At 33.4% G+C, this 72,089-nt stretch overlaps 1 pseudogene; it reads left to right on the forward strand.

Annotated features, from left to right (window-relative positions):
* Positions 1 to 44,416: 44,416 nt before the first annotated feature.
* LOC123798313 (glyceraldehyde-3-phosphate dehydrogenase pseudogene) lies at positions 44,417 to 45,364 on the forward strand (annotated as a pseudogene).
* The last annotated feature ends 26,725 nt before the right edge of the window (positions 45,365 to 72,089 follow it).

Consider the following 72,089-nt stretch of genomic DNA (forward strand, 5'->3'; position numbering starts at 1 on the left):
ACACTACTCTGGTCACACACAGTGAGGTACTTACTATTGCTAACGACCAGTGTGGATGCTTTATCTGCACACTCCTGACACAGTCCCATGTAGGGTTTTGAGACAATTCATTCAATATTTCTTTTTTTTTTATTCTTTTACTTAAATTTTCAGTTGTTTATTTACATTGAAAACATATGTTGAAATTTTACTTGTGCCAGGCATATAGTGGTGAACAAAACTGATTCAGGTTGCTCACTTATTAGAGTAAGTAAGTCTTTTAGAACAATGAAGCAGGGAAGAAGCATAGTGAGTTCTGGAAAATGAACATTTTTATTGCAATATTAAGAAAGTTGTAGGAATTAAGGTCTAACTTAACTTTTAAGCATAATTTTCCTGCATGATGGCCCCTCAGAAAAGGAGTTAGGGTCCTGCAAAGATCATGGAAATAGGCTTAATGTATACAATAATAAATTCTGGTTAACTAAAGCCTTTAGATGTCAGCTGCTCATCATCCCAAGAAATAGCCCATGTTTTCCCAACTATAAAAACTAGTGTGGTGAATCTTGCTGGTAGCTATCACAAACAAAAGAGCTGGATCTCAGGAGCCTAGATAGTAATGCTCATGAACATAAACACTGATCTTTCAGGATAGGCATGGAGCCAAGGTTCTTTCATATCATATTACCGTGGCATGCTGCTCCCCAATCCCACTGGAGGAAGTGCTAGTGCTCCCTAATCATGCAACCACACAATTACAGACTCTGTGTCTCTCAAAGACTCTGTTGTCTAGAGGTACTTGATCTCAAAGTGTTGCCCTAGAATGAACGATCAATGTGGTACCCACACTATTGCTACTAGATCTTTATTTATGAGTCTCTTCAAATGAAAGCTGTTTTAGCATGTTGATTTGGGTACTGTCTGACCAACTACCTTTACTGCATGACGAATGGTTAGGTACAACATCACTGAGAAACACGATTATGAAAAACAAACAAAAACAAAATCAAACCCCTGAAAATTATGTAGAAATGAGCCACAAGGAGACCAAGCAGTATGTTCCAGGTAGAAGGGATCATTCTAATGTCTTAGGAGAATAACAGGGGGCTAATGTGGTTATAGGCAAAATGAGTAAGGGGTAAACTGGAAGGAGAAGTCAGAGACAGTGGGTCAAATAAAATAGGGCTTTCAAAACCTTCATGAGAACATTGGCTTTATTCTGGGTGACATGGTGACATGGACTAAATGTTTATGTTCCCCCAAAATTCATATGTTAAATGCTAACAACCAATATGAGGTATATGAAGGTGGGGCTTTTGGGAGGTGAGTAGTTCATGAGGGTGTAGCCTGAACCTGGCTGGTGCAATTCGACCTACATTATCATACTGGATATTCAAAATCAGACATTATTAAAGCACAATGCTTATGTCACAAATCCCCTCAAAAAAAAAAAAAAAAAAACCTGATGGCCTGTAGGTACTTCTTAGTGAACATGCCATGTAACTCTGACTTTAGGACATTTCCAATAGATGACTGAAATCTCTTCCCCCAATTTTCTGCCTGGCTCCATCCACTTGGTTCATACACCAAATATCCATCACTCACGTACACATTTCTTGCCCTTCCCACCTAAAGAAGAACTCCTCCCTCAGCCTCTCTCTCTCTATTTAGTTTTTAGCAGTTTTTTAAAAGAGAAGTTTTCATTAATTAGTATCATCTTATCTTTTATTTATTTATATTAATCTTCTTTTAATACCAAATAATTTCACAAGATCAGTGATTTTTTGTCTTTTTGCTGTTGCATCTCAAGCTCCTAGAAAAGACCAGAACACACTAGATTGTATTACTTACTAAAAATAGTAACAAAATACCTCTCTGAGACTCAGAAAATCTGCTTTCCCTGAAGGTTGCAGTTTTGTTAGTCATAGGTTATCTATAGAAGAAAAGACACTCAGCTGGAGATAAAAATATCAGCATTAGTTAAGATTAGCTGATTGAAGGACGTGGCTACAGATTTGCTGACAAAGGGTTTTGCTAATATTCCCTGATTTAGGAAGACTCAATCACTAAGTTTCAGGGGCAATTAGATAAGCATAAAATTCCCCTCAGGTATAGGCTTTTAATTTCATAGTAGAGAAGAGTCTTAAAATGAGCCCTCTTTATCTACAGGATGGACTAAAAATTAAGAGAGACCAGAGGGCCTTTGCCTTCCGTGATTATTTCCTTCTATGAGATCAACCAACCAGATACATTAGTCTTCATCCAGTGCAGAGGTGATTAAAATAGATAATTCAGCATCTCCAGATAGAAATCTAAGATCAAATAGATGACACTCTACCTCTCCTCATCCCCATTACACTACATACTGGTTTGGTAAAGCTGTGTACTTTGTACTTTATTAAAATTATTTAAAAAACTGAGTAAATTAAAGGTACATTTGGAAGGTACCTTTGGAAGATAGAGGAAGGAGAGTTCTAATCAAATTGTAGTTTTAGAAGAGCTCAAACTTCAAAATGAATTGGATTTTGAAATCAGATTTATTGAATCCCCAGTATATTATTCATAATTATATTGTAAACTTGGACAGTTTCAGTAATATTAGTCCTATCAGATTGTTTTTATAATATAATCTTTATTTTTCCACCTCAAACTTGCTTCTTGACTTCATTCTGCCAGAGCAAAATATCTAACATCCCATTCCTCCCCTACAACCTCATCCAGTTTCCTTGGTCAAATTAAAACTGAGCTCAAAGATGACTCTCTGGATTTAAATTTTCTTAACCCCACCTGAGTTACATTGTACTATTGCCCTCAATTTTTTTTTTTTTAAGATTTTATTTATTTATTTGACAGACAGCCAGTGAGAAAGGGAACACAGCAGGGGGAGTGTGAGAGGAAGAAGCAGGCTCCTAGCGGAGGAGCCTGATGTGGGGCTCGATCCTGGAACGCCGGGACCACGCCCTGAGCCCAAGGCAGACGCTTAACGACTGCGCCACCCAGGCGCCCCTGCCCTCAATTTTTTTGCTCTCTTCTTCCTTGCAAGAGCATTATACATTCTTGCCTCTGACCCTGTGATTTTCAGTTATGATCGTGTGGGAGTATGTTTCCTTGCCTCATTCTCCTTGCGCTTAGCTATTTGCTTTGGCCAATGGGATATTAGCAGACCTGATGTAAGCCATATCCTATCAGATATTTTAAGAGATCCTTAGAACACTCTATGGAGCAAGGCTGTATTAGATAATCCACCGCTACCCACATGCACATCAATAAATAAGTATCTGTTTATCTAAGCCATTGAAACTTTAGAGATTTTTGATTCCACAGAAAACCTAGCTAATAAAATTGCAGATGGACAGTTTTCATTTCATTTACATCTTGGAACAATCTGTTTGTGGATATGGAATTTAGTATACTCTGTATGATTTGCCTATTTTCATCTATTTGTGAATAATGTATATTTTTAACCTAAATCCTTTGATGATGGTTTCGAGAAAAGAGAAAACACACACATGTCTATTATAAGTCGCCAATTTATTTAATAAAGATATGAAAATTGATCACATAGGAGGTCTCACATAGCAGATCCAGGGGTAGTATATCTCTATGAGGCACTTCCCATGCCTCTGAATTTCCTATGGAATTTACCACTATGCTAAAGACACTCTATCCACAGGCATGGTATTAGCAAAGTTGATAAGAATATTTTCCCTGTGCTATTGCTTTTAGCTCTCAAACTTGCATTTCCATTCAAGAAAGATACACACTATCAAATAAACATATAAAAAATGTTTGATATTGGGCTCTTCTCCTTGGGTCAAATTTAATATCAGGAAAAGCATATCATTATTCAAGAAACAGAATAAAAGAAAAAGTCAGTTTCCTAATGTTCCTGAAAATCCCTGCCTTTTACTTTAAAGTGACTCTAAAAACTGGCCTTCCCCAAAAGTCTGTTTCATAAAAGCATTTGACATGGCACAATATGTGTTACCTTATCAATTTCTGAATTTATATACTCCTTGAGGGAAAGAATCAAATCTTATTCTTAGAATATCTACTTAGTGCCTAACTTGTCCCTAACTCAGCAGACATTCAGGAAATAAATGTGAAAAAAATTATATAATGTTAGTTTAATATTGTTTACTCTATAAGCATAATTACTATTTTGTAAAAAGGGAAAATAATATTTTCCATATACCAAACTAAAAGGATGCTTAATAGAACAAAATTTTATATTATATATATTAGGAAATACTGTTTGACTAGCCAAAAGGATGGGTCTAGAAATTATATAATTATGTCATGAATTTTTTTTAAATAATAACTATGAACTTTTAGAAAATATTCCAATGGGGAATCAAGATGGCATGCTAACATGCAACGATTTTGTAGAACTACCTCTGCAGAACAGTCTTCCACAAAGAATACACTTTTCCAAAGTCAGTAATTGCTGTCCTTAATCATGAATTTCTCTTTCTTAATAGGAATACAGGTCATAAATTGCTTTTGTGGGTGTGAACATATACCCAAAGATTTTCAGGCATAAAAGTCATCAACAGAATGACACATTTGGATAAAGGAATATTTCTTTAGAAATCCTGTGTTCTGTATGATGAAATGGTGTTAAGTTGGAATGAAAAAAAAAAACTCATAAAATTTCCTTCAGTGACAGGATGATAGAAAGGAAAAGAAAGTCTTGCTTATTAGAATGAAAATGGATGAGCTGGATAGTTTTAAAAATAATATAAGAGATATTCATATTTTTTAACAAAATGTTGAAGCCAAGGAAAAGAAAGTTAAAACACTGAGTTTTTCCACAGGTAACTCCACTGATACCATCCTGATCAAAGGGGAATAGTTTGCATATCCCCAGACACCTTTGATTAAATAACCAATAAAAAGAATATTGGCTACCTCTCTGAGGCACTGAGATACTACTAACGCACTGAAAATTAACTCCTCTGTGGCCAGGCTATTTTTTGTCTATTAAAGCTTTATAAAAAATATTGCTACCTGATATTTTATTTATTTATCTTTAGAGTCTACTTTATAATATTTTTAAATGCTAAAAGAGCAGTTTGAATTTCTATGGCATGTAGCAAAAAGTTTAGTTTATCTGACACTGTAAAAAATATTATTCTGTTTTTTAGCCACCTGGAAGTCTTCTTTGGAAAAGAAACAACAGATAATGGTGAGAATATGGAGAAAGGGGAACTCTCGTACACCGTTGGTGGGAATGCAAACTGGTGCGGCCACTCTAGAAAGCAGTATGGAAGTTCCTCAAAAAGTTAAAAATAGAACTACCCTACAACCCAGCAATTGCACTATTAGGTATTTACCCAAAGGATACAAAAATACTGATTCGAAAGGGTACATGCACCCCAATGTTTATAGCAACATTATCAACAATAGCCAAACTACAGAAGGAGCCCAAATATCTATCAACTGATGAATGTATAAAGAAGAGGTAGTGTGTACACACACACACACACACACACACACACACACACACACACACACACACAGGGCAATATTACCCGGCCATCAAAAAGAATGAAATCTTACCATTTGCAACAGTGTGGATGCAGCTAGAGTATATTATGCTAACTGAAATAAGTCAGTCATAGAAAGACAAATACCATATGATTTCACTCATATGTGGAATTTAAGAAATGAAATGATGAACATATGGGAGGGGAGAATAAAAGAGAGAGGGAAACAAACCATAAAAGATGCTTAACAATAGAGAGCAAACTGAGGGCTGCTGGAGGGAGGTGGGTGGGGATTGAGCTAGACAGGTGATGGGGATTAGGGAAGGCACTTGTGATGAGCACTGGGTGTTGTATGTATGTGATGAATCACTTAATTCTACTCCTGAAAACAATATTGCACTGTATGTTAATTAGAATTTAAATAAAACTTAAAAAATATATTTTTTAATATGTGGTAGCACTAACTTGCTTTATTTGGCTGTATTCTTTCTAGTCTGCTTCCTTATAAACAGATTTACCATTAGATAATAATTAATCTATGTTGATAAACAGCAATTTAGTATAATTTGAAGGGAACAGAAACTATTGAATATTATAAGATCTAAGATTAGAGTAACATCATTATTAGAAAGGGAACATGTGACTGAGAACCTCAAGCTAACACAGTTGTACTTACTCTGCTGTATCACTACAAAATATATATGGATACAAGGATAGACATAGATGCATAGGTAGATAATTAGGTAGGTAGGCAGATAGATGATAATTGCAATTTCTAAAAATATGTATAAAAGATACCCTATTTTTACTTTTATCTTTTCTACCATTTCATTACTGTTATATTGTGTTCTCAACAAAGATAGCTTCCAACTACAGACTAACTTGATGTGCATTTAAAATTCTTTATACAAACTATTTATATATTTTATACTTATATATTCAAATTCAGTACAAGGGAATAAAATTATGTCAACTTTCACAGAGCAGTCTAAAAGTGAATTTGAGGCTGAGAGAACTGGCAAAGATGCCTCTTACGTATCAGGAACACCCATTTGTATTTTGATCACTTTTAAAAAATATACTTTGGTGTGACACATTTCTTATCAGTAGAGAATTAAAACATTTTAAGATAATGTGAATGATTACGTAAAATGACACTGTCCTCTTTCACAAACTTCTGTTTCTATTTTAATCTTTGTTGTTTTATCAAATAAAATGACTGAGAATACAAGAAAACCAACAAAACACTCCTATTTGCCTTTTTCTTGTCTGCTAGAGTGGATAACTATAATTTAGAAAAGTTAATCATATTTTACGTACATACTGAAGGCCAGTACCTTTATTACATCCATGATAAAATGGCCCTGTCACATGTCCGTTCTGCTCTTTCCTAAAGTGAAAGCTATGATCTTACCACTACAATTTCATCACCTTCAGCTTGTGTTTAATTTAATATCCTCCCTAATCATCTGGAAAGCAATATCTAAAGCATTTTATTCAATAATATTTATATATAAGTACACAGATATGGAACGTAAAAAAAGTTAATATCATGAGTAATGATTTCAAATTAAAAAAAGGAAACAAATACATTGCTTCTCATAATCTGTGGGTTTTTGTTTTTGTTTTTTTTTTTTTTTGAGTAAGAGAGAAAATCATCAATGATTTTCAATTTATCCCATGAAAGTGAGTAGACTAAATTACAACTTTATTACTTCCCTCAAGTAGTTAATTAAAGTAGGTTACTCACTGACTCATTACTGCAAACTGATGCTTTATTTAAATGTGAATGAGCAAGACTCTAAACTACAAAAACTGAAGTCAGCCTAAGAACTTGGGATGTGCTTTGTTTTCTTCTAAGGGACTCATAAAAGAATGGGCAAGATAAGACATTTTAGAAAAAAAAATAAATATTAATAATTTACATACACTAGATTGCTAAAAAATATGTTACATGCTCTTTTCTTCAGTAGAAGACAAGAATTAGGGACTCTTAATTTTATCTGATTCAGATGCAGCAGGTTTGATTTGTTATTGGTGGTGATTGTGTGAGGGTAGGGAAGTTGGGGGGTTTAAATATTCTAAAACTTAAAGCTGCCACCATTCAAAGAAAAATTGTATTTTCTACTGCCCTCTCTCACCTGTATCAGAAGCCAGGACAGAGATATATTAATTAAAATAATTCCTTAGGGTATAACAACAACAACAACAACAACAGAATAGTGACAAAGGATAAAAGTTTAATTCTCACGTATGCAAAGTGTATATTGAGTGCTCCTTATTGATGGGGTGGCTCTCCTACTCTCTTATAAGTAGGGATTTAGGCCACTTGCTCTTTTGTAGGCTCATCATCTTCAACATATGAATGTCAAAATCTCAGCTTATCTGCAGTAAGCAAATAAAAGGAGGAAAGACAATGGAGGATTTTAAGTGGGAGATTTTTTTTTTTTTAAAGACCAAGGCTAGAAATGGTGCACTCTATTTCCATTCACATTTTATTGGTTAGAACTCAATTATATGACTCCAGATGATTGATAGAGAAGACTGGGAAATGTAGCTATGTGCCAAGGAAGAATAAATGGACTTGCTGTAAATTATTCTAAGAACTCGTATTGGTCTAGGTCCTCAAAAAGTAACATTTAAAAAGTAAAAGTCAGGGTGCCTGGGTGGCACAGTCAGTTAAGTGTCCCACCCTTGATTTTGGGTTAGGTCACGACCTCAGGGTTGTGAGATCAAGCCCCATGTTGGGCCCTGGACTCAACGTGGAGTCTGCATAAGACTCTCTCCCTCTCTCTCTGTCCCTCCACCCCCCCCACCGTCTCTCTAAAATAATCTTCAAAAAAAATAAATAAATAAAAGATAAAAGTTTGGGGGCCCATGCACAGCTCAGTCAGTTGATCATCAGACTCATGGTTTTGGCTCAGATCATGATCTCAGGGTCGTGGGATCAAGCCCCACATGAGGCTCCATGCTCAGCAGGGAGTCTGCTTGAGATTCTCTCCCTGGTCCTCCTCTTCTCCCCCTTCCCCCCACTTGTGCACTCTCTCTCTGAAATACAAATAAATCTTTAAAAAAGAAAAACAAAAGTCTGATTACTAATTGCTCGATTTCTCTGTTTGTTAAGGAAATATATTTAATGAATAAAAACATTATTTGGGTTCTTATTTACCACTAATGATTTATACTCATTTTTTAACATATGTTAAGCCAAAGTACACTTGCTAACTTTATGTCTCATTATGACCTTTGCTACTGTTTTTGTAAGGTGAGAAATAAACGAATAGCTGAATACTTCTATACAGCTTACTATGTTCCAGACACTATTCTTAGTGTTTTACAGTACTTAGCTAATTTAACCCTCCTAACAATCCTTTGGTATATGGTCTATGCTCATCACATATAGATGCGGCAACAACCCCCAACAAGTTAAATGGCGTCTAACAAGTGGAAAACGTAGGATTTTGAAGCAAGGATGCTTTGTTCCTGAGTCAATACATTTAACAACCTTACTGTAAGTTCAGGAAACTAATATCTTTCTTTTTTTCTTTTTGCATTCCAGCTTCCAAGGTTAGTAATTGTACCTAGAATATTAACGGATATTCCTTTCAGCTAGATCTGTGGATCTTTTAGAGACCACATCAGCCTCAAACACTACTACTTATTGAACATACTGCAAGTTAAAATGCTTACAAGTAATTTATAGATTGTTTCCTTATATATTTGTAGAACTAAATGCAAACTTTATCTTAAGATTGCTATTGGACTTCATTACACAGTAGCATTTTGTCATATTTTAGAAGATAATATATCACCGACACAGCTAAGAGAATCCAGAAATTTGACAAACATAAGCAATGTGAGCAGTGGTTATAAGACCAGATAGCAAAGCTGGCAGAGGTCTGTGACCTGAGGAACCCACACTTACTCATAACCAGGGCCTTAATCCTACCATCTCTCCTGCTATCAGGAAAGACATTTTGGAAGAAATAGAGATAATTACCAATTTTGTTTTCAGAAATCACAGAAAGACTTCTGTCAAGCTGCTGGTCACATAAGAAAGAAATACATTTTTCAGAGTGTTTTGATTCGGGCTCTGGTACGTTTTCTGTGATTCACCTCGGCACATTCATTTCCTTGGCATGCTTTACAGGGTATGTATATGGACACAATCCTTTCTCTTTTTTTTCAATATGGCAGTGGCAAAGCTAATTATTTGTGAAGTTATACATTTAAGGATTGGTAGTAGGTGTAAAGATGACTTGCCTGGAGTTTTTACTGAAGGGATGTTTCGTTTAAATATTAGCTTTACCAGTAAGCTCCTTAATAAACCACGGTTGTTATTTGAAACGTGGCATTCTATGTAAATCCGCAGGATGATTTACCACATCTTTTTTGGAGCTTCCCCATAGCCTACCATTAATAATAATATTAACAGTAACCATAAAAATAATAATGATAACAATATATGCAGTATGTGAGGCAATTTAAAAATATGGATCTGGATAGTTTCAGAATGGCTGGAATAGATTTGATAGAAGGAAGGCATTTCCCTTGTTTTACTTTGGACATAACCGTAGCTCAATGTTTTCACATAAAAAACTCAACAAAAGAAAAGTAATGTCAGAATAAGATGGACTAAACAGTTCAAATGTTAGGAATCTTTTTTAGCTGAGAAATAAGTAAATCTTTCTCTTTTAGGCATTAAAGGTGGAAATTGTTCTTGCTCTGCATAACAGCTTCTTGAAAATACCTTAAAACTATTTTTCACTTCAAAAAAAAGTTAAAATTGTCCCTGTCATAATTTGTACTTTGATCATTGCCATCTCTTTCTGGATAGAAACCCACTTGATTTTTTTTTAAAAGTTAATGGAAATTCATGTATGTATGGTATACATAAATTATATACACATATGTTGCTTGTCACAATTATAGATTGTGATCATTTTGAGCATAAATGTTCCTTGAATCTTCTCCCTCTTATTATTTCAAATTTGATGAAGTTGCAATATCTGATAAACCTATGTATTAGAATTGTGTGTAAAATAAGAGAAAAGAAGATATGAATTGGAATCTGAGACACTCTTTCATGATTATTTTCTATAAGCTGTTATCAGACAGGCTTTTGTCTACATAATTTCCTTATCTGGAGAAATTCAATTTCTTCCAGGTGCAGGCATTTAACATGAATGAATCAAGCAATCTTCAGCAAAACAAAAGATTTATGCTATAATTATAGCAAATAGTGATGCCTAACTATACTGCTTTTTAAAACCTTTTTTTTTTGGCTTTGTAAAATAACCAAACATCTTGCATCAACAAGTCACATGAGGTCAATAATTTGCCACCTTGGGACAGATGCTTTTAGTTTCAGATTGCCTCATGAATTATAGTAAATGAAGTTGCCATAGACCATCATCCAATGAAGATGCTTAGAAGCTGTACTATAAAGTCAAGCTCACTGTTTCAAATCTCTATAGCAAATGGTAGATTTTGTGTGGCAAATTTATTGACCACTCTTTTAGACTATTATTGTGAGGACTGATTTATTGGATACGAAGTACTTATAAAGCTCTCAAGGGAACAGAAGTTATTATAAATATATGCAATTATTTTTACTAATATATCCTTTATAATAGTTATATTTTTCTCTGGATTCTTACAAGTGAAAAAAAGTCTTTGTGCAGATGTTCTCTATTTCCTATTTATCTATTATGAGAACTTTCAAAATATTTACACCTGCTACTGAGGGCATTAGTGGTAACAAGCAAATTTTGAAAGAACAAAGCTCTAGGCTGTTTAACTGTAGCCACCATAAATTGGTGATTGCCATAGACCATCAGACAAAGTTGTAAAAACATTTTTTTTCTGTACAAAAGCATGAAGAAATGATAGCATGAGATATTACTGATTACTATGTAAGTATACACTTGTAGACGCCCTTATCTAGTATGTGTATGTGTTCCTGTAATTACGTCCGACTTGACAAAAACTATTAGGCTTGATGTGTTGTTCAAGGGACAGAAAAAAAAAAAAGGTAGATTTCTACTTTCATAATAATACTTAAATATATCTCATCATCTTGATTATTTATTTGTTAAATCATAAGAAGGAAGAAAACATAAATATTACCTACAACTTTAAAAAGAAGCATATTTTACTTAAAAATATGCAAAAAGTATCTTATTCAACTCTGTTCACTGTTATTTTAGGCCCAAATAAACTTACACAAATAACAGAACTAATAGTTCAGAGTGAAAATCTGAGACTGTCTCCTAGTGTGTGTGATGAATTCAAATCATTTAATTTTAAACATGAGAGAAGATATTTATATGAGTTAGTGAGAAAGGAAGTGCTGCAAGACTTACTCCAAACAATACTGTCCTCATACATTTTCAGTATTTAGTCATAATGAGACCATTTCTATGGAAATGAGACTATCACTTAGTAGTTTTTTTGCAATTGATTCATTCATAATAGTTCTATGAGATCAGTGGTATATTTTAATGCAACTTCCCAGGAACTTCCTTTGTCATAAGAACTAAAGGCAGCAAAGAAATATTTTACAGAGACATAATTTGCCACATATTTATATTTCCAGATCAAATTAGTAAGTCTACAGATGAAATTTTACATAAATATTATAAGAACCAATAATAGTGGGCACCTCCTGGACTTAGGTGTTTAACACAGGCATATATATATAGTGTTCTCTATGTGGCCAGGAGGTCAAAATCAGAGCAATAACATGGATGATTTTCATCAACCTCCTTCTATGGTGACGGAAATTCATTTAGGATAAAATAGACAAGTAGATTCTTTTAAATTAGTATTTTGTTTATGTGTTTCTGTGTTAGTACAGAAAACATTTAATAAAATGGCTTTTAATCAGGTAGAATTGGACTTGAATTTGGCTTCATAACCTCTTCACAGGAAAATACGAAATGTTATTTCATTTTATTAACCTTTGTTTCACATGTAAAATGTGGCTGATAACACTTCCTCCATATGTTTATTTATGGAAATACATGCTTGAGAATTAAAAAAAAAAATGAGCCCAAAGTGCAAATCAGAATGTCTAAAATATAGTAAGTGCTAAATAAATAATTATTGTTATTATTAACATTTACCTAGAGTTTATTAACATGGTGTCTATATTTCTGCTTTCAAACCAGAAAAATACTATAAAAATAAGAAAACTGTCACTTAATTCAAAATGTCTCTTTTGTTCTACAGTAAATTTCCACTAAGGAAAAAATACATGAATCATCAAATCCTCGTACTAATAAAAATATATAATTTCAGGAAACATGTTATCAAAATTAATTATTTAGCAAAATCTTGGAAGAGATCTTTTAATGTGCAGCAATATATTCTCAACATCTTATTACCCATGTCTTCTAGTCATTCATTACATGCCCTTTAGGCATAGAAAGATTGATTCCAATAAGCACACTAGATCATCTGTCTCTCAAAGCATTTGAGTTAAAAAAAAAAAAGACAAAAGAAAATACCCAGTTTATATTAACACTCTATCAATTTGGTAAGATGAACAATATATTCATTAAGACTGTTTATTCCTCATTACACTGAATCATTAATGCAACTGCCTTGTGTACAAGTATATCTACAACTTTCTATAACAGAATTAGAATGTATATAAAACAAAGATATTATAGAGCTTATTTGTTTGAATCTGGGTTTTTTGAACTTGGCACTACTGACATTTTAGGACAGATAATAGTAATAATAATTATTTTTTATGGGGAGGTTGTCTTGTGCATTGTAAAATCAATAGTCATATCCCTGGCTTGTACCTGGTAGATGTCGTTTGCATTCCCACACTCCCCTTGCCTCACATGTGGCAAATACAAATTTCTCCAGATATTTTCAAATGTCCCTTGGGGCTCAAAACCACCCCTGGTTGAGAACTACTAGTTGGAATTAAGATCTGATATAGCCAAGAGACTGCAATTGGTAACAAGCCTCATTTAATATATAGGTTCCTATTCACCTTCTCCATTTTTTTTCCTTGCAATTTATTTGATAAAGAAATCAGTGGTTTATCTCACAGCATTTTCCACAGTCTGAATTTTTGTGGATGGCCTCCTTGTGGTATAATTGAACACATTTCTTTCCCTCTTCTATTTCCTACAAATGGGCAGTTAGAGCTAGAGATGCTTGATAAGATTCTGGTTCAATTTTTTAGCAAGAGTACTTCAGAGTTGTTATTGTGTACTTCCATCAGGAGGCACATAATGTCAGGTTATTCCGACATTTATGATATTAGACCATTGACCAGAACTAGCATTTTACTCAAGGTTGCCAAACTGAGGTATTTTAATGTTACCTTTCATTTAAAAAAATATATGACCTTGATTCATAATACCATAAGAATAAACTTCTCTCATCAACCATATGGTCTCCTTAAGGTACAGTTATTATAGAAAAATACACACGAAATTCTGGATTTTTACTCTTTATTTAATGATTTTCAAAATATTAAATAGGTTTACTAGCATCTTCCAAAATTGACCAGTGATTTTTTTCCTGTTTTAAACTGTCTTTTGAACTCAAAGATTTAAACATATTTGATATATTTTAATCCATCACAGTTACTATTCTTACTGAGGTTCATCATTTCTATTTCTGACCATGGGGGGGCTTTTCTAAGTGACATCCTAAGTCTAACTGATATGATCACAGTAGTATCTGTAGCTTTTGAATGCTTTGTACTCTGGCTACATGTTTATACTACATGTAAACTAGATCCTTGCACTATGTGTAAAGTTACATAATATTACTTGAACACAGACTGTCTAATGATGATACATAGTCTAAACCCTATGGCAACCACTAAAAATGGTAAGCAAATGAGGCCATATTATATATTCCCACTACTTCCTCCAAACCATTCTCAGTCCATCCTACCTACCTAATGACACAGTTGTTATTAAGCAGCCTTTTCTATATAGTTATCCTCTTTGGGTTTTGATAGTCATTCCCTCTCCTTGCCCCTTTCTCACATTTAGAAACAGTCCTTCATTAAATTATTCTCCTATTAACCGCTGTATATAGATTATTGTAATCAGAATACCAAATGATTCAGGATATGAGAATAGTTGTTTGGGGAGGAAGGTGAGCAAGTAAACTTGGTGATGGAGAAAACAAATTAGAAAAATTAAAAGCTAAACAGGTAAGAGAAATCAAAATTCTAAAAGGAACAGAAAATATATAATAGGAAGAAAAGAAAAAGAGGATAACTATTAACCATAAAACAAAATTAATGAATTGAAATAGAATAAAGAGAAGAAAAATGAAAGGGGGATTAAGAAACATTATAAAATAAGCATGATAATCATGTCAATAATTTTTATGCATTTAATATATTCTCAATAAAAAACAAATAAAATTGTTACAGATATACAGAGTTAGATACTTTTCTATGCAAAAGGAAACAGAGGAGGGCTAAACTAACGATCCAAGGGAGTGAGTTACAAGAACAACAACAAAATACATAGACCAAAAAAAAAAAAAAAAAAGGAAATGTAAAACAAAACAGAAGTATTTTAGTAATTAAGCCCAGGGCAAAGCTATAAAGGTATAAATAGAGGCCAAAAAATTACTAAGTAGAAACTAATCTAAAAAGGCTACATGATTCTATTTATATGACATTCTTGAAAAGACAAAACTAGAAGGATAGTAAACAGATAAGCCATGGTTACAAAGGTTTTAGGGGTGAAGAGAAGTTTAACGGATGACTCACAAAGGATTTTAAGGGCAGTGAACTATTCTGAATGATAATATAATTGTGGGTACATGACAGCCTACATTTGTCAAACCCCACAGAACCATACAACATAAAGGGTGAACCTTAATGTATGTAATTTAAAAAATCATTTAAGATGTCAAGACATACCAGAATGGAATGCAGACTACGACAAACTAATCTAATTGTATTACAAATCTAATAACCTGACTGAATGGACTTAAGGGAAAAAACTGCTGACCTACCTAATTTTAGAAATTAGTGGAGACTGTAAGACTAAAGGCAAAAGGAACTATACATAAGCAGTGTACTCTAGTTGGTAAAGCTCTTATCATGGGAGTATGGGTTAACAACTTGAATCTAATATTCATATATACTGGAATTAAACAATTAAGTAAATGGATGACAGTGCACAGTGCTGGGATTAAGTTTCTCATTGTTGGTGGGGTGATTGCAGAGAAGCAAAGGGGGAGTTTTAGCATGATCCCTGTAGTACTACACTAGAGTTGGAGACACCAGTAGGAACTCATTTGTGCCTTAATAAAGATACAGAGGGATACCTATGCAAGTATTTATAGATGTATGTATATGCACCTGTTAGTTTTCACATACATATCTCATTGTTCTATTAGTTGAGAAGCCCTAGAAGCAAAAACAATGTAGTGGCAACAATTACACCCATCACCCAGATCTTGAATTCTAATATTAGAATAAGATAAGATAGCCTGAATTATCTTGTAATACCAGATAAAACAAACAAAATAAAATGAAAACAAAACCATGGAGAGATGTTAAAAGTATAAGGTGTCAACTCAAAGAACTTTCAAGTGCCAAGAGATAATAGTTTGAGCAACAAAATAATGTAGTATTGGATTACAATCAAAATGATAAAAAAAATGAGCCCGTACTGATATAAATAATCAAAAAATAAATGGAGGGAATAGTTAAAATTTGTGCTACATATGAAGTCACACTGTCTACAAGGATAATTGAGTACCCCCTGGATCACTGCAGAATTCCAAATTAGAAGACAGATCCTGTCCTCTCAAAAAGATGGGAGTATGACTCTCTACCTCTTAAGTGTAAACTGTGCATAATGACTTCCTTCTAATAGTTACAGTATGAAAATGGGGAAAAAATAATTTCATGAGAGTTCAGGTTCAAGATGGTGACTTAGAAAGACTCTGAACTCACCTTATCCACAGAATACAACAAATTACACCTATTAATAGAACAATTCCTCCTGAAGAACTGAAGGCTGAAGAAACAGCTATGGAACAACTGAAGACAGAGAGAATGACAAGAGAACACCAAGGTAGATAGAGACATGGTAACAAACGGAATCCCCACCACCAAAATTGCCAACAGCACTGACAAGCTATAGTACTGAGGAACTAGGAGTTGACTCTTGGTCCCTGGGCACAGAAAAAAGCTGTGATTTAAAACAGCAACTAGCATATAGAAGACATAACACTAGAACTCTACCAAGCAGTGGAGGTGCTGCAGGAAAGTTCTCCAGGTTAGAGGGACTGAAAAATGACATAGTTTACTTCCCACCCCATCTTAAAAGCCTAGACTGGAGCCTAGACTTTGGACACCATGATGGGCAAGTCCAGTGTCTTGGTGAGCTTGAGACTTCAGCAGGTCAAGGGTCCACAAGCCCACATCAGCCACCCTGTGTTGCTGTGGCCCAGAAAACAAGCACAGTTTTGTGTTTTCCATTTTTTGTTTTGTTTTTAATTTTATTCATTCATTCATTCATTCATTCATTCACTTTTAGTTTTTAAAATTTGTCTTGTTTTGTTTTTATTTTCTTCAATACTCAGAGAAAACAGACTTAACACAAAACCCGTAACAAGAGATAGAGAAGGACATTACATAATGATAAATGCAAATATCTACACACTCAACACTACAGTACCTAAATACATAAAGCAAATATTAACAGACATAAAAAGAGAAATTGATGGTAATATAGTAATAGCAGGGGACTTTAATGTTCCACTTACATCAATGGATAGATCATCCAGGCAGAAAATCAATAAGGAAACAATGTCTTTGAATGATACATTGGACCAGACAGACATAACAGACATGCAGAACATTCCAACCAAAACAACAGAATACACATTATTTTCAAGTGCACATGGAATATTCTCCAGGGAAGATCACATACCAGGCTTAATAAATCGAAGAAGACTGTAATCATACCCTACATCTTTTCTGACCCAAATGGTATGAAACCAGAAATAAATCATAATAAAAAAACTGGGAAAAAAACCCCACAAACATTTGGAAACTAACCAACATGATACTAAAGAACCAATGGGTCAATGAAGCAAACAAAGAGGAAATAAAAAAATACATGGAGACAAATAAAAATGAAAACACAATGGTTCCAAAATCTCTGGGCCAGAGTGAGAGCAGTTCTAAGAGGGAAGTAAAATCAAATATATAATCTAATCTTACGCCTAAAGGAACTAGAAAAAGAAAACCAAAGGTGAGTAGAGGAAAGGAAATAATAAAGATCACAGCAGAAATCAGAAATAAATAAGAGAGCAAAACAAAACAAAACAAAAAACAAAAATAAAAAAACAAAAAAAGTCAATGAAACCAAGAGCTGATTCTTCAAAAAGATAAACAAAATTGACAAATCCATATCCAGACTCATAAAAGAAAAAAGATAAAGGACCCAAATTAAAAGAAAAAAAATAAGAAAAGAGAGAGAAGTAATAACTGACACCCAGAAATATAAAGGATTATAAGAGAATACCACAAACAATTGTATGTCAACATACTGGACAAGCTAGAAGAAATGGATGAATTCTTAGAAACATACAATAAACTGAACAGGAAAAAAATAGAAAATCTGAACAGATGGATTACAAGTAACAAAACTGAATTGGTAATCAATAAACCACCAAAAAGTAAAAGTCCAGGACCAGATGGATTCACTAATGAATTCTACCAGATATTTAAAGAAGAGTTAATATCTATTCTCCTCAAACTATTCCAAAAAATAGAAGAGAAAATAAAGCTTCCAAATACATTCTACAAGGCCAGCATTACCCTGATACCAAGACCAGACAAAGACACCACACACACACACACACACACACATACACACACACACAAAGAAAGCTACAGGCCAGTATCACTGATGAACTTAAATGCAAAATCGTAAACAAAATATTAGCAAACCACAGACAACAATACATTAAAAAGATCATTCACCATGATGGGTGGAATTTATTCCCAGGATACAAGGATGGTTCAATATTCACAATCAATCAACTTCATATACCACATCAACAAAACAAAAGATAAAAATCTTACAATCATCCCAAGAGATGCAGAAAAAGAATCTGACAAGATTCAACATCCATTCGTGATAAAAACTTTCAACAAAATGGGGTTGGAGGGTATATACCTCAAGATAATAAAAGCCATATATGAAACACCCACAGCCAACATAATACTTAGTGGGGAAAAAGAGCTTTCCCTCTAAGGTCAGTAACAAGACAAGGTTGTCCACTCTTGCCACATTTATTCAACATAGTAATGGAAGTCCTAGCCACAATAATCAGACAAAGAAAGAAATAAAAGGCATACATATTGATAAAGAAATTAAACTGTCACTATTTGCAGATGACATCATACTACACATAGAAAATTCTAAAGACTCTACCAAAAAACCTACTAGAAGTAATAAACAAATTTCAGTAAAGTGGCAGATACAAAATACCCAGAAAATGGTAGCATTTCTACACCCTAACAACAAAGTCACAGACAGAAAAATAAAAATATAAAAAAAATCTATATCTATATTTATATCTATTATGTACAACTGCTCCAAAAAGAATAAAATACCTAAGAATAAACTTACCCAAGGAGATTAAGACCTGTACTGTGAAAACTATAAAAAACTGATGAAAGAAATTAAAGATGACACAAACAAATGGAAAGTTATTCCATGCTCATGGATTAGAAGAATTAATATTGCCAAAATGCACATATTACCCAAAGCAATCTACAGAGTCAATGTAATCCCTATCAATATAACAATAATGCTTTTCACAAAACTAGAACAAATAATACTAAAATTTATATGGAACCACAGAACGCCCTGAATAGCCAAAGTGATCCCGAGAAAGAACAAGCTGGAGGTATTGAGGAAATCCAATACTAGATTTCAAGATATATTACAAAACTGTAGTAACCAAAACAGTATGGTACTGGCACAAAAAAAGAGAAACCTAGATCATGGAACAGAACAGAGACCCCCGAGAAAAAAACCCACATTTATATGGTTAACTAATCTATGACAAAGGAGGCAATATACAATGGGGAAGATGGGAAGATACTTTTTTCAATAAATGGTGCTGGGATAACTAGACAGTCACCTATTAAAAAAAAAAAAAAGAAAAGAAAAAGGAAAAGAAACGGGACTACTTTCTAACTCCAAACACGAAAATAAACTCAAAAGTGATTAAAGACCTAAACGTGAAACTTGAAACCATAAAAATCCTAGAAAAGGACACAAGCAGTAATTTCTTCAATATTGGCCATAGCAACATTTTTCTAGATCTATCTCCAAAGGCAAGGGAAACAAAAGCAAAAATATATTATTAGGATTACATAAAAATGAAAAGCTTTTTTACATGAAAGGAAATCATAAACAAAACAAAAAGACAACTTACTAAATAGAAAATATATGTAAATGATATATACAATAAGGGATTAATATCTAAAACATATAAAGAATTTATATTACTCATTACCCCCCCAAAAAAAATCTGATTAAAAAATGGGCAGAGGACCTGAATAGACATTTTTCCAAAGAAGACATACAGATGGCTAACAGACATGAAAAAATGCTCAACATCTCTGACATCAGAGAAATGCAAATCAAAACTACAATGAAGAATCACTTCACACCTGTTACACTGATTAAAATCAAGAAGGCTAGAAACACGTGTTGGTGAGGATGTGGAGAAAAAAGGAATGCTCATACACTCTTTGTAGGAATGCAAACTGGGGCAGCCATGTGGAAGACAGTATGGATGATTCTCAAAAAATTAAAAATAGAAACACTACATAATGCAATAATTCCACTGTTGGGTATTAACCAGGGAAAACAAAAACATTAACATGAAAAGATATATGTACCTCTATATTTATTACAGCATTATTTACAATAGCCAAGATATGGAAATAAGAAGCAATCTAAGTGTCCATCAATAGAGGAACAGATACACATACCACCACATCCATATATATATATATATATATATATATATATATAGGATATTACACAGCCATAAAAAAGATGAGATTATGCCATTTGGGACAACACAGATGGACCTAGAGGGTATAATGCTAAGTGAAATAAGTCAGACTGAGAAGGACAAATACCATATGATTCCACTCATAAACTGTTTATTTTTTTTCATAAATTGATTCTTAAAAAATGAATAAACAAACAAAAAGCAAAATCAGAACTATAAATACAGAGAACAAACTGATGGCTAACCAAAGGGGAGAAGGATAAGGGGCTGGACAAAATGAGAGAAGGGGAGAGGGAGATACAGGCTTCCAGTTATGGAATGAGTCAGTCATGGGAATAAAAAGCAGAGCATAAGGAACACAGTCAATGATATTGTAATATTGATGTAACAGGACAGAGGGTAGCTATATTTGTGGTGAAGAAAGCATAATGTATAAACTTGTCAGGCCACTGAGTTGTACACCTGAAACTAATGTAACCTTGTGTGTCAATTATACTCAAATAAAAAATAATAAATAATTTAAAAAACCCTTTATGATAAAAAAATTTGACAAACACTACGTCATTCTCATCAGTGATATATGATATGATATGTTACGATGAGAATGATAGTTTACCTCTATAATCTTTTCCCCAAAAAACCTTAAACCAGTCTAACTGTTAGAAAATCATGTCGCAAGGAGGGTAATTGTACAAAATATCTGAATAGTGCCCCTACAACAAATGAGGTCATGAAAGGCAAGGAAAATCTGGGAAACAGTCACACTCAAGAGAAGCCTAAGGAAACATGATGACTAAATGTAATGTGGTCTCCTGGATAGGAATCTGGAACAAAAAAGAGATGTTAGGTTAAAAAAAAAAAAAGGAAATCTAAATGATGTGTGGACTTTAGTTAATAATATAAATATTAGTTCACTAATTTTAATAAATGTACTTACTAATGAAGATCGTAATAGTAAGAGAAACTAGGGGTGAATATATGGTAACTTATGGTACTATGAATCTGCAACTATTCTAGAATATGACAGTTATTTTAAAATATAGTGTATGCTAAACACTGTATGTATTTTGTCTACATTTTTATTTACTGGATTTTCCCCCCAAATTTCCATATGAAGAAACAAGTTCAGATAAAGCTTCAGTTACATGCTCAACATCATACAGTCAGTATGTATTCCACCAGGATCCAAAATAAATCATCTACAAATCTAAAGTCTGTTCTTTCACTGGTGTGCTCTAATTAATAAACTTATGCCTATGGAGACATCCTTTATTTAAGGGCAGTTTTTGTTTGCCCTCATGAAGCAATAAACATTTGGCATTATGAGTAATAATCAGATTGTGAGGTCATGTAATAAGGGAAATGATAACACTAAGAAACTATAAATTAACAAGTAAGGTATGACAGAATTACCTTTCTTGCTTTTTAGGATTATCACTATTCATGGGGAAAAAAAAAAAAAAAAGATAGGACTTCTACATTTATTAGTCTTAAATGTAACCATGAAAGATGAAGCAAGTAGTTGGTACTCACAATATTAATTAGAATTGAAAATTTTGCCATTTGCTTAGGCTTATAGACTAGATTATCTGATCTATAATGTTGATCTGATCTATAATGTCTATAATGTTGATAAAACCATTTTTGATATCTTTGAATTGTCACTTGTAAAAAATTTTAAGTACTTACAAAATTTAGAAACCTTATAAAATCAGATTATTTTCTACATACTTAGCTTTACATGAGAAAATGTAATTAAGGAAAAAACTGTGGATCATTATGACTTTTATGTATCTAACAGCATTGCTCAATTTAAATGCATGCTTTTTACTTTGACTTTTTAAAGAAAGCAATTCATTGATTAATGATGGTTGAAATTTCTTTTCTCCTTGTGTCACTCTAATTTCTGAAAGTTATAGCAGATCAGAAAACATCTGAGTGGTTTGTTCAGGAGCCAATTACTTTTATGAATACATTAAGAGAAAAAAAGTTCTGTATATCACCAGAATTTAGAGGAGGACAAGGCTTTCAAATGCTTCCTTCTCAAATTGCCCTTATAAAAGGAATGTAAACACTATAAATATTTATATTTAGCATGATCATTTCTTCTGAATTTTGAGGTATAGTATATTTTGAAACTAGGACCTCATAAGCAATTTAATTGATGTATGGATACATACAGTAAGCTACACTAGAGGTCAACATATTTGAGTTTGACCCTCACAGAAGATCAAATTATTAAAAAAATACTTTTTATATATTGTTACTCCACTTGAAAGTGAATACTAGTTAATCTGCTAAGTTTTATAGCCAATAAAATAGCTAATAAGATAAAAACATACAGATGAAAAATAATTCAAATTTAAGGATTTTGAGAATAGTGTTTTATATATGGCTACCAATTGATTTAGGCAAGAAATTGTAATGTTGGAACTTTCTAATGATATTCATAAGCATAAGGAACATAACACATATTTATAAAGTCTTCAGGTAAAACAGCCAAGAAAGTCATGTCCCTTCCTGAGGCTAATTCATTAGCACTTCACCTATGACAGTCACCAGCATTAACTTTCAAATGAACTTCCCTAGCTGCTAAAAATAGTAGGAACAATTTATTCCTGGAATGGTTTTGCATGTTGAGTATTCACTGTAATATCCAAGGTAATGCACTGAAGATATGAACTAGTATACTCAGATCTTTATGTGTCTAGATATATTCAGAGATGCTTCTTAAAGATTCTGAATGGAAAAATTAAGTTATGAAAAAGGTATTCTTATATAGATGATAATCTTCATAAACAATGCTGCCAATAAATTACCCATGCAAAATCACCATTACATTCAGAAGAGCCAATATCCATTATTTGTCCTGTCATTTAAGCCATTCATTAATTGTGACCTCCATCTCAACATGACGGTGTTCATAGCGGCATGCACCATTAATTATGTACGAGGTTTGTTCAACGCTTTTCCCTGAAAGTGCTGAATTGTCCAACTATACTAATAGCTTTCAACCTACTAAATAATTCATAGGATTAAATATCTAAGAAAAACTTATATATGAGTAAATTCAATATTTTATGGCAGGGAAGTATTGTCATTATATTCCTCTCATTGTACAATGTAATAAAGTTTGCCAAGCTGTTCTACATTGTGTTATGTATTTAAAACTGGGAGCTATGCACCAGGAGGCATTGCTATTTCTGCTTTAACAAATAGAACAAAATCATAAGAGAGGCGGTTAGAGAAAGGAACAAAAAAGTAAGAGTTGAATAAGCACCATACAAGGCAGGCTCTGTTAATGAGGAAATATATGTGAAGCCTTAGTAAAATTCTTGGGGAACTATTCTGAAGGAGATGAACTGATGTAGTCTCCTTACCTAAATTAATCCAACGGATACATGTTTTAAAGGCTTGACTTTTAGGTCCCAGCTTTTCAAAGCTCTCCCTTTCCTTTCTTTATCTTGTCTGCGGAAAAGTAAAGCACCCTAGTCATCTCAAATGAGCAATGTTTTCTATGTGCCCACAAGAGTGCAAGGGGGGCATGTGAAAACTGTGGATACAGCAAGCTGGGACTTCAAGTTACAAATATAAGCAGTTAGCATTTATTAAGTCCTTGCTCTGTACCAAGTTCTGCAGAGCTAATGCAATTCTTTGTTACATGCTATGGGAAGGAGTTTACAATTTAATACTAGCAAGCTTTCAATTTTATTACATAGTGGGAGATAGTAATCCTAATCATTAAAACCAACTAATGGAAAGGCACTGCAGAGGTTGTTACTTGGCATTAACAAAAACTTTTCTTAAAAATTACAGGATCTTGACGATAATAGGTTTTTACCTAATCCCATTATTACTGGTTTTACAGTTCTAATATCTTCATTTTAATAATAATTTAATATTATGTACTTGTTAGTCTACCATCCCTCATGATTTCTGAAGCTAATAATTGACATATTAGTGTTCTAAAAAATTAATTAAGTCTTATCATTGCCAATTTTTTTGCTGGAATTGCCGTATCATCAGTCAGAGACATTGAGGGTAGGAGTAAAACAGAGAAAGTATAATAGTAACCTACAATTTATTAGCATTACAATTACTGATTTAATAGTCTTTTTAAAAAAACCTACGAGTGAGGTGTATGGCTGAAAGTCATAAATGTAAATTTGTGTTGTTAACTCAAATCCAAGCACTAATTATAGGCAGCTATTTTATAAGTCTGTTCCCAGCATTTGTTCAGCTTTTATGGATACTTTTACATCCTTTCCCACAAAGGTCATGCAATTTTTATTGATTGTAAGGTACACACATCCCAGGGAGTAAAGTTAAAAGAAAAACTGTCTATGCCACAGTAATCAGATCAAATGGAAACAAACAAACAAACAAACAAAAAAAAAAAAGTGAAAGAGCATCTACAGTAAATGCCTACATGTTAATCATTATGACAGTCAATTAACAAATTCACCTTCTGTATTACTAAGCTGCAGACATACATGATAAAACTTTTTAAAATTTTTCATTGTCTTAGTTACAGATTTATTTTAGGAAATGTTTTTACTAGTTTTTTCACCTATTTTTAAAAAGAAGAAATCAAATTTTCTCATGTTTAAAATGATGAATATAGGAATTCTTGGAACATGGTAGCAGTGACAGAAGCCAATTTTGAATCTTCTTGAGTCTGCACAGAAAAACAGCACACTGGTGGACCATATTTACAACAAACTTGACCTCAATGTATCTCTTCAAAATACAGAGTACAAAGAAGTAGAGCTCATTAAGAGCCATAAGATCTGCCTGATATTAACATCTGAGCAGGAAGAAGTAGAAATTAACAGGACAAATGAAGACCTGAAACAGGCAAACCCCAAAATAACCAATAGATACTTGCTGGAATATGAGCCAAGGTAAGCTGAAACATGATTATACACCTTATTCTTAGAAGGAGAAGGTGCCTCTGCTACCACAATGCGAGCAATGAAGAAAAACATGGTTGGATTCAGTTAGCAAGAGGTTCTATGTTCGTATGTCATTGTTGATACGGCAACCAAATAATAGTTCCTATTATTTAATATGCTATGCTTCATTATTTACTCTCAACAATGCTCAGTGAACATTCTTCTGGCTAAATTTTTGTAAAAACCCATCTTTTTTTTTTTTTTTTTCCTTTAGAGTTGGTTTTTAAGTGCTGCATGCCTGAATCAAAGATATTCAAAATTCTTGATACACTATCTTTCAGCAAGTTTAAACCAACTTGTACTTACTTTATCCGGCAGTGTACCAAAATGCCATGCTTCCTAGAACAATCTAAAAAATAATACATATTTACTGACTAAATATATAAATGATAGATAAAATTATTTTTAGACCAGGATCTTTGGGAATTAGTTCAGTTACAAAATTGTATGACACTAGCAATCCAAGATAATGCCAAAACAAGTATCCAACTTGCCTCCTTAATCACTGAAAATAAGAAATTATGAGTTTTGAAAATCTTTACACAAAACTTTCTGCTTATTAGTATTTGCTATTTTGAAGCTTTAATTTTGGTTACCATATAAATAAAATTGTTTAATAAATCAATTAGCTGGGAATCAAAAATCTTGGCTTTAAAATTGATTTCCTTTTTTTTTTTTTCATAATATGTCTGAGTCCCTTAATCCATTAGCATCTAAAATTACACAAATACTAACATACTAATAGAAGATTTTTAGACAAGGGCTTTAAGGTTATCAGAATTGATAGAGCTGAAAAAAAATCTTTAGTAGATTAAAATAATATTTCACATGGTACCCTCAAACAAATCAAAACATGTTAAATAGCTTTTATAAAACTACTTTTTTACGGTTTTAATACAAACATGAATGTATATTTCTCTCTAGTTCCTTTAAATGGTTGATTAAGCCAGAAAAGTAGTATGGTATTTCAGACAAGTAATGCAGCAAGGTGCATTTTGTAGACTTTCTTACTGCTGGCAAATGAATAGCACAAAATGCTATGTATCATTAAAAATTATTGATAATCTCTAAAACCTATAATATCAAGTTTTATGGATGATTCCTCCTTATCACTATTAAAAATAATACTAATGCATATAATTTATAGGGTAACATGATTTCATTTCCAATTTAAGTAATACATTTTATTTCACATGATATATACCAAACTAATTTATAAATTTTATGGGTTTTTGTACTGGTTATATGACAGTGTTCAAATGTTATTTCCAGATGTTTTATCTGAAATATTGTCCAATCAATTGTTCTTTCAGTGGTCAAGGAGCTATTGCCAGAGATCTGACTCAAACACATTCCCTTTTGAAATATGATGGGTTGATTATTTCAAAATGAATTATACTTTCATAGCTGAAGACTTACTACTGAAACTGGGAGATCATAGGAGTTAAATTGGTATCTTATTAAACTGATGATTCCTGCTCCCCTGCCTCGTACTTGTGACTAATTTAATGGGGCTAGAGTGAAGATAAGAATTTAAGTTAACTGAAATCCAGGTGGTATTTGCTGGTAAGCCAGATTTGGGAATCACAGACTTAAAGGTCTCTATATAGTAATATATGTGTGTCATAAAAAAAAAAAAAAAAAAGACCAATGAAGCCTGTTGTTGATGTCCTTCCTCAAAGCTAGGAGAAAGGAAGTGAACCATCCTTAGTGATCCTTTTTTTTTTTTTTTTTAAGATTTTATTTATTTATTAGAGAGAGAGAGCACAAGCAGGGGGAGCGGCAGGCAGAGGGAGAGGGAGAAGCAGGCTCCCCGCTGAGCAAGGACCCCGGATGCAGGGCTGGATCCCAGGACACTGGGATCATGACCTGAGCTGAAGGCAGACGCTTAACTGACTGAGTCACCTAGGTGTCCCCTTTCCTTGATGTTCTTGTTATGAGTATATGGCTCTGAGAGGAAAGATGCCATTTTGAGTTTGAAAACAAGCAAAAGAACCACTTTGGATGAAAATATATTGCATTCTAAGGATTCAAAAGCAGAGCCTAATGAAGACTTTTGAAGACAAAAACACTAAAATGATTATGTTGTTCTTAACATACGTAACTCAAAGTAAAAATATTTAATATTATAAATATAAGATTATTTAAGTATGTTCTAACCTTTCCAATGTTGACTTCATTAATGTGTCTTGAAATATCAAATTTAAAACTATTAAAATATTATAATGGCTTTTCATTGAATGCCTGGGGCCATAATTTCTTAAATATATCTTTCTAGTCCTCTTCCTATTCTGTTCATTGACTCTAATAACCCATGTATTAGAGCTCCTGAAGTTGCCCTAAAACTCACTGATTCTCTGTATATTTCATTTATTTTTTGACTCATTTTTCTCTTAGTTTCGTTTTGCATAGTTTCTATTACTGTGTCTTCAAATTCACTAATCTTTTCCTCTGCAATGCCAAATCTGTCATGAATTCCCTCCAGTAACATTTTCATCTCACCACGGTAGCTTTTACCTCTCAATTTTGAATATTTTTTGTCTTCTACATTCTGTAAAATATGTTCAATCTTTCTTCTAACTTTTTGAACTAATAGAACACTGTATACTAATTGGTTTGATATCCCTTTCTACTCTTTCTAAACCCTTCTTATTTCATCATTAGTTTGGTTAATTCACTTTTCTCCTCATTGTTTTGGGTAGTTTCCTGTTTTTTGTATGCTGAGTGATCTTTGATTGGATGCCAGACATAGTGAATTTTATTTTGCTGGGTGCTGGATATTTTTTATTACTTTTCTTCTTGAGCTTTGATCTGGGATGCATTTAATTACATGGAAACTGCTATGCCATTGCCTTTAAGATTTTTCACTGTGTACTGAAGAAGTATTTTATCTGGACCTGATTAATCTTGACTATTGGATAAAATCTTTCTGAGTACTCTGCCCAGTGTGTTGTAAAATATGAGGTTTTCCAGCCAAAATAATGGGAACAGGGTCTATTCTTGACCCTGTTTGAGCCCTGTATACTGTTCTCTTTAAGCCTTTCTGGTGCTCTTTCCCCAGCCTAAGTAATTTTCCCACCCAGTTGCACTCATCAGTACTCTATTGACTATATTAAAAGGGCATCTGCAGATCTCTGGAGTGTTCTCAGCGCAGCTCTCCATCTCTAGTATCCTTCCCTGAGAATTTGTTGCTTGTGTTCTCCTTTTCTGTCCCGTGCCCTGGAAATTCTTTCAAGGTAGTAAGCTGCAGCTATTGTAGAATTTATCTTACAAATTTCCCAGGTTCAGAAATCACTGCCATTGGCCAATCTTAAAAACTATTGCTTCATATATTTTGTCTGCTTTTTAGTTGTTTTAGACAGGAAGTATATCTCACCCTGATTATGATATATTGGCCCTGAATACAATTTTTTGAATAAAGAGTAACAAAAAAGAGCAATAGGAAAGATAAACTCTATAGATTAATCTTTAAAATATACTGACTGTATAAAAGTAAAAATATTGTGCAGGAGAGTTTGAAAAATACAGAAAATTGTTAAAACATGAAATAAAAGGACATGCATGTCAAAAAGGTTCTTTAATGGAGTTAAAAGTGTTCTTATGTCCTTTTATTATCTGGGGAGATGTAAATGTGTCATTAATATTAGAATAATAATAATAATAATAATAATTCATAAGGCAATGATGCATGTCATAATCTAGTCCAGAATAACATCTTAAAAACATAAAACTATATATAAATTCCAAAGTAACAGGAAAAAATGTAATAAAAATTATCTAGTTAATGCAAAGAAAGGCAAAGAGAGAAGGAAAAACAGCATAGAAAAAGCACATCAATTAAAGCAGAGAAATGTGGTGGATTTAAAAAATTATACTAGTAACAGTAAATATATTTGTACTTCATATTTCAATTAAAACACCAATATAGCCACACTGAATTATAAATTAAAAAATAAACAAGTAACATGACTCGACTGCCTTCTGCATATAAGATACCTATCTAAAGTATCAGAACACTAACTGGATGAAAAAAAAAAAGTTTGGAAAAGATATAACCTGAAAATACTAACAAAAGAAACATAGTAAAGTTATACTAATATCAGAGTGAACATCAAGACAAAAAGCATTATTGGAAATAAAGAAGGATATTTCACTATGATAAAAAGTTTCACCAAAATAAAACAATTCTAAATTATTATGCATATTTTACTAACATGGCCTTCATAAATAAAAAGCAAACATCAAAGAGTCTACTAGAAAATAACTGATAAGTAGAAAATTATGCTAGGACCTTTTGACACATATTCGTCAGAAAGTTAATGAAAATAGGGAAAAAAATTAAGAGCAGATAAGAGTTTAAAAATGTGGTTAACAATCTGATTTAATATCAATATAGGGAATTCTAACCAACTACAGAAAACTCAATCCTTTCAAGCACATCAGATAATTAAAAAAAAAAATCCTCATATACGCTACTATAAACATGCCTCAAATTTTAAAGACTGACATTTGGTTGGATAAACTAGAGAAACAGTTGAAAAGCAGATATCATGGAAACCCTTATATGTTTGCTTTGAAATATGCTTTTAAATAACAGATGGACTAAAGGAAAGATACAATTGAAATTAGTAATCAATTTAAACTGAATGATTAAAAAATAAGCATCAAAAATTGTGGAATATAAAACTACAGCTTGCTTAGAGAGAAAGGTATTACTCAAATCCAGTATTAAAAAACATTAAAACAAAAAACAGCAAAATAGTAGATGCATAAGTTGATTATTTTAAAGGAATGCACATTTAAAAACACTTCTATTATTCAATTTAATTTCCAAGATGAACAAAAATTTTTAAAAATTATATCATTCTCTCTATATATACATAAAAAGCATGTCAAAAAAATTGAACAGTCTTCATGAGTAAAAACAAGGGTTAGCAAAATAGAAGGTTATACTTAGGCATTATATTTGATAGTAAAAATGTAAAAACTTTCTATATGAGATTAGGAAAACACAATTGTCTATATTGTCCAGATATGTGTCCAGATAAGAGAGACAAAGTTAATAAATTTAGTGGTTTTTCACAAATACATTTTAATTTTTAAAGCAAGTTTGAAAAATTCTGCTCTCAATTATATCTTTTCACTGGGAATGAATTTTAATATATTTCATCATTTTACCTTCCTTTTTGTGATTTTGTCTGTTGTATGTTTTTATACTCTTTTACATTAATTAATACAATCATTAAAATATATGAATTATAAAAAACTACATTCGAGTAATCCACTATTTTCTGGTATAAAAGCTTACAGATTATTTTATCAATTTTTAAATTTCCATTTGAATTTATTTTGTATTTTATTTACGGATTTTAAAATAATTTTAATCAGAATTTGTCTTCTTTTCAGTTTGTAAAAACCTTTCACATCAATGAGAAATCAAATATATGAGAAAAGAAATTAAGTTAAAATGTAAATTTGTATTATTTTACTAATATTATTCTACTAACAAAACCTTTAAGTAGTGAAACTTGAAGGAAAACTTACTCATTTAGAAGGTATCATTAATTAACATACATTTCAAAAAGATTTTATAAACTACATTAATGATATAAATCACATTATAAAATAATTTCAAATATAATATGATATACATGTAAAAAGACAAAATACTGGTCAAGGATTTTTTTTTCTTTGTTCATATTGATTATAAGCATATCTAGAAACTATACCATAATTAGGAAAAGACAGTTTTGCCTTTATGGAAGATTTTTAAAATTGTTACCTTCCAGAAGATGGAATTATATTTTATATGGCACTGCATAAATTTCTATAATGATTTAATCAATAAAATATAACACTTGTTTAAACATAACACATTACCCAAAATAAAAGACTGGTATATAATTAAAGTGCTAAACATAGAATTTACCTCACAATGCTAACCATTTTATAGTCCTTTAGTAACTAAAAAAGCAAAGAAAAATTGTACAAAATAACTTGTTCATGAGAAGTGATTTTTGATTAAATGTTAAGTGTCATAATTTGTTTTGATTACATACATAAAGCTGCTTATAATCAAAACATATTTCATACTACCCTGTTTATAATGACTACTAATGACTGGTCCTGAATTCTGGAATGTCATCATTTGACATGAGTTCTAAGTATAAATGAACAGAAACTGAAGATGACAATTCTGTAATAAGGTTATTTACAAATTTTCCTAATGATAATTAATCAGAGACTTTAATCAAGGCATCTTGACATTTTTGGTGTGTATTTTTAGAATTAATAAAAAAAATCATGTGATACTCTGTCTCTTTATATAGTCAGAATATTTATTCATGCAACATTTACTAAAAAGATTACTACCTAGTAATCTTGTTCCTACTAGGTATCTTTAAGTGTGAATGAGGAAAAGAAAATGATTGATTGTCTTAAGAGAAATTAAAATCTAGTAGTGGAGATTATACAACAATGTCCAAATTATTACTAACAACTATAATCTAATAGGCAGTATACAAATGACAAACATTTTAAAGAGATTGATATGAAAGGATAATTACTTCCTGCTCAGGAAATCAGGGAATAGTTTGGAATAGTTTACATTTGTGTTCATTGAAAATGCAAGATGTGAACAAATTAGGGAAATGTAAAATCTAATTGAAAGAAACAAAGCAGAAGAATTGCATACTTTCTAGAAAATATCTATGTAGATGGATGCTAATAAGAGAAATGACATAAAAGATAATTTGCTTAACTATAGTAGATCCTGACTGTTGGGATAATCTCTCTAAATATTGTGTAATTGTGTATTGGGTAACCTCTCTAAATATTGTGGAATATAAAGGAGATGAGAAATGATGATTTTATTTAATAAAATATTAGTTTTGTTTAATTATCCTCGTATCAGTAGCCTCTCTGTGAATTATACACAGAGACTAATTACTTAGTGTTTATTTGCAGGTTGACTTCTGCCTAACAACTTTTAAATTCTGCCTTTTGCCAACAAACGGGTAGCGTTTCCAGACATGATAATTTACAGGGAATATTAAAACACACTGTTAGACTATTTACAAAGGGCAATGGAAAATTTCTACTTTTTGCTTTCGAATTTTCATACCCAAGAAGTGCAGTTTTAACATAAGAGTTACTTATTTCAGTCAACAGAGAGATCCAGGGGCAACTTTGAATTACATTTTTATCACTACCTTTTTATACTTGAATAATTTAACAAGTAGTTCAAATTTTACAATACTTTTCAAAACTACCTCTAGGTTCTTGCATTTCTAATCAACTTTTATCCTGAAATATTTGTAATTTCTCTTAAGTTTCTGACACTTTCCACATTTTGCCCAGAAAGATTTGGAGAAAATATTTCCTTTTTCTCCCTGTAATTTTGTTCAATTTAAGCTTATGAGAAGTAACTTCAATTTTGATTTTTTTATGAGACCTCATGAAAAATACAGTAAGGGCTATAATTTTAAGAATTGACTAGAAATAACATTCGTATATTTGTACAAATAAGAGATCAATAAGTAGATTTGCATATATGAATCCCTCTACCTACTATCTATTACCAATCTTCTTGCCACCCATTCTCCTTTTCCATATTTCAAACAATGTAACAGCTTCAGGAAAGCCTTTTAATTCTCAACACTCTAGATTAAATGTCCTCTCTTAATAAGCACTATAAGTATCTCTATCCTTATCCTTCTAGAACAAAAGTTTAGCATGGCTGCCTTACTCTGTAAATCCACAGGCTAGAAAATTCAAGTTAAAAGGACAATACGTAAGGTATAAATTTGGCATGAAAAGAGAGAGTGGGAAAGATGTTCCATATATTTGGGAAGAACTGGTGTTACTGAAATAGATTAAACTGAAACTCAATAATCGGCTGTTCTATCTTAGACACCCAGGATTACTGGGATACACAAACTGTTTAGACCCAGAGGCTGTGTGATGCAGATGCCATTCAAATATGCATGGCCCACTTGCTATGGACTGTTGGCTCTTCATGCCTTTTCAATCCCTAGGTCAATAACAAATTGTTTTAAATTTGACTTTGGAAAAGAAGAGCCCTTCTTGGTATAACTTAAATACTTACCAGCTTATTTCATAAGGTTTTCACACAGGAAATACTAACTATATGAAATGATCGGCACTTTTTATTTTTTACTTGTGGTAATGAGAATTTAGTATTAAAACAATGTCCCAGCATTCCCCAAGGAGTTTAGACTCTAATAGAATACACTGAATTCAGGATAGATTATTAAGAATGCTGTTCAATCACATAGCATTGCTCTGCTTACTTCTTGAGCTAAGATAGTTATTCAAGTCTATCTAGAAAACATATTTTCTATTTTTATGGATTTTCCTCACACACAGAACTTCTAGTGAATATGGTTCTGATAATTGCTTCCATTAAACCAATTTAGAAACCATATATTTTATGTACGAATAAGAAAGGAAGCAAATTAGATTCAGATGCATACTGTGCTAAGTTCTGTGGCTACATATGGAAATTAAGGAGTACTGAGAAATACTACTTTCTTTTGGATGCCATTGTCAATTGTGTGACTCTGCTAACAAAACAACAGTAGGAAAAATTTGGCTTCACATTTTGAACAACAGCAACACAGTGGTCTCTTATTGAACAAAACTGCAGGAACAACGTTGTACTGTAAATATTTTCTGAAACCACAATTTATTTTCTTTCCCTGAAAAATGTTTACAGCTTCTCTTGCAAGTCACTTTACACTATTAAAAAGAAAATAAAGTTCAAACTTTGTAATCTGACTGAAGTAGGACAGAAACACACACACACACACACACACACACACACACACAACTAAATTTCTTATCCTTATTTAAGAACTTTAGATTTATATTTGAAATTTAGTAATTTGAAGGTATTTCTTTTCCTATCATTCCTTTTCTTTGGCCCTAATCATCCTCCTTATTGTTACTTTAAACAAAAAATGTTTTAGAAAACTAGACATCAGACTCTCAAATGAAAGAAAAGGTATTATTTCACGTAATTCTGAGGTCTTATCTATAACTAAAGTTCTCCCTCATTTCAAAAAAGTGAGTACAAGTGCAATAGAATTATGCTAATATTTAGGGAAATTTGGAGAACAAAGAAGGAGAGAGTATCTCAATGGTGTTTGTGTCCCTGTGCTTAGTTATATCTGATGTCCAGCTTTATCTTTGCCTTTCTGGTAGTTTGTTGATGCTTTCCTTTGATTCCATGAAACAATACATTTCTTTTTGTTATTGTTGTTCAAATTAATTTGAGTTGGGTTTTGTCACTTGTGACCAAGAATCATAAGGGATAAACTAAAATATCTGCATTTTATATTAAAGACAGGTGAAATATTTGCTGGTAAAATACCTGATTAAGAACAGCATAATAAACTTTCAGCTTAAAAAGGAACCTAGATGTACCATGAAGTGTAGCTTAAAGAAGGCATAATTTAACAGTTAAATTTGATGGAATAATTAAGAGAAGTAGAGCAGTAGAAGCAAGGCCATGACAGCAGGGATAAATAGGAAGAGGCAGAGCCTGGAAATATTTAAATCAGAGAGTCCAGAAAAGTTGATGCCAAGTTGACTGGGATGAAGCAGAGAGTGTGAGTGACTTCTTATCTGTCAAAGACTTTGGCACGCAGAAGAATGGCAGTACTGTACATCAAATCTCAGGTTGGAAAAGATTATTTTCGAGAGTATATGATGATTCTTATTTTGTTTAGGATCTTATGAGATTTCCAATTACTACCAGTATTTCCAACTTCTACCACTAGAAATATCCAGTAGATAGTTATTTGGTTCATGAAAACAGGAAAATAGATTACCTTGGGATTTAAATTTTGGTTCAACTGTCTTATACATAGTACTTGAAAGATTTGAAGTATACGGATTCATCCTGAATTGGTGAAGGAGAGAGAAAAGAAACAGAACTTTGAATAGCAGCTATGTTTAAGGAACAAGTAGGAAAAAAAAAAACAACAGGGAGGTTAGAGATGTAGAAAAATGTGCATTTAGTGATATTTTGGAAATCAAAGAGTGGTTTGTTACAGGCGTAAATGACCTGTAGATAAAAAAGTAATACCCAAATTAGTAAGGGTTAACGAAATTTATATAGTCATGGTAGTAAGATCCAGACTACAAATAGCACAGACACTGGACTAGAAGATGAAAGGTCTCACTTTTTGTCCTCGCTTTGACTTTAACCAATGGCATGATATCGAACAAGCCTCTTATTCTGAGACTGATTGGTATTACAGGATGACCTCGCAGACTTTAAGATTTATTCTAACTTTAAATTACAATGACTCCTCTGTTATTTCGCCAAAATACATCACACTAGAGAATTGTAACATTATTTGAATATTAAATCTTTATTATAACACAGGCTAATCTTTAGCCCCCTACTAATTTAGTCAACAATAATTTTCTTTGCCTGTTATGAAGTAGCCCAGCGCCAGATAACTGGGAATAGAGGAAGGAACAAATACATTTTCTGGGTTTATACTCCTTAGTATCTGGAGGGAGATAATGACAATAAGTTAATAATCATACAAATAACATTAAAGTAAAAGTGGTATAAATGAAAATTACTCAGAACAATGTGACATGCAAAGTCATAACAGGACATAATCTATAATAGGGTGAAGAATAAAGTAATACTTGATCAAACATTTGGTCAGAAAATGGGTAAGAATATACTATGCGAAGAAGTTGAAAGAGAGAAGGTACTGGGGTAGTAAGAGATACAAGAGGCAGTAATGGTATGACCAAAACAAAGTGAACAAAATGAATGTGGCTTGAAAAAGATGGGGAGATATTCAGGGACAAGGACAAGCAAAAGTCTAGCAGTCATGCTGAGGCTTTTTAATATCACCCTCAGTTTATCACAAAACCATTGAAGGATTTTAAAACCAAAAATAATGTAATCTGATTTTCTTTCTTTTTATTGAAGTATAGTTGAAACACAATGTTACAACAGTTTCAGGTACACAACATAATGGTTGGACAACTCCATATATTAGGCTATGCTGGCCACAAATATAACTACTGTGGTCCCCACACAACACTATTATAATACCACTGACCCCGGTTACTAAAATACAGAAGATCTGAGGAACGTAAGAGAATGTTGAAAAAGGTATTGTCAGGCTAGTGAAGTAGTAGAGATAAGAAATGATGACAGTTAGGAGTAATGTGATAACAATGACAATGGGGAAAATAAGACCACTTGAGACACAAGCAGAATAAAAAGAAAATAGCACAACTTGGTGATAGGTTGGATGCAGGCAGTTTGTATGAGAAAAATTTTAATGATGACACCCAGATTTCTAGTCTGAGACACATGTAAAATGGAAACGTCATTTATTATGATTGGGAACATTAGGGGAGGATCAAATTTAGAGGAGAAGATCATAAGTTGAGCTTTGAACACATTAAATTTGAGATGTTAATTGGACCTTGTCAATTTTTTTTTTGCTTCTTTATTTTTCCTAAATATATTGCTTTAACACTTATAATTGTTGTACTTCATTCTTCTTGTATTTTTTCATTAATTTGATATCCTGAACTTTGGAAAATTAACCTTATACAACCCATAATTTAATGTGCATTTTTTGAAACTATTTTTTATTTTTAAATTTCACAGATAAGAAAGATGACATATGAATCATGGAACTTTACATCAAAAACTAGGGAGGTACTGTATGGTGACTAACATAATAAAAATATTATTATTGGAAAAAAAAGAAAGATGACATACATCTAAATATAGTCTTCAAAACTAAGGATATATATCCTGAAGCTAAATGGAAATTATACAAATCCTGAGGATTTGGGGCTGATATTAAAAGAACATGAATGTGGAAAATGTGTATTTGTTAGCATCATGAAAAAAAGCAGAATAGTAACAGTTATACTATCAAATACTATCTGAAAATAACTTCATGTAATTCCATATACAGTTAAATTAATTTTTGAAAGGAATTCTTCCAGTTCATAGAATTGTAGAGTAAATCAAAATCCATATATAAATCTTAATATATTTAGGACTTATCCTCACAACCAAAAATAGCTTAGTTTCTCTACTGGTCTGCTAGTTTAGTTTTAGTTTTTATTTTGTTGTTTTTGTTTCCCTTGGTATACAATCAAAATTTGTAATCCAAATTTGAGCTGAATTTGTTTCAAGTTTTTGCTTTATTTTCTCCATCAGACACGAAACTGTTTATTCAACACAATACTGCAAGTTGCTGGTATGTTGAATACATTGGATACTGGCTTGTACAAGCCTTAGGGTTTGTTTTGATTTCAACATTTGGTCTCCTGGTTGAAAGTCAAATAAAAATAAAATTAGATTTAGTTTTATTGTTGTGAAGCTTTCTCAATCTTCTTTATCTCAGGCCCTGTCCTACCTTGTCTGTGTGTATATTTGTATTAGTTGAGTGCCAGAAGCTAAATTAAAAAAAAAGAAGTAAAAATTTAATTGCTTTATTGTGTCTATCTGTTTCAATTATCTTGAATCTCTACTGCATGTTGTTAGTTGAAGGAAAGTGCTATCATTTTTTCTGTTTTTTTTCTCACCTCTATACCTCAGATGAGTATTGAGATTGAAATAAACACCAGCCAAAAAGAGCAGTTAATATAAATGATGAAACTCACGGCGTGCCCTGCCTTATTCAAGAAAATTGCTAATGCATGACACTGATACACTGGGACAGGAATAGTGAAAGTGCAGAAGGAATACAAAACACTGGAATAAAAAGAAGAGGAAAAAAAAATTAAAATGAAGAATGTTAAAGCAATGAGTATGGTGCCTGATAGAGTTCATTGAAATTAGCAAGGTCAAATAAAATGATGCCAGTTAAAAATTGATAAATGTGGGAAATCATATCATTTAGAAAATACACCATTAAACATCCAGAAAAGCCACCAAATCCTGCTATGTTTTACTGCCAAACACAGTCCTTTGTATTATTCTGACGACCTGATTTGGGGGACCAAAAAAAAAAAAAATACTATTTAAGTCTAGAAAAAAACCTGACATCCATTTTTCTCAACAATTTAATTGGTAAGACTTTACTTTTATTTTTCCAGTAAACAAAAATGTCAGAAAATGTCCCAGATTATTCTCCTTCACAGAATGAAATAAAATATGCTCCTTCAGAGTTTGACAAAAATGGACTCTGGGCTTTTTGTTCAATGGGGAAGATTGAGATAGTTTGAAACTATCTATAGTTTCGAACTATCTACCATGAAAATATATTAGTTACTGAAAATCTGTTTTCATTCTACCAACACTCATTACTCACTCTCTCCATGTAGGAAAAACAGGCTATTGCAGTGCTATGAGAGCATGGCATGAACATCACAAATTGACTCCCAGTGATTGACAACCTTGTAGAATTCCCTCTTTTTGAGTGTAGGTGGTTCTTATGACTTGCTTCTAGCCAACAGAATATGGCAAAAGTGTAGAGATGCCACTGCCTTGATGAGGTTATATTATATGGCAAAGATGATGGTATTAGAGTCATATTAATGTGTGTGTGTGCGTGCACGCGCACACGTGTATGTGTATCCACTAGAGATGCTCTTCTGTTGGCCTTGAAAAAACAATCAAACTGTATGCTACCAGAAGGAGACAGCAGTGTGTGTGGCAAGAAAATCACTGTAGGATGCTCCTAGGAGCTCAGGGTGGCCTCTAGACAATAGCCAATAAGGAGACATGCTTTTGGTCATACAACCACAAGGAAATAAGTTCTGCCAATGGAACGAACTTGGAAGTGGATTTTTCCTCAATACAGCCTCCAAATGAGAACAGAATCTGAACAACAGCATAATTTCAGCCTGTGAGACCAGGAACACAAGACTTAACTAAATCTTGATTAGAATTCTGACCACAGAAAATTTAAGATAATATGCTGTTTTAAGCTGCTAAATGCGTGGTAAATCTGTTATATAGCAATAAAAAAATTAATTCAGAGGATATTAGTAAACTAACATGGTTCTTGGAAATAACTATACACTAAAAAATGTTTATATGCTGAAGTATTTTTGTGACTCTTTTATCACTTGGGAAGCTACATATACTCACTTTACTGTAAACCAAGATTGATTAATAAAATCTGTTGTTTGCATCTCCTATAAAGTTCTCATTAATTAGTGGGTTTCCTAACATACCCTTTATACAGCATTGATTTTTAGTTCTCCTAAAAATCATTATTCTCCTTTTTTTTCTTTATAGAAATACTGATAATGTGGTTTGCTGGGATTGTAGTATGATGATATTTGGCTAATTGACTGAAGAATAATGGAATCCTGATATAGAATACATGTTATCACTATCTACAAAGTTTCAGTGGAAACAAAGATTATACTTTCTTACTGACTTTGGCTTTGATTGCAGAACCCTACACAGAGAATCCTAAGTGGGCTGGGATATTTTAAGGATGGAGGCTCATTTTTAAGGAAAACTATGAATCATATTTCATAAGTAATATTACTTTAAAAATGCATATTGTGATTATAATGGACCATTTTTCAAAGGCTGAATTTTAAAATGATTTTGGGTGGATTAAGTGGAGGATTTGCAAGATAGGAGTGTGCATGCCTCCTTCACTTAGGTTTTTTTTTACTATTTTGTTGACAACTCTTCTTTTTAAGTTTTGATTTAACTAACTCTCTTATTTTTAAGTTTTGATTTAAATTCCAGTTAGTTAACATACAGTGTTATACTAGTTTCAGGTGTACAATATAGTAATTCAACACTTCCATACATCACCCTGTGCTCATCACAACAAGTGAACTCCTTAATCCCCATCACCTATTTAACCCATCCCCCTACCCTCCAACCCTCTGGTAATCACCTCTTACTCTTAAGGAAAGAACAATTTGTGCCTCTCCAACTTGTTGTGGAGCTGTACATCATAGATAAGGTGATAAAAAAATATGCTTTCTTATTTTTTTAAGATTTTATTTATAAAATAAAAAATAAAATAAAATAAATCATATTTGAGAGAGAGCGCCATGCACAAGAGCAAGTGTGAGCAGGGAAGGAGCAGAGGAGAAAGAATAGAAGGGGAGAGAGAAGGACAAGCAGACTCTGCACTAAGCCTGGAACCCAAAGCGCAGGGCAGATGCCAGGACCCTGAGATCATGACCTGAGCTGCAACAGGGTTGTATGCTTACCCAACTGAGTCTCAGATGCCCCTATGCTTTCTTATTGATAAGGGACCTGAACTAGTAGTATTTTCATTTTTAAGAACTATTACTTGACCTGAAATCCACTAAACTATTAATTCCAGTAAATTAAACACATAGTTATTGATTTCCTTATGTGTTAGGCATTCTACTATATGCTGGTAATGTACAGATGAGGGTAATATGTCCTCTGTCCACAGGCACCTATAGTCCCATATGCATGCCTTACTATAACACATAACTAAATAAGGAATATAAAAACATAGGTCAATCAAATAGTTATTTGGGTATATAGGAAACATTATTTTTTGATGGAAACTATGAAATACAGGTTATTTTTGAGTTTCATCTTAAAGTATTAGTAGGCATTTGCTAGAGAGAGAAGGGAAGGACATGCAGATGGAAAATTAGGAACCAAATGAGCACATGCGATCAGCAGGTCTAGTGAACTGGCAGGAAATAGGGTGGGAAATGTAGGTTGCAGAACTTGGAAATATTTAAAGGCTATGCATCCTAACGTTGTTAATGAGCATTCACTTGATGGAGGAAAATAATTTTGGTATGTTAGAGCCAGCTCAAGCCAGCTAGCACAGGATTAAAAGGGGAAATTGTGTATATAACTTCCCAATTCCAAGCTCAGTGACATGACATGACATTGGTGGCCTGAAATTGGCTATACTGGAAGTATCTACCAATCCTGTAGAAATCAGCAAATCCTACCAAACAGGACTTTATCAGAAAGATAGTAATAAAACACTTACCAACATAGTATAGTAGACACACATCATACTTATTCATTAACTTAAATATTCAAGAAGTGTTTATGGAGCATGTTCTGTGTGTCAGCACCATCTTGAGGATAAAGTTTGGGAAAAAATAAAATGTTCCTTCTCTAGTGCAGTAATAAATAACCAAATATTTCACTAAAATTATTATAGGTATCGATAAGTGAGATGAGATTTTAAAAAAAAGAACTAAGTAATGGATGAACTAGAGCAACTGGGTTTTGGTGAAGGGCTGCTAACTTAGACAGGCTTACAAGAAAAGGCCTCTTTAAATCAGTGATATTTTAGCTGAGGCCTAAATGTTGAGAAAGTAAATTTGAAGTAAATCTGAATTTACTTCAACAATTAGGCTGAGGCTTGAATGTTGAGAAAGTAAATATGAAGAAAATGTGAAGATTCGGCAACAATGCATTTAAAGCAGAGGAAATAGTAGCAAGTTCAGAAACTGTAGCAGGAATAATTTTTTTCCCCTAGATGAATGTGGCTAAAATACAGTGAACAATGGTAAGAACAAGAAAAACCAAAGACTGGGTATAGAAAGGTGACTAGGGTCATGTCAAATCTTGTCTTACAGGTTAAGCATCCACACAGAAATAAATTAGATGTATATTAATTCATCTGTTCATCAATTTATTTGGCATATATTAGACACTTTTTACCATGCTAGATTATTTTTTTTAAAAAAGGAAAAAATGTAGTCTCTTCCATAAAGAATCCATAGTCTTTCGTGAGGGCATGATGAAGAAAGGATCAGGATATAACGGATCACAAACTGCATGGGAAGCTCAGGTTCCCCATCTTCACGTTCTATCATCCATCCCCTCCATGACTGATTTAGGAAGTTCATTATTGTTTCTCTAGCTACATGTTCAAATCCTATAAGAGGTGCTAATAAACTGAAATTAAAATTATATTAATATTTTGGCCAGATGTACTCAAATTTTAACTCAGAAAATTTAACCCTAAGAAGTCTCTGAGAGAATATATATATATGCAGTCTGCTGACTGGAAAAATAAAGCTACCCCCCCATCTTATTAGTAAATTATGTTTTACTCCAGTCTATGTGCAGAATTATAGCAAAGCAATTATTTTCTTCCTATGCAAGTGATGTTTTAAAAATTTTGAATCAAAGTTGTCAAAAACATGCTTGTTTTACCAAGGTAAAGTCAAAGTTTTGGCTTTTATTATTCTGTAATGAGAAATGGTCGATGCTAGAAAATGAGGAAATAAGAGAGAGACATCTTATAATTAAGAAAAATTGTTTTTCAGAATGTGTTGAGCTATCTGGCCAGGAAGAGTAAACACAGCCTAGTCTCAAACATACAGTAGAAAAGAGAGAGAAGAAATTAAAAAGATAGATTCCTTAGCTCTCCCACAAGATATCTTTTAAATTATGGCTATTTAGGCTTCTGGGAGGAAAAAATCTAACACATAATGAAGGACAGGAGAAAACAGTGGCTCATCCCTCAACTCTGAGGAAGCAAGCAACAGTTGCTTCCCTTCTGACTATCTTGAAGCAATACCACTTACCAAGTGGTGACTGGGGGGTGGTGGTTGGCAGGAGGGAAGATGGGAAAAAAGAGAAAGGGAGAATAGTAACACAGATTACCATCATTTATCCACTCTACTTAAAAGCTCTGTCCACTAAACATGGCAATAAAATGTCTTTAAACCTGGCCAACCCAAAGAAATATCTCCTTCTTAGATATAGAGGAAAGTCAAGGGAACAGTCTTGAGTGACATCAAGAGTTAGAAAAAAAAAAAATAGGGTGTTTGCAGCTCTGATATAAAGGTATGTACAGGAGGTAAGACTAAATCTATGAGTAAGGGGCAAAATAAGAAGAAGATAAGCAAAAGTGTTCCAAAAGAATTGTGTACTTATATTTGATAATATATTTACATAAATTTGATTTTTACTAAATGGGCATTGGAAGAAGTAAATAATTTAAGAGGTGAATGGTCAGATGGGTGGTGGTTCTAGGATTCAAACTATCTTTTTATTTATCACAACTTTATTATGTAGAGCTGAGAAATGTGTTTAGAGCAGCTCTTTATTCTTTGATAATTTTTTTTGAGCCAACATTCTATTTACTACTGTTGGAACAGCTATCTGGAGGAACCACATGCCTCAATCATAAAGTAAATTCAAACAGAAGCATAATTTAGTGTCTTTTCCCACTTGAATGTAAACTCCATGTAGGTGGGCATTTTGTTATTGTTTTTCTTTCATATGTTCTACAAGGAGGGATAAAAGACATTAAATGGAATTCAATTAAAAAAAAAAAGGCCTGATGTTGTTTGGAGAAAATGCTATGATGCATATTAAGTGGTCTAAGTGTCATATATGATACAGGGAAAAGAGTGAGTTTTTTAATGCATTGAATTACGTTCTATTTTTTAATGAAACACTTTTACACACAATGCTATGGCGCATTCTGTACATAAGTAAAGTTAGTTCTTATTAGCAATATGTACATATGTAACTATGCATATAATGTATATTTATAGATAAGTATGTACATATTTACATAAAAGATACATATGCATATTTTGTGCATATTAAATTTAAATTACAAAATAATAAACTGTCTGAAACTGGATAGAAGATTTCAGTGAGATAAGAACTTTTTTCCTTCCTATTTGGTTTATTATATAGATTCTAAATCTGTATGGATATTTTTGGGTCCTAATTCTATTTCATGGGATGGTATTATAAAGAAAGGAATCCTATAGGTTTCATCTCAATGGTTCATTCTTATTCAACACTTATTACTGTGAACCAAATACATACCCACCACTTTGCTAGATATTAAATGAGTGAGAGAAAATGTCAATTAATTAAATACGCTTAAAAATAAATGGTTGAATTCCTCCCTGTTTGATAGACAGCCACATCTTCTGGTGCAGTGCCAGTCATGTCCCCTAGATACAATGGTACAGGTTGGAGTAAATGGATTTGGCTGTATTGGGCACCTGGTCACCAGGGCTGCTTTTAATTCTGGCAAAGTGGACATTGTTACCATCAATGACCCCTTCAATGACCTCAACTACATGGTCTACATGTTCCAATATGATTCCACCCATTGCAAATTCAGAAGCACAGTCAAGGCTGAGAACAGGAAAGTTGTCACCAATGGAATACATATCTCCATCTTCCAGGAGTGAGATCCCACCAACATCAAATGGGGTGATGCTGGTGCTGAGAATGTTGTGGAGTCCACTGGGGTCTTCACTACCAGAAGAAGGCTAGGGCTCACTTAAGAGATGGGCCCATGAGGGCGCCTGGGTGGCGCAGTGGTTAAAGCGTCTGCCTTCGGCTCAGGGCGTGATCCCGGCGTGCCGGGATCGAGTCCCACATCGGGCTCCTCCGCTGTGAGCCTGCTTCTTCCTCTCCCACTCCCCCTGCTTGTGTTCCCTCTCTCGCTGGCTGTCTCTCTGTCACATAAATAAATAAAATCTTTAAAAAAAAAAAAAAAAGAGAAGAGATGGGACCATGAGGGTCATCACCTCTGCCCCTTCTGCTGATGTCCCCATGTTTGTGGTGGACATAAATCATGAGAAGTATGACAACTCCCTCAACATTGTCAGCAATGCCTCCTGCACCATCAACTGGTTGGCCCCTCTGGCCAAGGTCATCCATGACAACTTTGGTATCATGGGGGGATTCATGACCATAGTCCATGCCATCACTGTCACCCACAGTCCATGGAAAGCTCCTCTGGGAAGCTGTGGTGTGATGGCCAAGAGGATGCCCAGAACATCCTCCCTGCTTCTACTGGTGCCACCAAGGCTGTAGGCAAGGTCATCCCTGAGCTGAATGGGTCTACATGGCCTCCAAGGAGTAAGAGTCCCCTGGACCACCAGCCCCAGCAAGAATAAAAGAAAGAAAGAGGCCCTCAGCTGCTGAGGAGTCCTTGCCCCAACTCATCCCCCAAGATACTGAGAATCTCCTGACCTATACAGTTTCCATCCCAGACCTCCTGAAGAAGAGGAGGGACTTGGGAAGCCCTACCTAGTCAAGTACCATCCATAAAGTATACTGTATGCAGCCAAAAAAATTTAAATGATAAAAAAATGAAAACAAATGGGTGAACCATAAAGTGCTAAGGTTTATTAGATAAGGCTATATATAAGATTCTATGGGATTGCAAGTAGATATTCAGAAGGCAGAAACTGATTTTTGTGAAGTAATTACAGAGAAGATGTACAGCTCAAAACTTAAAGAGTTTCCTTTACTTGCTCACAAGTAAAGGAAACCCTCAAAAAAGCCAAAAAAAAACAAAAACAAAAAAAAAACCCTAAGAAACATAAACACAATGATATTCAGCATGCCTTGAGTGTTCTGAAAATTCACGTAACTTCAAGCTGCAATTCTAATGTCATCTTGGGTGATGAGGCAAGGTCTTGGGCACGTGCCAGAAGGACAGTCAGATGAGAGATACCTGCATAAACCCATGGGTCTCAAATGATGACACACTCAGTGAACAAGTGATCCATAAAAGTCAACCCCACAGAAGTGGACAGTAAAGAAATGCATTTGCTCACATCTTGTTTCTAGGTAAAGGAGGAAAACGTCTCCACTGAGAAATGCAACCAGCCCTAACATAGACTGAATCCACACTACCTTCATGGCACAAAATCCTTCAGGACCAGATAAACTTGTCTTTACAACATTTTTGGTGGTATATTTAACATAGAGAATCAGTAATATGAGAGATTACTAGAATAAATGTGTCTAAGAAATTCCTTTGTAAAGGAGTCTGCTGGAAAATGTTATGAATCCTTGTCTAAGGGGCATATAGTTTTTAAGAAGTTAGGCTATTTCCTTGAACGGGGATAGGAGATTCCTAACAGATATCCATTGGCTTCTACTGTGCTTTACTCACTGAGTTGAGACTGCCCTTAGCAATTATTTTACAGTATGAGATGTGGACCAAGTACATGAGAATCACCGAAGATAATTTCTTAAATTGCATACTTCTGTGCCCTATTCCAGGCCTGAGGATGTAAATTCTTAATATTAAAGTTTGATAAATTGGACCGCGCTGTGGGGCAAGCTTTGGAAAAGTCAACAAATGTTATTTTTATCATAAGCAACAGATATCTACAGGAAATATAGTGCCAAGCCTGAGAAGAAGATTTAAACTGTCATTAAAAAGTGCCCCTCATTTTAAGATGGGGGCAACAACAATTATTTAGAAGTTGCCTCTAAGCAGAATGTCATAAAAGAAAGAGCTGCTGGATCCTCTCAAACTTCACCCTTGGAGACAGCATGGAAATAAGAGGAGGGTAATAGACTCCAGAGCCAAATAACAACTATAAAATACACACAGCCAACAACGATAATGAAACCTCAGGAAACCCTCTAGAGAAGAGAATGCACCAAGATCTCTGTGTATGTGTGTGTGTGTTGGGGGAGAGGTAAATGATAGCCTACTGAGACAGAGGACCAGGCATCATAAATGGAGAAGAAGTGCTAAGACAGCTTTCCAGCTGTGCTCTTCTCTCTCACTCATGCCTTAGGGGCATGATTACTTGGCCCACAGACACTACAAATGGAGCAATAGGAGCCACAGCCTCTGAAGGCATTGCAACAGTGGGGAGTTGGGATGTGGCTGGGTTGAGAAGCATTTTAATAAGTGCAGTTCATCTGCCAGACCCTGGTATTTCCCTTTCTTCACCAAAAGTATACTCTATAGTAGTTCAGTAGGAGGAGGTAATTTGTGGAAAAGAACAATGCCTAGGTGAAGTAATGGGAGGCTTCCTAAGATCAGAAGGGATGATCCCAGATTGCAACATGAAAGTTTATCTGACCCTGAGGCCCTCATCCTCCTTAATTCATCAGGTGGGTCAAAGCCCTCATACCCCACACACAGTGTCTAATAATTTTCAGGTATGAACAGGAAAACCTATGAAATCTGTGAGGAATGCAAGAACTATAAAAACAAAACAAAACCTCACAATAAATTTAAAAAAAAACTTAAAACAGAGAAAACAGAAGAAATAAATGACCCAGAACAAGAACTCAAAATATGCATAACAAAGATACTTAGAGCAATATATATATATATATATATATATATATATATATATATATAGAGAGAGAGAGAGAGAGAGAGAGAGAGAGAGAGAGAGAGAAACATTTGGTTGGATTGAACAATAAATGATAAAATACAAAGAATGAATTACAGAACTATAGGATTGGAAAATTCTCTATTTCAAAAGCCACCTAAAATTGATAAAGATATGGAAACATAAAACGAAATGTAAGACCCATGGGAGTTCTAGGTGGAGAGGAAAAAAATAAGGAGGAGAAATACTTGAAGAAATAATGACTGGCTGTTACCTAGAATTAAAGAAATATAAATTATCAGATTGAGCAGTCACAGAGAGTCAAAAAGAGATAAAAGAGAAAAAAACAAAATCTCACAATTAGGTAGGATATTAGAAGTTTAAAATTTAGAAACAAACAAACAAAATTGGCCAATGTAGAATAAAAGGGCAGGCCAAACACAAAGGAACGAACTTCAGATACTTTAAAAATACTTTAAACTTAGGTAAAATATTATCTGTAATATGAAACCTTTTAAACTTTATGAAAGATTCTCTTTATTTGCTTTGTTGAACTCTGACAAGAAAAACAAAATTTAAGGAGGGAATCCAAAAGGAATCAATGAAATATTCAATGGGATATTTATAAATCAATGGAAATCAATCAAATGGAAAGTAAAGTGAATGAATAATCTAATAAAGTATATTCTCTACATGAATGTTGGATTGACTTGATAGAAACTCCTTTCTATTCTTTACCTCTTCTTCTAGTCATGCCCTTTTCAGTGTGACTTTGCCCCTTCCTCCAACAAGCTTTTCCTCTGAGTTGGGCTAGCCTTGTGGCTAGCTTTAGCCAATAGAATGCTGACAAGGTGGCAGTGCCCTCTATCTAAGCCTGGGCTCATCACACATCCTGCTTGCTCACTTCGAACCCTGACACCAGGCTGCGAGAAGATAAAAGTCATGTGCTCTAGCCTTGAATTATTCACTAGTTGTCAGCTGGCCTAGTATTTCCACTGCATACTCCACTGCTTTCACAAATGGATGGCTCCAATTCCTGGAAGAATCCATGATAGGATCATCTGCCAGAGTTTATTCTCAATCACTCTTCAGGCTCAAGTTTTATACAGAATATGCAGACTCTTAAAATTGAAAGGAAACTTAAAGGTCATACTCCTGTCTAAACTTTCAGATGCTCCTCGTAATCCAGGGAATTTATTAGTCTGCCTGAGAGAGATCACAGCGTTTCCTAAGTCAGATCTTGGTTCCTGTTCAGAACTCTTTACTTCCATCCAATCTAGCCTTTATTTGGAAACAATACATAAAGATTTTTTTTCTTTAATACTTTGGTTTACTTTAAAAAAATGTAATATATATATCAAATCCCTTGAGTGCTTTTAAATACCGTGGTGAAATGAGACGATTGGAGACCTACTGGAAAGACAAAACAACTGTCTTTTAAAGGTACTTTAGGGATGTCCACTGTTCATAATTTGATGTTAGTATGAATATTTATGTACAAAAACAGAAAGGTAGTATGAATTCCCTTAGGCAACAAAAATAAAATTATTAGTTTGCAAACCCAAACTCCAGGAAGAATAAGGATGAAGCCAACAGTTTGCCAGTTTTTAAATAACAGACTCACTGTTTCCCTTAGTAAAAAAAAAAAAAAAAAAACAAAAAAAAAAAAAACAAAAACTAATTTATTTACTCATAAACACCAATCTAGGCTATGACTGAACCAAATTTCCCACAGATTAGTTCTTGAAGGTAGAATCTTGTGATAGAGTTGGCATGAGTGGACAGCAAGCCCTCTACTTTCTGCAGGGTTCTACTTGTGGGTAATCACAGGGCATCAGGGTGTTCCTATCACTTTGCAGTAAGCTGATAGGGGTCTGTACTTTGGATATCATTTTCCAAAACACATGAAACAATTCTAATGCACTCCAGTGGTCCTTTTATTACTGTCCACAACTGCCTTAAAGCAAACAAAATCAGATCCGTGAAATTCACTGTTATTATATATTTACCAAAAATCTATTCTGCTATAAGTAAATGGAAGTTACTGATAGAGCAAATCTGACATGTTAAGGTATGATGGCTCTGAAAATGTTCAGAGGGAAAGTCATTTTAAATTAAAGAGGGAAAATCTTTATACTCTTTGTACTTTTTATAAGGGTGCTTTATGTATTTGAGTTTAAATTGATTAGTTAGTCCTGAGTGTTTCTTGCAGAACATCTAGTAAGTTACCTATATTTTAAACATTAATTTTCACAGAAAGAAATTGTACATTTCTTACCATTACAGGCAGAAAAAAGGAAAGAAATATTAGGTAAAATGAATCTCTATTGAATGAGATTTCATTAATATAAAACCACAGTGCTTAACAGTAAAACCATACTGTAATAGAAAAAATAATAACATTTCTAGACTATTATGCAAATTCCACATATTAATGGAAGCTTTCACTTGTATTTGATAATTATATGATCCATCAAATTAATTTACTTAAATATACCTTAAATAAAAGGAAATAACTAACAAAATAAAAATGTAGGTGTTGTGGCTTTAGATATTTCAATTTTGAACAGCAAAGATAAAGATGTTTAGACTTCTCTCCACACCACAGTAACTAAATCATGTTTGATTTGTCCTTTTACATACAAGACTCTAAAAAGAATAATTTAAGATTTTAATAACAAATGTCGTCTTATGCTTTTTAGTTATATTATTAACTTTTCAAGGAAAAAGTCCTAGCTCAATGAACAATTCATTAGGGATAGGAGGGGAAAATTATAGCATGAAAATCTTATTTGATATAATAAAACAGAAAGCATGTGTTTATTTTTACATCACTAAATGTATACTATTCTAGGAGACTATCCCTTACAGAGGGAAATAACAAAATAGGTGTATGATAATAGTAGCACAGTAAGGTATACATCCAATGTAGTTTATTGCACTTTTAAACTGATATATGTTACACACACACACACACACACACATACACAGCAGTTTCTTTTCATCTTTCTTCCTTATGATGGAGCTAAATATATTTTATTAATATTGGTTAAAAGTATCATCACAATCCAAATCTTTGAAATAATAATTTTGTTCAAAATAAGAAAAAAAATGTTAAGTCAGTATTCCCTCTTGACAGTCTTCAAGACCAAATAAAAAATCCTAAATCAATAAATTCAATAATCCTTTCACTTTCCTCTTTGCTGTATGTATCTATAAAGACTTATAAACAGAAAACTAAAGAATGCTTTAGGTTTATTTGAAATTTTATCAAAAACTGTGTAGTCACAGCTTGTGTTAGTGAAAATAGCATTTTTAAGGATAAACAAAAAAGGAAACATTTTTCAAAAGTAGTTTTGAAAGCTACCACATCACACTTTTAAAACACTGATATTGAATTCAAATATATTATAGTGTTTATTATTGATTATTTTCAAACATGTGCTTATAAATTTTAATGAATATTTATTGTGCACTTGACTCATTAAAGGCAGTGCATAACTACTTTTGAAAATAAAGATGAATAAAAAAATAGCACTACATCTTATACCCTTGACAATGAGATAATACATTGATCCTTGTTATCAAACCAACTCTATTAACAAGGATAAAAGAAGACGACTTCATTTTTTGAGGTGGGGGTGGTTCCCCACTGACCATTGAAGCCTGATATGGGAATTGATCTTTCACATCCTCAGGTGGAAATCAACTGAATTTCAGTCAATTTCCCAATTCTTCTAAATTATGTTTAGTCCATCACAAAACAACCAAAAAAAAAAAAAATCCATGTTTTTAAGTCCCAAAAATAGTTTTCATATTCAACAGTGCAGTGTAGTTTCATAATAAGACTGAAATTATGTTTAATTCAGATCCTTATTTCGGTATATTCAAGACCCATCTCACTTGGAGGTCATATATTTTGGGCCCATCATTAATCAGGACCTATTGGATAGGATTTTTCTAAAAGATCAATTCATTACACTGACAATGTTTAGCCTAAATATTAACAATATGGTGAAATGTATTATCATTGCATGCCCAATTCAAATTTCACCTTGTTTTACTTATCCTATTAAATAAGGGGCCGATGTTAAAGCAATCTTGACCCAGTGGTCTCACCTAATCACAGATGACGTTCTGTTAAAAAAAAAAAAAAAAAATCACCACCTAATAAAATTTCTCATGTTTGGTTAATTATATTAGGTTATCTTTTTTTTCTAAATACAATTAAGTTCTTGAAGTTATTTGAAAGAAAGGAAAAAGTTAAAATTATACAAGAGCCCAAATACTGTAAGCCTATTTCAGTGATTAGAAATTTTTCATTCGAATTATAAATTGTTGTAAGTCTTTGTGGTTACAAACTTGACTACCTTTTAAAGTAAACTTGTAGTCTATTAGAAATATCTTGAGTTCACTCAGTAAATTTACATAAGATTTTTCATCTTTCCATTAATTTTTTAATATAATGATATATTTCTAAGACAATACTTTCCAAAAACATAACTATGAAAAATTTAATGTTCCTTTAATGAAAATGTTTCACATTTACACCTGTAACAGCACTCCAACCAGTCTTAAGGGTTAAACTGCTTCAAGCTTATGCACTCCTTGCTTCCTGACCTAGGGCCCTTGGTGTATAGTAGAACAAACCTGCTTCTGGAGATTTGCAGACTACTGGCCTTGAGGAGAGAAGGACCAGACTTTCCTAGAAAATCAGGCCTGACCACATTTGAAAAGAGCTGCCGCTGATGCAGCAAGTCTGTTCAGGATCATATTGACACAGGACTAACTGCCTGGGCACCTACTTCTCTTGTAGGTAGCCCGCCCCACTTCCCACATCTTTCCCTTAAAAACCCTCCAGGTTCACCTGTACTGGGAAGATGGTCTTTGGGACATTGGTTTACCATCTCCCCAGGTTGCCAGCTTCCTGAATAAAGCAACCTTTCCTTTCTCACCATCCCTTGTCTTTCAAATATTGATTTTCCAGTGGCAAGCAGCCAAATCTGAGTTCAGAACCACTTCTATGTCTGGTAACACAGCTGTGCATTTTTCCCATTTCCTTTTAACAAAAACTTAAGAATATTCTTTCATTGTAAGTATTATATGATATATTATGGATATACATATGGCATACATATATTTCTTGCTATACAAAGAAATAGTATATGTCTTCCTCTTGTGAAAATGTATGTACAGTGTATTTTTCAATTAAGATTATTATTTTTGTTTTGGTAACTTAAGCAATAATAGACACAAATATTTCAAATATCCTACAAAGTAATATGCCTCTTGTTCCTAACATGTAAACTTACCATGAAGGGACACAGGACTCACATTCAAGTTATCAGGAAATACTGCATCTTTTCCTTTCTGCTCTGAGCCATCTACATTTATGGCTTACAGCCATAGCCTGCTAAAATTCTCTGCTTCTATCGTTGGGTGATAATCTATTCTTAACTTGGAATCCAGCATAATTCTTTAAATGTTTAAATCAGAGCCACCCTTGATGCTCCAGAACTCTCTCTGCTTTTTCTCTGAGACTTTGACATCTACACCCTTAAAAATATTTTATAAACCTTAATCTGGTAAGATTTCTAATTCATGACTTTGACTTGACAACCTGATTTTGTGTGTTAGAGCAAGCTCTGTTATCAACTATTGCAATTTCATAAAAGTATCAGAAACGGAAGTTTTGGGATCTGTCATTTTTGGATGTTTTCAGGAAAAATTTCCTGAAATTTACTGAATGTAAATGGAAACAAATTCAGAGAGGTCATTTAGAAAACCAAGCATTTATTTAATATTATTTACATCGCGATTTATAAAATAGTTCCTTGAAGGATTAAGTATTTTAAAAATTGATGATAAATAGCTTTCTTATCAGAGAGAAAGTAGCTACATCTGTGCTGAAGAAGAATTATGTATATTCAACATCAGCTTTTTAATAAAAATATTCTAAATATCTGATTACTGTGTATGTAAAAATATGTGTAAATTTTGGCAATTATAGCTTCAATTGAGATTGGTGGAGTTTGGTTCCTTTTTAAATATGATTCTACATTCACATGTGAACCAAGGTTTGTTATCTGAGGAAGAAAACTTATTAACATGATAATCTACTCCACTAAAATTTACAGTCATATTATATAAAAATATAATTTTATCTTCAATATTGAACTTATAAGACGTATATTAACATTCTCACTGTCAGACGTTCCAATTATGACAGAATTAATATGTGCTTACTTTCATTCCATGACCTGTATGAAAAAGTGAAAGATTATTGAAATTCTCTGATTCTCTGAAGCATCTGACAACACTGTTTGAAAAGGCCGCCTTTAAAACTGCTGCTTTTTGTTAGTGGAGCCAGAATATTAATCAGTTCATATCTTGTGGCAAAAAGTTCACATACAAAACAAAACCTGGATTAAAAAATGAGCTAACTCAGAACAGTTTATTTGATCTAAATGAAAAGGCATGCTTCCTTCACTGATAAGAAACAGCACCTCTGCCACTATACACATTAGTTATTTTAAGGGATAGTATAGTCTTCTTTAAATAATGATAGAAAATGCTGAAGTTTCTTCAGATTTGTATTTCTGATTTCTGAGTTCAGGAGATTTGTGTTTTCTGATTTATCTTTACTGTAATTCTCTGAATTATGGTAAAATATGTGTCTTCTGAATCTTATGGCAGCAACATCGCCACAGTTCCCATGAGGGATGTTAATGTCTACAGATATTTTGTCTAAGTTACGTGTCAATCATTAACTGCCTTAAAAATAGAAAATCAGTAAAATGCTTTTTTTTTTTAGCTCATTCCTTTTAGAAGGTTTTATTGCAAAAGGAAAGGCCCTACCTAACATGAATAGTAAGTTGAAGGTTTATATCCTAAAATGATTGCAAAACTGTGGCAATTTCAGATGACTTTTTATATTCACATAGCAGAGATGCTCAGCCTCCATTTTTTGCACATATTTCATGTACAACTAACTCCTCGCGTTTCCTTCTGACTTCACCAATTGTCTAGCCTTGTGGTCTCCTATAAAACTGGGTGATATGCCAATTGGCCTCACTAGCAGCTGCATCAAATACTTCTCTCAACACCACCCAAAATCCAAAAGGAGTTAGCTCTTCATAATTGTTCATGTCTGAATGCATCTAATTTTATCAGCCAGCCTCATACATACTTCTATGAAGGGATAATGACAGTAGAGAAGAGTTTACACATGATATTTTTTAGATTTATCCATGTTTTAAATTAATATTTGGTTCACTGCATATTCAACTACTAGAGGATTGAATTAGATTTAATACTGGGACAGAGGGTTTAACAAGCAAATACAAATAACTGATCATAAGGCTTATGTTCTTACTTTGCTCTTTAAGACTAGGCAGAGTTTTTCAAAGTTAATGAGTGGGGAGATAAGAAGAATACTGTACTTGTGGCTCCACATGACTGAAATACCTGGAAAACATTCATACTCCCCACCAACTACTACTATTTCCTAGTCTTCCTCAGAATTAGGATGGGACCATGTGACAATTCTGTTCAAAGGATGGTGAGTATGTGTGTTACTTCTGGCCTGAGGCACTAAAGAGGAAGTATGCCTCCTTTCCTCTTTACTTGCCTTAAACAACTTTTTGAGGCCATGAGATGAAAACCTGAGCTCCTAAAGGGCTCATTACAGGGAAGAAGCTAACTTGTATCATTGTCAAACTGGCACAGGAATTTACAAAGTGAAAACCACTTTTTTTGTGCTAAATCCTAAGAGCTAGAGGTTTTTGGGGTTTGTTTTTTTTGTTTTTGTTCTTATTGTGGGTGTTTTGTGGATTTTTATTATTATTATTATTATTATTATTATTATTATTATTATTTTTAGTTACTACAACCTCTTCTAGCCTAGTACCTCCAGACAAATACATTTCTTCTCCAGATATTCCACTCTTTACTCTCTCACATTTTCAGATTTTGTTCAAATATCCTCTGTTGAGGGAAGTCCTCCTTGATAACTCAAATCATTTCCCCTTTGGAAGCAGATTAAGCTTTTAACACTATTTTTTTAAAGATTTTATTTATTTATTTGAGAGAGAGAGAGCACACAAGCAGGGGGAGGGGCATAGGGAGAGGGAGAAGCAGACTCCCCGCTGAGTGAGGAGCCAGACGTGGGGCTCGATCACAGGACCCCAAATCATGACCTGAGCTGAAGGCAGAGGCTTAGCTGACTGAGCCACCCAGGCGCCCCTGTTTAACACTATTAATGTGGGATAGTGTGAGTTGATAGTGGGAGTTTGGTGGACAAGGATGGGAAAGGGGTTTGGGGGACAGATTTTCCATAATTCTAAGTAACTAATCCCCTTATGTTACTATTTAGACAAAAATTCTGCTCCTCTGTTTAAGTATGGTCTTTTTTTCGAAATACTCAAATGGCTGGGGTGCCTGGGTGGCACCGTCATTAAGCGTCTGCCTTCGGCTCAGGGCATGATCCCAGTGTTCTGGGATCGAGCCCCACATCAGGCTTCTCCGCTAGGAGCCTGCTTCTTCCTCTCCCACTCCCCCTGCTTGTGTTCCCTCTCTCGCTGGCTGTTTCTCTCTGTCAAATAAATAAATAAAATCTTAAAAAAAAAAAAAAAGAAATACTCAAATGGTTACAACCATCACTAAGAGGGGGAGGTGGGAGGCAGGGGGGGGGAAAAAAGTAAGCATCAGTCTTGAAAATGCTTTTTTAAAATACTGTACATGTTTTTGAAATATTTTAAAACGCTGCCTGCTTTTTGCCAGTACCATACTGTTTTGATTACTGTAGCTTTGCAATATATTTTGAAATCAGAAAGTGTAATGCCTTTAGCTTTGCTCTACTTGCTAAAGATTGTTTTGGCTATTTGAGATCTTTTGTGGTTCTATATGAATTTTAGGATAGTCTATTTCTGTAAATAATAACATTGGGATTTTAATAGGGATTGCACTGAATCTGTAGATCACTTTAGTAGTGTGGACTTTTTGATGATATTAATTATTCTAATCCATGAACACATAATGTCTTTCCATTTAACTGTGTCTTATTTAATTCCCTTTATCAATGTTTTATAATTCTCAGTATACAAGTATAACACCTAATCAGTTCAATTTATTCCTAAGTATCTTATTGTTTTTACTGTAAATGGGATTGTTTTCTTAATTTAATTTTCAGATAATTCATTATTAGTGCATAGAAAGAACTGACATACAGATTGATGGAAAGGAATAGAAAGACCAGAAATCCAACATTTATGGTCAACTGATCTTCTACAATGATGCCAAGAACACACAACAGGGAAAGAATATTCTCTTCAATAAATGATGTTAGAAAAATGGTATATGCACACAGAAACAATGAAATTAGACCTGAATCTTACACTATGTACAAAAATCAATTCAAAATGGATTAAAGACTTAAACATAAGACCTGAAACCATAAAATGGCTAGGAAAAAAAAAATCAGGAGAAAAGCTTCTTGACATTGGTCTTGGCAATGATTTTTTTGGATACAATACCAAAAAACAAGGCAACAAAAGTAAAAATAGACAAGTGGGAGGACATCAAAGTAAAAAGCTTCTGCTCAGAAAGGAACGATAGACAAAATTAAAAGGTAATTTCTGAAATGGGAAAAATTCTTATAAACCATATATCTGATAAGGAGTTAGTCTCCAAAATATATAACTCAATAGCAAAAAACAAAACAAAACAAAAACCCTGAATAAAAAATAGGCAAGGGACATGAACAGACTTTTCTCAAAAGAAGACCTATATAAATAGCCAACAGGTATACGAAACGGTGCTCGGCATCACTAATCATCAGGAAAATGCAAATCAAAACTACAATGATACATGAACTTTCACGTGTTAGAACAGCTTTTATCAAAAAGAAAAAAAAATCATTTGTAGAACCATTACAGAAAACAGTATGGTGGTTACTCAAAAAATCAAAAGTAGAACTAATATACATACAACAATCTTACGTCTGGGCATATATCCAAAGAAACTGAAATCAGGATCTCGAAGAGAGATAGCTCTACTCCCATGTTCAGTGCAGCATTATTCATAATAACCAAGATAAGAAAACCACCAAAAAGTCTCTTGAAGAATGATCGGATAAAGGAAATGTGGTATACATATTCCTGTACCAAGGTGAGGAGCAAACGAGGATTGGAGTTTGTGTGATAGGTGATGTGAGCCAGACTCCTCCTAGAGGAGCAGCTTCCGACTTCTGGGGGTGCAGGGGCCTTTCTCATCCCGGTATTTCCCTGCCAGCCTCACAGATTTCCTGAGATCCTGTGAGATCCCACAATAATGGTCTCCCTCTGGGAAGAGTGGTTGCAGGTGCAGTGTCTCTTCCCCGAGATTCTGGCATTCTCTCAGTGGCCCCTGACACTCAGCGCATCTCGGCAGCTCCTCTCCCTGCTCCTTCATCAGGACCTGCATTTTCTCCCCAAGCCATATAATGAAACCACATTAATGCACCCGTGGACTACAACTGCACCCTGTTTGCCCTCCTGGGAATCCCCACACTCCATCCACTTGTATCGGGTCCCAGCTCTGGCCCCCATATGACCTCAATTGTGTTAATGCAGGCACACATATACCAATGATATCCAGCTGCTTATAAAGAAAAAAAAAAAAATTCTGCCATTTGTGACAACATGGATAACCTGGAGGACACTACACTAAATTAAATAAGAATAGGAAGACAAATACTTCAGGGTCTCTCTTATAAATGGAATCTAAAATAAGCAAACAGAGAGTACAATGGCAGTTGCCAGGGGCTGGGGGAAAAGGGGAAATGGAGTGATGTGGGTCAAAGGGTACAAAGTTTCAGTTATGCAAGATTAATAAGTTCTGGAAGCTCTAAAGTGCATCATGGCAAAAACAGTTAACAATACTGTACTACATACTTGAATTTTGCTAAAAGGGTAGCTCTTAAGTGTTCTCACCACAAAGATTAAAGAAAAGAATATAACTGTATGAGGTGACAGATATATTCAATTAGCTTGATTATGATAATCATTCCACAATGTATACATTTTTTAAAACATCAAGTTGTACACCTTAAATAGTTGCAAATTTGATTTTTCAATTATACCTCAATAAAGCTATTTTAAAAATACTGTCCCTTAAGCCACTGCTTCTCCTTTGCCTGCTTTACATTTCTTCACAGCATGTCACATAGCATGGCCTAGGTTACAGTTATTTGCATACTTACTTATTATATGAGGAGTCTGATAGAAGTTCATTGACAACTTTAAATTTTCTTCTACTAAGTTTCCAGTGACAAGAATAGAACCACATACTTGGTTGATGTGGGCACACATCACACACAATAAATGATTTCTAAATACATGAAGAAATTCTCATTCCTTAGAGATATGGAGGTTAGCATTAAAGAGTGAGTTTGTTGTCTTAGGGACCTTCTCACATGAAGCCATGGCTGCCATCAGAATCTGGGAGGAGAAAAGTACAAGGAATGTGAAAGTAAAGTTCAGTGGGCATCTGAGTTCAGGAAAATTGAGAAAAGAGACATACCATCTGAATGTATCACTAAAACTGAAGAGCAAAACAACACAATCAAATATAGGAGTGCAGAAGTGGCACCAAGCACATGAGCAAGGAAATGGAGGAGAAGAAGTAGTGAGCAACAGCCTGGAAATCTGTCTAAAGAAATCCTGTTTTCCTTGCACGCTTTAGGAAAGTGTGCTGTAACTCCTGCTATGTAATGGGGCAACGTGGAGGAGAGTTTTACTAGGATGTGACCAATAGATATGTTAAGATATTAACTGTCTAATAAACCAAGGTTAAAAATATATAGAGAGAAAAGTCATAATAAGATTTTAAAACATTACAGATGGGACCATGCCACTTTCTGTGTATTTTTTATCTTGCTAAACTTAAGATTTCCTATGAACTGAATTTGCACTTATTTTGAGCACAATGGACAGGTTTCAATTAAAAAAAGGCAGGGGGAGTCATTTCGAATTACTCATATCAAACAATCAGAAGTTAAAACACCAAAACAAAAAAGATGATTAAGAGAAGCCTTGGTAACTCAAGGTATTATGGGTAAGCACTAGTTGGCTTTCCTTGTACAACCTGCAAAGTGAAGGTCCTTGGTTACTGATACAGATCATTCTTCACTTTACTATTTTGTAAAATACTGAAACTTCTCATGCTAATTATTTTATAGTTACATAGATTTCTATACTCACATCAATTTTCACACATCTTATATCCAAATCAAAATTTAAATAGGATGTAAATTTTATGATAAATCAGTTAAATTACCATTACTTTTCAATCAGTTTACATGGCAGCAGTTTGAAGGAGCAAAACATCATCTCAATGTCAAAAACCAAATGTGCTTTGCTGTTCTGATTTCCCATTAGTAATTATACAATTAAATTGATCATTCTGGCATTAATTCTGCAGAGGTATCCCAAAGAGTGCTCTGACAATTCTCATTCATGAAATTTTACAATGTTCTGATATAATGACAAAAATTTTGTTTTAATTGCATTTCACTGCTAAAAGACTTTTGTGCATTTTGTGAGCTTTTAAAAGGCAACAGTCTGCCTCTTTATTGATACTGTAAATTGACACATTAATTTTTCTGAGAACATTACAAGTATTTCCCAAAATAATTAGATGACAGACTACGTTATTAACCAGCTTGCTGAGATATGTATGATTGCAACAACCACCACAGACTTCCAGCAGCAAAGAACTAAATAAAAGTGCCAAGTTATTAAGTATCCGTTCTTTTACTTATTTATTTAGTTAGTTAAGCTTAGTTTATAGCCTCTGAAAGTTACCTCAAATTATATATATATATTAAATGTGTTGAATTAAGAAACAATTTTGTGTGTTCAGAATAAAACAGTTACTGTACAACTTGTTTTACACATGATAAAATATTAGCAATCTCCTAGTTTTTGTTTGTAAATCAGGAATATATTAATCTATATACTTTTAAAGCCTTCCCTTCTTCCTGATAAATTTTGTACCTTGTCTCAAAACACATTTTAAGTCAGAAGTATCACTGCTCAAGTAAAATAATCAGATTCCTTAGCCAGGGACAATTCTCACATACATTTTCTGAATCTTATTTTGATCTTTTTGAGATGTTTGAGCATATGCATTTGTTCTTAAACATACTTATAAATTATTGTATCACTATAATTTTCAGAAAACCCCTGGATTTTTATTAAAATAATGATAAAATGCCTACCTAAACCTCTCCAGGACAACAAACACACGGAAAAATTGATTTCTTACAGCAACATTTATTCCTCCCATATTTCATAAAGCAATTTTGAAACTAGAAACTAGAACAATGAATTTGTCAGATCAGAATTAATCTGTATTTCATTCAAAGTACATATTTTTCCCCCTTTGGCCAAAGGAATCCTGTGAAGTTCTTACATATCACTAGGAAAATAACCAAGAAAATGTGCCTTTTAAAATTCTGGTTCCATCTTATAGCAAAATTGCAAGATTTTCTCAATTTTTTTTTTTTTTTTGGTTCTACTTTCTGGAGAAGAAAAAGGCTACACGTCACCATAAGCTGGAAGAGTGTGAAAAACTGATTAAATGAAAGCATTTATGGCTGTTTATGTAGTATTTCCAGATCTTCTCTTGACTAGGCTCACCAGTGTTTATGTTGACTAATGAACAGAGTCATCCAAAAGTGGACCCAGTTGCTCAGTCTGTATTTCCTGGACAATATGCTAATGGAAACAGAGCTCCCCCTTTCTCCCAGCAGGAGGGGTTGCAACTGAAATCAGCTTCCCATGGACCAAGGTGGCTTCCTCACCCCTATGAAAGGGCACTGCAATTTACCAAAGATCCCAATTTCTCCAGGTACTATAAACATCAGGTCATTCAAATAGCATATATATAAACGAAACTGCATGGTTCTCACACTTCAAGATAAAGTGGAAGAAACAGCAGGCAGTGTCTCCTGTGGAGCACGAACCCACTGAATGTTTGATAGTGCCTGGCACAGCATGTACCTCACAGGCTGATGTAAGGATTGCAGGACCTGTGCCCTTTCTTGCTTACCTGTGGTTTGGAAGTTCCCTTGATAAAGACTATGAAATCATATCATTAACATTGTAGATTTGAATTCAAGTTTTGTACATGCCATTTTGTGGAATGCATAATTATCATTAAATAATGCAAAAAAAAGTTATTTTCAAAAGCCTCTAAATTTTTAAAAAGATCAATAATTCGTGATTTAAAAGCAAAGATTTTTTATCAGTCTTATATACTCTTTGAGTGGATCAGAATAATTCATAAAAATGAATATAGCTTAATTCTAAATATACTTGATATTTGATCATTGTATAGGAGGAAAACCAGCTATCAAATTTTATTCTGTGTGAAATTAAACAATCTTCAGAATTATGCCATGTATAAACCAAATTAATTATTCATTAGAGAAAAAAACCTTCACATTGTTTTTCTATTTGTTTCTTTTTATTTTGTGACATTCTAATTTATACTTTATACCCTTTGTTAGTTTTGTACATGGATATTTAAATAGTATATTAGCAATTTCAACCTTCCCTTCTTTGTAGCAAAACTTTATTTCAAATAAAATCTTACAATACAGAAAGTATTAACACAGTTTGAAATGTTATAAAATCATTCCCAACTGATGACCACACATTTATTTTTTTAGGTTTTTATTTTAATCCCTGTTAGTTAACATACAGGGTTATATTAATTTCAGGTGTACAATATAGTGATTCAACAATTCTGTACATTACTCAGTGTGCATCACGATAAATGTGCTCTTAATCCCCATCACCTATTTCACCCGTCACCCCACCTAACTTTCCCCTGGTAACCCTCAGTTTGTTTTCTATAATTCAGAGTCTGTTTCTTCATTCCCTCTCTCTCTCTCTCTCTCATTTTATTTATTTATTTATTTATTTATTTATTTATTTATTTATTTATTCCCTCTCTCTCTCTCTCTCATTTTATTCCCTTTCCTTGTTTGTTTCTTAAATTCAACACGAGTGAAATCATATGGTATTTCTTTCTCTGACTGACTCATTTCACTTAGCATTATATTCTCTAGCTCCAGCCATGTTGTTGCAAATGGCAAGATTTCATTATTTTTATGGTTGCATAATATTAATATTATTCCAGTGTGTGTGTGTGTGTGTGTATCATATCTTTTTTAAATCAATCGATGGACACTTGGGCTGCTTCCCTATCTTGGTTATTGTAAATAATGCTGCTATAAACATACATGTGCATGTATCCCTTTGAATTAGTGTTCTCTTATTCTTTGGGCAAATACCCAGTATTGTGACTGGATCATAAGGTACTTCTATTTTTAATTTTTGAAGACCTGCCATACTGTTTTCTACAGTGGCTGCACCAGCTTGCATTTCCACCAACAGTGCAAGAGGGTTCCTTTTCTCCACATCTTCACCAACACTTGGTGCTTCTTGTCTTTTTGATTTTAGCCACTCTGACAAGTGTAAGGTACTATTTCATTGTAGTTTTTATTTGCATTTCCCTGATGATAAGTGATGATGAGCATCTTTTCACGTGTCTGTGGTGATCTGGATGTCTTCTTTGGAAAAATGTCTGTTCATGTGTTCTGCCCATTTTTAATTGGATTATTGGGGGGTTTTTTGGGTGTTGAGTTATATAAATTCTCTATATATTGTGGATATTAATCCTTTATTGGATATATCATTTGCAAATATTTTCTCCCATTCTGTAGGTTGCCTTTTAGTTTTTTTTTTTAATTGTTTCCTTCACAGTCCAGAAGCTTTTTATTTGATACAGTCCCCAAGAGTTCATTTTTGCCTTTGTTTCCCTTGACTCAGGAAACATATCTAGAAAGAAGTTGCTATGGCTGATGTCAAAAAAATTACTGCCTGTGTTCTCTTCTGGGATTTTGATGGTTTTCTGTCTCACATTTAGGTCTTTATTCATTTTGAATTTATTTTTGTGTATGGTGTAAGAAAGTGGTCCAGTTTCATTTCTCTGCATGTTGTTACCCAGTTTTCCCAACACCGTTTGTTGAAGAGACTGCCTTTTTCCATTGGAAATTATTTTCTGCTTTGTCAAAGATTAGGTGCCCATATAGTTCTAGTGGGTTCATTTCTGAGTTTTCATTCTGTTCTATTGATCTATGTGTCTATTTTTTTGTGCCAGTATCATACTGTTTTGATTACTACTGCTTTGTAATATAACTTGAAGTCCAGAATTATGATGCCTCCAGCTTTGCTTTTCTTTTTCAAGATTGATCTGATTCTTCTGGGTTTTTTGTGGTTGCAAACAAATTTTAGGATTGCTACTTCTAACTCTCTGAAAAATACTTGTGGCATTTTGATGTGTAGATTGCTTTGGGTAATATAACATTTTAACAATATTTGTTCTTCCAATCCAAGAGCATGAAATGTTTTCCACTTCTTTGTGTCATCTTCAATTTCTTTCATCAGTGTTTTATAGTTGTCAGAGTATACGTGCTTTACCTCCTTGGTTAGGTTTATTCCTAGGTATCTTAGGTTTTTGGTGACTTGTAAATGGGATTGATTTCTTGATTTCTTTTTCTGCTGCTTCATTATCGATGTATAGTAATGCAACAGATTTCTGTATGTTGATTTTTTATCCTGCTACTTTACTGCATTCGCGTATCAGTTCTAGCAGGGTTTTTGGTGGAGTCTTTTGGGTTTTCTACATAGAGTATCACGTCATCTGCAAATAGTGAAAGTTTGAATTCTTCCTTCCTTCCTTGTGTGTCTGCATTGCTATGGTTAGGACTTCTAGTACTATGTTAAATAGCAGTGGTGAGAGTGGACACTCCTGTCTTGTTCCTATCGTAGGAGGAAAGTTCTCAGTTTTTCACCATTATGGATGATGTTAGCTGGGAGTTTTTCATATATGGCCTTTATGATTTGAGGTATGTTCCCTCTAAACTTCCTTTGTTGAGGGTTTTTATCATGAACGGATGTTGTACTCTGTCAAATGCTTTGTCTGTATCTATTGAAAAAGATCATTCTTACCCTTTCTCTTATTGATGTAATATATCACACTGGTTGATCTGTGAATATTGAACCACCGTTACATCCCAGGAATAAATCCCACTTGATCATGGTGATGATTTTTTTAATGTATTGAATTCAATTTTTTAACTACACTTTTTAGAGATGGAGTATGAAACTTTCCTCAAAATATATTAAATCCTTATTCAGTCATTCAAGCAGCAAATATTTAAAGACTTCTCTCTTATCAATATTGAGGACACTAAGGCAGAGCCAGTGTAAAAGCAAGTCAGCTCTAAAACCATATGCCCTGAGTTCATGTTTCAGCTCATCTAAATGTTCACCCACTAAATGAGGGCAAGAGATGTAGCTTCTCTCAGACTCTGCTTTTTAATTAATTAATAATAATAACAATAATATAGTTAACAGAGTATAATTTTTATAGAAAAACAATGTTACCATGTTAAAAATAAACATTTTTTTTAATTATGATACCTTTTTTCTCATTTGCATTAGCACTAGCATTTATAGATACTCATCAATAAAATGTCTCTTTGGGCAAAGGGAGAAGTATATTGCAAATCTGGTTAAGAGCATAAGCCCTTGAGCTGTACAACCTGAGGTTAGATAATAGCCAAAATCCATATTAACTATGTTGTCAGGCAAGATATCTAAGCTAACTGTGCCTCAGTATCCTTCCTTGTAGAATGTAAATACCAATGGCATTTACCTTGCAGAATTATTGTGAGTGTTAAGAGAGGTCTACTTATGTGACCACTTAGAACTATGATTAGGTTTAATAAGTGTCCTCTGAGGGTACCTATTATTAAGGCAAGTATACAACTGGTGATCCAAATCACAATACTTTTGAGATGAAAGGGTATTTCATTAATTATTCCTATACATAAACCAAAACTCTCCCATGCAAACTGGAATTATATAATCAACTTAGCTAACAGACTCTTATTGATTGTAAGATTCTAAAATATCTGATACAAGTATAAATATAAAAATAATCAATTATAGAGACAGTTATTAAGAAAAATTGTCAAAGATGTAGGAATTTGTGATAAATTCTGATGAAATTATTGTTAGAAAAATATTAAAAGTAAAGTGAAAATGAAGGTCTGGCAGAGCTGGACAAATAACAATAAAGAAGAGAAAATCTACAGAAAAAGGTATAAAATATACAAGGATGTATGCTTCAAAAAAAGGCCTTTGTTGGGACACCTAGATGGCTCAGTTGGTTAAGTGCCTGCCTTTGGCTCAGGTCAAGATCCCAGTGTCCTAAGATCAAGCCCTGCATTGGGCTCCTTACTGAGTGGGGAATCTGCTTCTCCCTCTCCATCTGCCCCTCCCCTTGCTTGCATGTTTCTCTCTCTCTCTCTCTCTCTCTCTCTCTGTGAATTGAAAAAAATCAAAAAAAGGTTTTTGTCTACTTGATAAAACACTCAAATATTTTTTTACAAGAATATTGTTTTTCATGATTAAACTATTAAAGTGAAATGAGAGGTAATGCTGACATTTTTTATTGCCACATATTACTCAAAAAAAAATGTGCCAAATGTTATTCTGTTTAGGAACTAGCATATAGTGACAATTACAACCCACATTTCATTAAGTGAAAGGTAAAATAAACATTTTTTCATTGTACTTATCTATTTTTTCAAGTTAAATAATATATTTTTAACATTAAATATGAATTGTTGCTTTCAATTTTAAGTGGATTCACTTTGATTTTCTATTTTCCAATGCCAAATATCCTTGACTGATAAGGACTTCCAGCCCCTTCTTGAAGGACATTGTGAAGATTAAATAAGATGAGGCATCAGCAGCACTTACCAGAGAGCTTAATGCATGCAATAAAGTTTAATACAGTTTAAATTGTATTATTTATACTTGCTTCCTTGCTAAACACAAAAGTTAGAAAAGTGAATGAAATATAAATGCCGCCCTCTGAGTGCTTACTCTGCAGTTGGAGATTCTGATATTCCAGATATATATTACAAAACAAGGTAGTAAGCTCCATAATAGAGATTAGCCAAAACTACTGGCTAGGGATGTGGAGGCAGACAGTTTACAGAATGATTTTAAACCATTTTAAATCATGGAAGTGTGATTATCAAAGAACTAGGGAGAACTGCAGAAGTCTCAGCACAGAACGACTTCTTCCAAATCATTGCACTGAGAGACTTAGCCGAGGAGCATGGCTTCTAGCAGCTTAACGCCATATCCCTAGAATGACCTCAGCTTCCCTTAAAATGCCAGGAGAATTTACTGTTTGTTCCAGCCAAAACCTGATGATAGGCAGATAGGCTCCTGAACCCCTTCTTAGAGCAGTTGCTTTAGAAAGGTTGTAATTCTAAATCTTTCTGTGTCCTTAGAGAAGTAAATCTACCACTGAACACTGTCTCTGCGAGGACTTAAGAGCTCTCTTTGAAATGTAAACATTCAGGGAGATAACTCTCCCTCTCCCCTCCAGTCACTGTGGAGGATAAGGGCCTAAATTGATGGGTGCCTTGCTCTAACTTATACCACTGCCTCCTGTCATAAAGATAGGAGGTTGTTTGCCCCTCAGGTAAGTGCCAACTAACTTAGATGGTTTAGTCAACCCCTTACCACCATCAGCACCTTCCCCTCAGCCCACCTCAGCCTTTCAAATTCTCTAGGCTTTTGTTTAAGCAAAATTGATTTTTATCATGCTGGACCCTATTCTCTATTCAAGTTACTGAATAAAATGTATTCTTACCACCTTAGCACCCAGCTTTGTTTACACGGAATACCAATGAGAATTTAAGAAAACTTCAGGTCTATTTCTTAACTTCTTTGAATGGCTTTAAAAAGACCTATCATCCCCTTCTGCTTATTATCCTTGGACAATAGAACAAAAATATCTTGTAAGTATAATTAGATCACTTAAGCTTCTGTATTTAAGTAATCTAATGACACTGCTCACCATAATTTCATTAAGGGAAAAGAACACTGATTATTCAGTTCATATATTATTATTTTTTTAATTTCTTAGAGAAATACTATCTGCAAGCTGGGAAGAACTGTACTTCTATGTCACTCCAAACCTGGTAGTTTTTTGTTTGTTTGTTCATTTGTTTTTGGTTTAGTTTTTGTTTTTTTACAAAGAAGTTAGAGCAGAATCAGAGGCGCCTACGCAGAAGGAAAATCTATGCAGTGAAACACTGTGCACGTCCTGGGCCTTTGTCCTCAGGTCCAGTCCTTGTCCTTGTTCTGGTCTGTGACTCAGTGTCACTAGTTCCTGGCTCAAATATTGCCTGGTTACTTTCAACAAAGGCATTTGAGCAAGATTAGAGGGAGGAAACTAGGCCAAGTCAGGGTTTTTGTTACTCTTCCTCTCTGCCTCAGGCAGCATTTCTCCAGGGTCTGGCCCTGGAAAAGAATGCCCCATGGTTCCCTCACCCCTAGAGACCCAGGCCTGGCCTGCAGGAGCACTGTCTAGGCTTTGGTCAACACTCTGGGATAACAGCGGCTTCTTACCTATGCTATTCTCACTGTGGTCTCAGCTTTTCCATGGCCTATGTGACAAAGTCCTTGCATTATATTTTCTCTCCTTTAAAAATATAAAGCTGTGTCTGTTTTTCTGGCTAAACCCTGATGGATACATAACCCCCTGGAGGAGAAATGAAGTTAATGATGTGAGCAAGCAGTAGGAGATAGTCAGAAGTGTCTCAAACCAAAAAACAAATCAATTCTTGTTTTAAAATAGTGATTTGTATCTTACAGTTTCCCTATAATTACATGATAAATCTCCATTTTTGTGTCATTTTAATACAATGAATACAGTTAATTTTAGAAGAGAAAAAAATACAGAGCTAATCCATGTTTCCTGGGATCACAGTTCAGCTTATCATAGATATCATGTCATCTAAAATAACAATGCTGATAATAAGCATGACAATATGCAGTTATGACAGCTCCATTTGAGCGTTTCAGAAGTTTGAAAACAGCAAGGACAACAACAACCATAGAACTATACGTAGCCTAAACAGCATTCTCCTACCTAAATCAGCTTCTAATTAAAGCTAATTATTTTCAATTTTCCCCTCAGCACAAACACGTTTATATAACTATTATTCATTCATAAATATGAATTGTCACCCAGAGCGGTTCAGGAGATCTATTTATCACTTAAAAATATGGATTAATTTGTACATTATAAATTACCAAATTTAAAATCTATTATATTATAGAGAATTATTTTCTTTACTTATGTTATTTAACAATTAGCCAGTCTTATATAATGATTTCTAAAGACAAAATAAAACAACAACAACAACAAAGAACCTACATCTTTTTTCTTTCTAAAACATCATTACCTATAATATACAGATTTCTTAAAGTATGTCTGTGAAAGAACTCATGAAACAGAATCAGGTGACGTGCTTGATCAAATTACAGATTCCTGGGTGGATATAGAGGAATTAAATCAATTTATCCAGCTCCAGTTGTGGCATACTTCAAAAAACAGACTACAATGTCTGGAAAATAACAATATGCATATGTTAATATAGATATTCAATTTAATAATAGTGAAGAACTTGCAGATATCACAAATGTTTGCATTGATATATAAAAGCCCTCTGATGTGCCTACCTCCCTATAAAATCAGATCAGAAATTTAAAAGATGGAAAATCAAGTGTAAAAGCAGGACACAGGACTGATACAGAAACGTCTATCTTCAAGAGGAAGCACACTGTGTGAATGTACACTTAATAAGCTAAAATGGGCAATAATCAGAGCGAAGAGTCTAACATAAGTGATCACATTAGCAAAGGCAGTTGGAACATTTAGTGCCGATTTTATTTAGTGCTACATAAGGACTCGACAAAACAAGTCTCAACAGAAATAGCTTCTGCTTTATGTCAGCTTTCAGTTTTAGACTATTCCTGGCAACTGACCTATCCAACTGGTGTTGAAAATTTTAGTTTGACCATTTGGTCATGAACCCTCCCTAAGGGATCAACATGGGACAGAGAAAAACTTTAAAAAAATGTAAATTAGGTGTACCACGGCTTGCAACTCAGACTGAGGTTCAGTCTCTTTGCTGATGGTTTTAAAAATGAAGATTTACTCTCTAACCCTCATGTGCACGCTTCATCTCTGTCTGCCATACTCACCCCTTTATTGTCATACTAAACTCCGGTAACATGAAACTAACTGCAGTTCCTTTAACGAGTACTGCTTTTTCAAATATCCATTCATTTCCACAAGGAATGCTCTTCTTCTAAGTGAAATTCTTTCTCTCCCCAACTTGCATTCCTCATGAATGCTACCTCCTCCATGATGGCTTTTCAAAGACACAGACCACAAGCATTATTATATTTTATCAGTTTCCTTGGAGTACTCAAAGTACCTTTTACAAAAAAAATATATTTTAGGCATCATTTGGCACACAGTTATCATCTTTAATTTGCTTTGTACTTGCTGAAAGGTAGGTCTTTTAATTTTCCTTTCATTTTCATGGTACTTACAAATAAAGCATGGTGAAGAATTCCCATTTGATAATGTCACCCAAAGTAATGCTTCATGGTACACAAAGATATCCTATATGCTATAATAATCAAATAATTTGGCTCAGCATTTAAAACAATGAAAAATAGGATACATGCATTTGTTCAAATGAAGAATCAGAAGGACATAAGAATTTACATGTCTTGACAAGTCTCACTATCTTTGCAAGATTTCCTGGTAAAAGTAAAATTAAAATAGTGTTTTAATATATATGAATGAAATACATTTTTGAAACATGAGAGAGGTTAATGATTATATATCAGTTTGGAGAAATGATAAATATCTGAGCTAAGCTGTTTTGGTTAAAGTCATATAGATAATAAAACTAATTTTATGATGAAAGCATGGCAAAAAGCATAATTCCATTGAATTCTTTTAGAAAGAAAGACAAATGAGTTATATATCAATATTTTAAAGTGTACAGAAATGGTAATCAGACTGAATTGAGCTGGCCAGTGAAACACCATTATTTTTTGTAGGCCTGAAGAATGATCCTAATGCAACAAGTATGTGAAACAAGATAGAGAGCTTTAGCACTTGATAAAATAACTTAGTCCATGAGACTTTGTAGCCTATTAATTTTATTCCAAAGTTTCTGGTCTACTTCCAGGAAAAAAATGGACCTATGTAATTCATTTATTTCTCAATGCCCTCAGGCAGTATTTAGATGGAAATATTTAAATGAATCAATTTTTAAGAATAAGTATAATATGCAAGTTTATAACAAAATGGTTTGGTTAGCACTTAGGATATTTTATGATGGAGATATATATATATATATGATATATATGTATATATGTATATATATGATATATATGTATATATATGATATATATAGGATATATATATATGATATATATAGGATATATATGATATATATATATCCTATATATCATATGATATATATAAACATGTCTTATAAGATATATAATAAAATACATAAATACATATATAATATATAATATAAATATAAAAATATATATGAATGTACAAAATGGTTATGATCATAGACTTCTCAAAACATCTTCCATGTATCAATGAACTACATTTCACTGGTTTTAACTGCACCAGTCAAATATTCCCTTATAATAGATACTTCTAGTTGTATAGAAAAGACATTCTTAGAGAGTAATGATTTTTCACACCATTTGTACTGATTTCTAAGTGCCTAATGTCATTCAGAAATAGTGAGCTAAACTAAGGGATGTCAAAACATGTTGGGATCATATGGACAGTTCTGTCCAAGTAGTACCTTAAATCAGTTATTTTTTTTTCTTTTTCTTGTTGAAAATCTGTCAAATATATATTCTATGAGGAATCACAAAACTTAAAGTATATTAAAAAGTATCAAATTCCAGTTTTATCAATGTGACTTTTAATACTTAAGTTGTCCTTCAGGAAATGTGAAGTGAAGCAATTTTAGATTCAGTTAGGTATTTTATAGTACTACATAATCCTCTTTTAAAAGTCAAGCACCTTTAATTTTTAGCTAATTCAAGCAATTTTATGAAAAAGAGAATGGAAAACTGTAAATCTTTTAAAATAATGAAAAGAGTCTCCAAATTCTTACACAAATCTAGTAAAATTGGTATTTTACTTTTTACACGCTGCCACACATATAGATGGAAAATTTTATTTTGTTGCATTTCCTTAAAATACTGAGCTTTTTAAAAGTGTAACAAATATCATATATTTTTCTGTATTTCTATAGTGTCTAAACTATTTTAATTACTGAATAAAGACGTAGTGGATAAATTTTTTAATATTCCATTCATAGAGAATTCCAATAGATAAATGGACACACAATGTTATCAGACAATGTACATAAAGAAAAATATAATTTTTACTGGTTTAATGAGCTACACTTGATAGATCACAAACAGAAATTATTTTAATGTGCGTTCATATTATAGCCTTTCCCTTTTTTGTCACATCCTCCTACTATGAA

This window comes from Ursus americanus, chromosome 1 (assembly GCF_024610735.1).
Source record: "Ursus americanus isolate L20-20 chromosome 1, mUrsAme1.1.p, whole genome shotgun sequence".
In the NCBI taxonomy this organism is placed as follows: Eukaryota; Metazoa; Chordata; class Mammalia; order Carnivora; family Ursidae; genus Ursus; species Ursus americanus.